Source organism: Amphiura filiformis, chromosome 20 (genome assembly GCF_039555335.1).
Source record: "Amphiura filiformis chromosome 20, Afil_fr2py, whole genome shotgun sequence".
In the NCBI taxonomy this organism is placed as follows: Eukaryota; Metazoa; Echinodermata; class Ophiuroidea; order Amphilepidida; family Amphiuridae; genus Amphiura; species Amphiura filiformis.
In genome coordinates this window covers 35,051,647-35,111,376 of record NC_092647.1, presented here as the reverse complement: position 1 = coordinate 35,111,376, position 59,730 = coordinate 35,051,647, and the positions used below count along the sequence as shown (strand labels likewise).

At 37.3% G+C, this 59,730-nt stretch overlaps 2 protein-coding genes and 1 long non-coding RNA gene across 3 annotated transcripts in view; 1 reads left to right on the top strand and 2 right to left on the bottom strand.

Moving 5' to 3' along the window:
• Nucleotides 1-1,078, bottom strand: part of LOC140142705 (uncharacterized) — an 11,709-nt gene extending 10,631 nt beyond the window's left edge. Inside the window, exon 1 of the long non-coding RNA XR_011857563.1 lies at nt 1,052-1,078. This is a non-coding gene — a long non-coding RNA (uncharacterized lncRNA). The remainder of the gene's footprint in view (nt 1-1,051) is intronic.
• A 30,118-nt stretch (nt 1,079-31,196) lies between these two features.
• Nucleotides 31,197-40,930, top strand: LOC140142703 (uncharacterized). The gene is made up of 6 exons (XM_072164699.1): nt 31,197-31,325; nt 32,824-33,780; nt 34,411-34,728; nt 37,983-38,084; nt 39,018-39,218; nt 39,969-40,930. Exons 2-6 carry the CDS (start codon nt 32,868-32,870, stop codon nt 40,253-40,255), a joined length of 1,821 nt encoding a protein of 606 aa, XP_072020800.1. The 5' UTR covers nt 31,197-31,325; nt 32,824-32,867; the 3' UTR covers nt 40,256-40,930.
• Nucleotides 40,931-43,962: 3,032 nt separating this feature from the next.
• Nucleotides 43,963-58,619, bottom strand: LOC140142704 (uncharacterized). The gene is made up of 4 exons (XM_072164700.1): nt 58,466-58,619; nt 46,815-47,000; nt 46,137-46,296; nt 43,963-44,424 (listed from the first exon to the last, which is right to left on the bottom strand). The coding sequence occupies exons 1-4, from the start codon at nt 58,548-58,550 to the stop codon at nt 44,349-44,351; spliced, it is 507 nt and encodes a 168-aa protein (XP_072020801.1). The 5' UTR covers nt 58,551-58,619; the 3' UTR covers nt 43,963-44,348.
• Nucleotides 58,620-59,730: the final 1,111 nt, after the last annotated feature.

Here is a 59,730-nt window from a genome sequence, read left to right as displayed (position 1 = left end):
TACATCCACGGCCTTGCTAACGTACATGTTTACATACACATAGCCATCATTGCCCATTTACATGGCATAGCACTCAGAAATACATGCATGCCATATACATGCATGATATTGAAATCGTTTATTATTTTTTTAAAAAAAGGACATTTTTTAACCATGGGCCATTCATTAATTCAGCCTATTGAGAGCGTTTTTATTCACTTGCATACAAGATCAGATATAAAAGAAGGTGTACCAAGTGCCCAAAATCATGGGTAAAGTACAAAAGATTTGAAAATCCTACCGCTGCTACTGCCATGTTGCAGCAAGGCACGGTGAATCAATTATGCAGAGCTCCGGAAACAAGTACAGAATTTGGGTGCAAAGTAATGTACAATTTCAGGAAATATTTATCACTGATGATGAAACCGGATTCATTTTAAGAATATCTTAGATCAAATAATTACCTTCGATTCGAAAATGTAGTTACTCTTGCAATATTAACACCTTTTTGCAGCATTTTTATTCCACCACGGCTATTGTTTACGTTTACGTGCAGACCGCCAGCATCCATCTTTAATTGTGTCAAGGGCATAGTCTCGTTACCAGTCGTTTTAAGCTCTTCGGTACAACTAAGTTGCGGATTTTACGCAAAATAAACAGCGGTGGGGCCTACTCTATTAAATAAATACGAGAATGAGAGTAGGCCTATGACTGAATTAAGTTAGATGCCAAGTCAACTAGTCAAGGCACTGAAACTGATATCGTAAAAGTCACACCGGCGCTTGCACAAAGTTATGAATGAATGCCGTACAATGGTTATACTCATCACATGTATATCGCCATGGTCGGGGCACGTATGTAAGGGCTATTTCCATGCTTGTCACGGGGCTTGTCATGGGTCGACCTGGCTAAAAATCCTGGCGTTGCGGGCCGAATGTGGCAACCCAAAATTTACGGTCGACCTGGGAGAAACCGATTTACAATAACTTAGGTGGTCTATCGTGTGCGATACGCTATTTTTGGTCGACCTGGGATTTTTTTCTCCCAGCTTGACCCAAAACGCTATACTTACATTGTTTACCACCAGTGCCACTGCACCCAGGAGGGTGAAAGTGCATAGGAACAATGCCGGAAACTACGTCACGCTATTGTTCGACCTAGGCTACATATTTTTAACGCATGCGTGTTCGTCAATACAGCTTTAGACTCCTCCACCTTCGCAACACGGTACGTGGAGTGACTGGAATCACACTGACGGCGGAGGAGAATACTAGCTGGTCAAACAGTTTAATTCTATCAAGCATATAATACCTAAACAATCATCGTCATTTGATCTATTTACTCACAGAATATATTGTATACTCAAAATATAATTTTAAAATAGTAAACCTGTTAACTTATATATTTGTGTACTAAAATATAAGGACACGTGATGTCGAAGACAAAATGGCCGCTAATCCGCCTATTGTGAGACCTAGGATACATATTTCGAAAGAGGGCAGCAAACTAGGATGCCTATCCCTTTGTCTATTATTCCTGCTGCACCGCACCGTGAACGCCGAGGCTGTGCATAGTCAGTGCATCCATGTCACTGTGGTCTGAGCGGGGTCTGTAGCGACGATCTTTCCTTCTCAAAATCAAGTTAAATATTGCGATCTGACGGTGTGCAATGGACTCAATATGTTACAAAACCACAAAAGTTTCACCATGATGACTAAAAATCGTGCAAAGTTGATTATTTTGGTTTAAAAATGGGAAAATTGTAAAAACTACTAATGGCGGACGCAACAGAAAATTTTTTTTAAACATCAGCTACCAAATTTGCTGGCAAAGAGGTTTATTTCCTGCATCGGTACTCAGCTGTTTGTTTTCAAGCTCGCTTTATGTGTAGCGAACAAAAGCTACCCAAATCAGCCAAATGTCGGGCTTTAATCAGGGCTCCGTTTGTCTTTATATTCCCATGGTAGCATCATGAACGAAGAATGGGGCACAATAGTAGCTGAAAGCAATGACGTAATCAAAATCTACTAAATATTCATATTTTAGCATTTTCACTGCACCAATATTGGATTGCTGAACGATTCAGTCCTCACCATCAGCACAACCCGATGACCGTGCGTAGATGTTGATAGGACTGGAGGATTCAGTCTAGCAAAGACCATCGGATGCACACGATCTATGAGGTTAATGAGCTACGTCATACCCCCCTGGAATAGTGCATTGTGGGATAGAGGGAAAAAGGTCTATAGGCCTACGGTATGCCGCGCTATTAAAAAAGGGAGGGAGAGGTAAAATAGAGAAACAAGCAGATGCGGAAAGTGATGAGTCTGTAATATCGCTTTAAACTTTCTGATCGGGACTGATGTATTAGAACGAAAAAACTCACCGCTACATGATGAAGTACAAATTTAGAGAAAATAATGTAAAACATTACTTCTAGAGTAGAAAGATGCAATGAATCGGGATGAGATTCTAAATGCTATCTTCAGTAGATATAGCGAAAAAAATCCTAAAACGCGCACGGTTGCTCTGTCCTAATTTAAAAAAAAATCTGCATTCGGCCTATAGGCCTATGCCGCGCTATTAAAAAAAAAAAAAAGGTGGGGGAGTAAGAGGTAAAAATAGAGAAACAGGCAGATGATAATCTCTGCTTTATAAGTGCCGATTTAAATTTTGGTCAGCTTCGTCATTTTACATTTCTTTATAGCACAGTCGGCCTAATGCCGATTTTTCTCTGAGCGCAATGCAGTTTTGCCGTTTCCCGCCGTACTGAATCATCATCTACAACGCGTGCTAAGCAATGTTGTTGTTGTTTTTTTGTTGTTTTTATATAGGCCCTATATTTTTTTTTTTTTGCTTGCTATTTTCTTAATTTGGGACTATATGAGATTCTAAATGCTAGGCCTATCTTCAGTAGATATGGCGAAAAAAATCCTAAAACGCGCACGGTTACTCTGCGCGAATAAAAAAAAATCGGCATTCGGCCTATATGCCGCGCTATTTAAAAAAAGGGGGAAGAGGTAAAAATAGAGAAACAGGCAGATGCGGAAAGTGATGAGTCTGTAATATCGCTTTAAACTTTCTGATCGGGACTGATGTATTAGAACGAAAAAACTCACCGCTACATGATGAAGTACAAATTTAGAAAATAATGTAAAACATTACTTCTAGAGTAGAAAGATGCAATGAATCGGGATGAGATTCTAAATGCTATCTTCAGTAGATATAGCGAAAAAATCCTAAAACGCGCACGGTTACTCTGTCCTATTTTTAAAAAAACCTGCATTCGGGCTATAGGCCTATGCCGCGCTATTTAAAAAAAAAGGGTGGGGGAGTAAGAGGTAAAAAATAGAGAAACAGGCAGATGATAATCTCTGCTTTATAAGTGCCGATTTAAATTTTGGTCAGCTTCGTCATTTTTACATTTCTTTATAGCACAGTCGGCCTAATGCCGATTTTTCTCTGAGCGCAATGCAGTTTTGCCGTTTCGCGCCGTACTGAATCATCATCTACAACGCGTGCTAGGCAATTTTTTTTTATTATTATTTTTTTTATTATTATTTTTTTTTTTTTTTTTTTGCTTGCTATCTTCTCCGTCCCTTTAACATTTCTTTATAGCTTTGCATTCGGCCTAGTGCCAATTTTGATACTAAAAGAAAATGTGGCGAGACATGCCGTAATTTGCTCGATTCTGGTGCCGGTGTCTATAGAGCTCCTGCATTGATTTACATGGGTAATATTAAAATTGAGATATATCTCAAGAACCTAATATCGTATGACGCTGAAACAAACTTTGCAATAAAGCTTCTATCTGTTTTATGTCATTTTGGTGTTTGTCGGATTCGTGTGATTTTGCTATCAACTGCAGATAGCTCAAATTTAAATGCCCGTTGGTTGTCGTTTTTGTCTGCTGAACGAGATAAAATAATAAAAATAAATTTCCGGTAAAAGTCTATCACGCCCGTAGTCCCAAACTTTGCATAAAAATTCTAGAAAATCGGTACAATATTAACAATTTTAGTGTTGAAAATCGTGTTTTACTAGAACTTATGAATGTGATATCTACAAAATTGAAAAGAAAATTTGAGTGATTATATGCGCATGAACAACGAGGTCATAACGCTGAATTTTTGCAGTTGGATGTAAACACGGGAAAATATGGCCTTTTTTGTAGGCCCTTAATGCTATCTACAGAAGATAGCAAGCAAAGCAAAAAAACATGTAAAATAAAAATTTAAAACGGCACTTATATAGCAGAGATTATTGGGAACATGAAGAAAAGAAAATAAGAAACAAAACCAAAAAGCAAAACAAAAACAAAACAAAAACAAAAACAAAAACAAAAACAAAACAAAAAACAATGATGATTCGCAAAAATTACTTTTTGTCTCATATAAACCCGCCGTGATTGCTATACCTTCGGTAGACAGTCAAAATGATAATCATTAAAAAAAATATTAAAACATAAAGAAAAAATAGAGGTATGAATTATTTTCTTTGTAGGCCCTAAATGCTATCTACAGAAGATAGCAAGCAAAGCAAAAAACATGCAAAATCATAATGTTCCAAAAAAAACATTGCCTAACACGCGTTCTATGTGATAATGATTCAGTACGCAAAATGTGACGATTCAGTACGCAAAATCCCGGGGCCGGTAAAACAGCCATAATTTGCCGCGCGCTTAGAAAACAAATCGGCATTAGGCCGAATGCAAAGCTATAAAGAAATGTTAAAATGAAGAAGCTGACCAAAATTTAAAACGGCACTTATATAGCAGCGATTATTGGGAACAAGAAGAAAACAAAAACAATAACAAAACAAAAAAGCAAAACAATAACAAAAAACAATGATGATTCAGTTCGCAAAAATTACTTTTTGCCTCATATAAACCCACCGTGATTGCTATCTTCGGTAGACAGTCAAAATGATAATCATTAAAAAAATCATTAAACATAAAGAAAAAAATAGAGGTATGAATTATTTTCTTTGTAGGCCCTAAATGCTATCTACAGAAGATAGCAAACAAAGCAAAAAACATGCAAAATAATAATGTTCCAAAAAACATTGCCTAACACGCGTTCTATGTGATAATGATTCAGTACGCCGAAAATGTGAGGATTCAGTACGCAAAATCCCGGGGCCAGTCAAAATGATAATCATTAAAAATATTAAAACATAAAGAAAAAAATAGAGGTATGAATTATTTTCTTTGTAGGCCCTAAAATTAATGCTATCTACAGAAGATAGCAAGCAAAGCAAAAAACCTGCAAAATAATAATGTTCCAAAAAACATTGCTTAACACGCTTTCTAGATGATGTTCAGTACGCGAAATGTGAGGATTCAGTACGCAAAATCCCGGGGCCGGTAAAACGGCCATAATTTGCCGCGCGCTTAGAAAACAAATCGGCATTAGGCCGAATGCAAAGCTATAAAGAAATGTTAAAATGAAGAAGCTGGCCAAAATTTAAAACGGCACTTATATAGCAGAGATTATGAGGAACATGAAGAAAAGAAAATAAGAAACAAAACAAAAAAGCAAAACAATAACAATACAAATACAAAACAAAACAAAAAACAATGATGATTCAGTACGCAAAAAATTACTTTTTGTCTCATATAAACCCACCGTGATTGCTATCTTCGGTAGACAGTCAAAATGATAATCATTAAAAAAATCATTAAACATAAAGAAAAAAATAGAGGTATGAATTATTTTTTTCTTTGTAGGCCCTAAATGCTATCTACAGAAGATAGCATAGGGCCTACCAGACAAAAAACATGCAAAATAATAATGTTCCAAAAAACATTGCCTAACACGCGTTCTAGATTATGATGATTCAGTACGCAAAATGTGACGATTCAGTACGTAAAATCCCGGGGCCGGTAAAACGGCCATAATTTGCCGCGCGCTTAGAAAAAAAAAATCGGCATTATAGGCCGAATGCAAAGCTATAAAGAAATGTTAAAATGAAGAAGCTGACCAAAATTTAAAACGGCACTTATATAGCAGAGATTATAGGGGACAAGAAGAAAAGAAAATAAGAAACAATACAAAAAAGCAAAACAAAAACAAAAACAAAAACAAAAACAAAAACAAAACAAAAAACAATGATGACTCAGTACCCTATATTTGTGCACTTAGTCTTATAAAGAGCTGTGTAAGGTACCCCAGGGGTGGTGAATTCTCAAAGTGGTCTGCCAAAAAGCGCTTTTCCCCCCCCCCCCCCTTTCGACCTGCTAAACATCGCTTGCCCCCCCCCCCCCCCTTTGACCTGCCAAACTACTTCTCCCCTCCCCTTTTAGCCTGCCAACCCCCTATAATTCAACCCCGCTGGGTGCACATAATTATTGCACCACCCCTAAGGAGGACTTTCAAGAAAAAAATGCTATTTTCAAGCTGATATTTAACGGGACATGAAATGCGCGCAAAACACTCGAAAATTTGCTATATTTCGGCTAAAAATGATCAAGAGTTACGAGCTTAAATTTGCCAGAAAAGTAAGCATTTGTAGGTACCACCCCTTCCGTTAAATATTGTATAATAGTACATCCGCAAAATCACTTGTGCAATTTGAGATTTAAAAAAAAATATGAAAAATACATGGGTCAAAGTTTATTTTAAGATGTGAAGGCATTTCACATTTGACCCCTTGTGACCTCTAAGTCATAAAAAGTTATAGGTAAAAATTAGAAAATGCTCCAATCTTGTCGACAGATACACCAAATTATTCGACTGCCATGGATAAAATGTATAATTTGCACATTTACAACCTATCGTTATGTTATTATAGAGTTATTCTACAAAAATTGTTTTGTGAAAACGGCATATTTTGGTTGATTTGCTCCGATTTTGACCAAAATGGTGGCAAATTGTTAGTTTGCTGAAAGGAATCATAAAAAATAGTTTTGCATTGTTCCTCTCTACTCTGTTAACCTATTAGTCAAGCAGCAAACTAAATTCCGTGGCCTTTTTTTGAAGACAATGTGCCACCTATCCTAACATGTTGTTTGGGTCCCAAGTAACATATTTATACATGTTTACAAAAATCCAGATGCAGCAGATGGCGGCCATCTTGTTTTTCAAAATGGCGGCCATTTTTTCAATCATTTTCCAATATATTTCAAACTGACCCTTCCCATTGTAAATTTATTGATACAATAGCAATTGTTTTAGGCCTAGGATATTATTTATGACATGTATGCACTAATATTGACGATTTTTATATTCAAAATGGCCGCCAAAATTCAAAATGGCCGCCAAATTCAACTTATTTCCTGTATGCATACAATGAGCATTATGAAATATTAAGTTTAAGCAAGTAACATGTTAATTAATATACCACCAGATACACAAACTCCATACTACACTGCAAATACACACCACACCACCCCACACACCCACCCCCGCATTCCAATGCTTACCTATAATCTAATATGAAGTCACTCTCTATCAGATAACATTTTATTTTAAAATAGTTCCTGAATTTAAAATCTGTAACTTCCACCTTAAATGTCTTCATGCCTCCTCATCTGGATATGATAATAATAATTATGTTCCCGCTAAGTTTGATGTACCGGGGCCAGCCCATACTCATACCCGAACCCGTAATCCTAATCTTTACCCCGATCACCCCTAACTTGGTACCTAACTCATAACCCTGTAGGCCTACCCTACTAAACGTACATCGTACTCTGATATCTATACCCAATAACATGTATCCCGTACTAGTACCCGAATATCCTACCCTTATATACCCTGTATTCTTGGTACCCCTAACCCCATCCCTGGCCAGTAGCACTATCCATCCCTGGGCCCCTAAACCCATCCAAGGGACCCCTTAACACAACACCGGAACCCATAATCCACTGCCCAGTGGCCCATAACCTGATATGTTCTGGCTAAATTTGATGTACTCGGACCAACCCATAACCACATCCTTGGCACCCTAACCATATCCTTAATACCCTAAGTCTCTTACTCCAGTACCCTTACACGGTCCTCGGTACCCCTAACGCCATCCCTGGGACTCCTAACGCCAAATCTGGCAACCCGGAACTCCATCCGCAGTACCCCTAACCCTATTCCCGGGACACCTAACACCAATGAGACCTTTAACTCCATTCCTAGAATCTCAGTCTAATCCCATCTTTGGTACCGGTAACCCCACATCCGGTACCCCTTACCTAATGCCCGGTACCCTTAACCCCTTTCCTGGTACCCATTACCGCAACGCGGGGACCCCTAACTCCATCTCCATTACCCCTTACCTTATTCTCTGAGACCTCTAACACCAACTTTGGGACTTTTAAACTCCGTTCCTGGAACCTGGAACTCTCGCAAGACCCATACAGACCTGCCAACTGTCCCTCATTTTGAGGGACTGTCCCTCATTTGAGGTTTTCCAAAGTGAAAAAGAGGGACAGTCCTGCTTTCTGAACATTTCAGTGATGGCAAATTTAAATGTAAGAACAGCAGAAAATGATGCCAATTTCACTTTAAAATTTTGCTATAGCATTCTCTTTAGTCTATTGTGATAAATTTAGACCTGCAAAACCTTCCCTGAATTCTGAAAGTATTGCACACCTCAAGTCTTCGAATTTGTCGGTACCTGGTTTGTGTACATGTACAAAGTTTTGGCCTCAATGTCTCTCTTTCTCTAGGTTGGCAGGTCTGCCCATAACCTGTCCCTGGGATCCTAATCCCACCTTTGGTACATGCAACCCCACAACCTGTTTACCCTTAACCAATGCCCGGCACCCCTTACTCTATTCTTGGTACCCATTTAATGGGCTACCCCAACCCTGGGACCCCTAATTCTATCACCATTACCCCTTACCCTATTCCCTGGAACCTCTAACACCCAACTATGGGACTTTTAACTCTATTCCTGGAACCCGTAACTCCGTCCCCGAGACCCATGACCCACCCCTGGGACCCTAATCCCATCTTTGGCTCCCACATCTGGTTCCCCATATTCAATGCCTTACACCCCTTACCCTGTTCCTGGTACTCATATCCCTAACCCTTGGCCTCCATCCCTATTACCCTATTCCCGGGGACCTCAAACACAAACTATGTGACCTTTAACTCATCACCAAACTCCGTCCCTGAGACCCGGCCATGAAACATCCCTGGGACCCTAATACCATCTTTGGAACCTGTTAGCCCACATCTGGTTCACCATACCCAATGCCCAGTACCCCTTACCCAGTTCCTGGTACCCATTTCTCCAACCCTGGTACCCCTAACTCAATCCCCAGTCACCCATATCCTATCCCTTGGACCTCAAACACGCGTCACGATCATGCGACCTCTAACCCCATTCCTGGACCCATGACCGGTCATCTCTGAAACCCCTAGCCCCTTCACCGGGACCCATAATCCGTTACCCTGTCCTCAGTACCCCTAGCGCTTCCTCAGTGCACCTAACGCTGTCCCCGGTACCCATTATCCAAACCCTGTGACCCTTTTACTCCATCCCAGTACCCCTCACCCTATCCAATATTTTTCAAATTGACCCTTCCCATTGTGAATTTATTGGTACAGTAGGCATTGTTTTAGGTGCCCTAACACCGACCATGGGACTCTCCCCATTCCTGGAACCCCTAACCTCATCCCCCGAACCCCTAACCCTGTCCTTGGTACCCCAAACCCCATTGCTGACACCCCTAATGTCACCCCTGGAACCTAGCACCTTCACCTGGATCCATAAACTGTTGTCCCTGGGACCTTCGGTACCCTTTACTAGTACTCTTTTATACCCCATCCCTGGTGTCCCTAACTCCATCCCTATAGATGAGGTGACCTATGATGTCACATGTTTACATTCAGACCGCCCTCTGTTGTTTCTAGCCAGGCAAAATAACACAGGAGTGTCTATGGCAGACCACATAAATCTCTTCAAAACTCAACTTTTGAAAACCTTTCAAGTTTTGTGTGATATTATAAATATAGCTTGGTGCATTTGTAAACGAGTCTAATAACATTTTTAGTATTGTTTGCTTTGAAACCAAAGTTAATGAAACAAAATCAACTTCTTCCATGTAAACTATAGTGTTTTTTGCCTGTCAGTTTTGATCTCAGGCCAATAGAGGGCGTATCAAATGTAAACACATGTCACCTCATCTATAGAAACCATTAAAAATTCCATCCCCCGGGACCCATGAACCATTTCTGGGACCACTCGGTACCTTTTACCCTGTTCTCAATACCCCTCAATACCTCTCAATGTCTGGCCAATGCCATGTCCTGGGGGGTCTTCCTGTTTGAAGGTGTACAGGAAGGTGCCACGGTTTTGGGGTACCGATTTTGGTATTACGATGGGTGGGTTTTCAGTGGAGACCAGTGCAACCAACTGGGCACATTTGGGCAAAATTGTCCTTAAATGGTTCAAATTTTTTTGAAGAACCACGTACCCCCTGCTGCCATGTGCTTATGGATGTATATAGTAATACAGCCTGTAGCCCAAACTAGCACCACCAACTGTTCTTGTATGAAGGATACCCGTATGAGCCAAGAAAACGTTTTTGATACATTTTCTGTGGCACTTTAAAATAATATACGAAATATACGGGGGGGTAATGGTGTGGGGTGGTTTGTGCATTAAGTATGGGATTTGTGTGTGTTATTATTTTAATATTCATGTCACGTGTCCAATCTCATATGTTACCAGATTGATGTAGGCTTATTGTATGTTTGAAGGAAATAAATTGATTTCGGTGGCCATTTTGAATTTTTGGCGGCCATTTTGAATTTGTAAATCATTAATATTGGTGCTACTGCATGCCAACATGACAAAACTACTATAACAAGCCTAAAACAATCACTACTGTGCCAATAAAATGACATTGGGAAGGGGCAGTTTGACAAATGTTGGAAATATTTTGCCAAAATGGGCGCCATTTTGAAAAACAAGATGGCCTCCTTCTGCTGCATCTGGATTTTTGTAAACATGTATAAATATGTTACTTGGGACCCAAACAACATCCTAGGATAGGTGGCACATTGTCTTCATCAAAAGGCCACGGGCCTTAAAAACTGGGTAGTTTGCTGCCCGACTATATTGAGAAACAAAATTATGTACAAATGTCAATGAAATATGGCGGGCACAAAAGGAGAGTACGTACTTTGAAGTGAGTAATCTTTTGTCTGGCTGCAAAGTACGCCCTCTCCTTTTGTGCCCGCCATATTTCAAAAAGGATTGGCTGACGGGCCACTTGTGATGATCGTTACCCCATTGCAAATAACAAGTGAAGAGTATTTTACATGTAGGCCTAAAGCCGTACTTATCCTTTATGCTTATCCTTTATGCTTATGTCAAGACAAACAATGTGCCATCATTTTCGCCAAAACCGGAGCTAGTTGAAATTTTTACCCCAGTATAACCAAAAATTAGGTTTTTGTAGAATATCTGGTCGTTGCACAAACTATACATTTTTGAGATCCTTTTGATCAGACGAATAATTTAGGTCGACCATTTTCATATATTTACCCCTGTGGGTGTGTGTGTGTGTGTGGGGGGGGGGGGGGAATGACCCTGTAACAATATCTCAGCTGCTTTCATTCATGGAAAAAGTCGAAAATGTTATCTTTCCCTTGTTATCCGAGGGGAGAAATGTTTTAATAATAGAGACTTCTTGTCAGCGCAGTCAATAAACTTATATGTGACCCGTTCCGACAAAACCAGGAACAAGTCGCATTTTTGACATTTCATGATTTGAATAAAAATGTAAGCACAGGACAATAAGCTTATATACCAAAATTATATACATAGCATCAATACTTTTCAAGATATGGATAATTCTGTAAATGATACCTTGATATATTTGCAAAATTGCTGGTCTGATTAATGTGCTAATTAGTTTCCTGCCTTACACAGGATTGAATAGGGCCAGGGATCATAGTTCAACTGTCAATTAGTGATTAAATAAACCTCAAGTACTTTCAAGGATTTGAATGTCCACTCAGTCCCAAGATCAAATACCATGAAATTAAGAATTCCAAAATTTGCATCACAGTGTCATCGCCCCGATATCTTCATGGCAGAAATCGCCATGGTAGGTTGAATCCACAGCCACGCATGGCCATTTTGTTCCGACCTGTTTAATAGTTTTGAGACACATAATGAGCCGAGGGACATCCGACTAAGGCTACTGACAATAGCCTGGTAACTGACCTCTCTGTGTGTGAGTGAGCATGTATACGCCATGAGGTCATCTGCTTTTAGGTTACCTCCACGAGTGAGTGCAGCTAACCTACGCTGCGCTATAGTTCGGCACATATAAAATCAGAATTTTTGTCAGTTTTTGAGCTCAATACGCACGCTTTTTTTTCAATACGCAAGCTAACGACTATCATATCCTTTCAACAGATATGTTCAAGTGCAAGGAAAAAATATGGCTTCTATAGAATAAAAAAATTACGGGAGATATTCATCATTTTCTACCCCGGTATCCAAAGATTTATCTTCTGAATATCAAATCGTGCAAAGCACATTCACGTGTATCGATCCCGTGTATTCATTTTAGTGTCTCTGCTGTACAATGTAATTATTAACCAGGCGATGTCGGTGTGTACCTAGCGAATTTGTTCCGGGTTTTGTTGGAGCTGGTCACATATGTAAAGGGTCTTCATCTATCTTTTTATGTATATATACATATAGAAAAGTGTTACAATATGCAGGAAATATAAATTGTATTAAGGCCCTAAATAAAAACACATTATTCTGTTACAGTCTATACCATAACCTGATAATGCTCGAAACCACTGTTGTAGAATTTCTCATATTTGGACATAAACTAATCAAGATTGATAATGAACTTAATAGACATATTTATTATAAATAATACAATATTCAGTTTAGAAAGTTAATTAAATAATGACACTCGTATTGACCGGTCGTCAATATCAATATATATATATATATATATATATATATATATATGTGCTATATGCACGAATGGAAATACCCATCCGATCGTCTACCCAGGGTAAGGTTACCCAGGGTAACCTTACCCTGGGTAGACTCTATATAGCTTTGTAAAAATCTGGATATATATCCGTGTGCTGTTACTAACCATGCTAACACAGACAGGGTATATGACGTATGACTTCTTGCCAACGTGTAATGTCTATTAAAATTATACTCCTATGAACATTATACATTTTTTGTAGTGTCAACCCAGGGTAACCGTTGAAGACATATTGTCAACTTCAGGTAGTTAGTTTAGTGTGCTGGTCAACCTGGGGTAGTCACGATGTACACTTTCATTTAATACACATATATGTATGTGAACTTGAAAGATGAACATAGTTGAAATGTTACATGCTGGGAAATTTCGATATGTGCAATTTAGGCGCTCAATATTGTCAAAAATGTTACAGGTATATTATTACTCAACTTTCTATTTTACTGGTATATAGGCCTAATACTTTATTCTTCCTTTATCTTTTTAGTTTCTTTATCTTTCTAACATTCCAAACACCGGCCAAACCCAATCTCTTCTCACTTTTCATTCTGAACTTACACGTGTTATCATGGTTATGGGTTAATAAAACTGTACATAATAAATTGTAAATACCAACTTGGACTACCGGTACGTACATGTACCACGGCCATGTCCACGCTACGGACGTTCCGTGCTATGTAAACACTGGGAACGCTGCATACTCATGGTTTCCCACACAAACACCACCAAACATTAATGCTTTGACCCCGGTGCTGCATTGGAACCAACGGGAGTGTCACGCTGCATGCATCAACGATGATATTGTACGTTCTTTTAATACTCAGACCCCATCACTCTGTTATAGCACATGAATGCCTTATACCGGTATAACTTGGAGGCCAATTGATCAGTGTTCTAGTTGACATGTACGTTCGTTATTTATTAATGTGCAAACTTGAATGTTGTCCTTATTAAACGGGAATTAAATGTATAAGAACATCTCTAGGGTGTACATATATCTATATCAAAGTCCCTATCACACTGTCTACCCAGGGTAAGGTTACCCTGGGTAACCTTACCCTGGGTAGACGATCGGATGGGTATTTCCATTCGTGCATATATATATTATTATTATTATTTCAATTTCGAGAAAGTTTCATGACATCCAATTATATACAATTTTGACGTTTGCATTAGGGGAGGGGCTGTGTAGTAGTTATGTGTCCCCGGGGTGGTGGTAAATTTGTCAAAATGCAGTGATATAAGATCTCACTCCGCCAAATCAAAGTCCCATAGAGATTATGCTAAATAGCTCTAAATTTGCCTTCAGAAAACGTCATTTTTTCACAGGGTCGAATCAGTTAGCATGGTTAGCGACAGCTATGATGGTTGAAATCTCTTGTTGAAATCAGACCTTGCATGATATCCCTCTGGCTGGAGAAAAATGGGTTGACCGTCATTATTTTTTACGGCAGGCTCTCGAAGTCTACGATGTCCGTGAATTACACGCAAAACCGTGGTAGTGTTTCTGTAGAGAATAAAAATTCCCTTTAAAAGGGAAAGCCAGCCTCAATGTAGAAGAGGTCTTGTAATTAGTTTTGGTCAATGTGAAAGGCATTTTAGGATCACGCTTACATCTACATGACAGTCCACCAAACCATCAACGATGAGAACATGCACACTGAAACAGCAGAAAACATTAATTCCTAATCTCATGTCAACTCTTTTAATTCATTACATGTACTCCAAATTGTTCTGGTCTGTTTGTTTTGTTGTTGTTGTTGTTGTTGTTGTCGTTGGGTTTTTTTGTCTTTTCAGCTTTTTACCCACGATATCTCAATTTCCAATTTTGTAATACCAGAACTTACGAACTCAATATCTTCGCTTAGGAATGTCCGATTTCACTGCTTTCGATATATACACTGCCGGTTTGAGTTAACTTACATGTACATTTTATTTTAAAATAACTTAATTAATTCGCAATGTATAGTTTAAGCCTACTATATTATAATAGATAGTGGCCAGCACATTTATAAAGGACTGGTTACTCACTACAATCTTCACTCTTAAACTGTGTTTTTCTGAATGTGCTGATCATGTTGATTGCTAGTCGGAAACTCCTGCGAAGCTATGGACATGGCATCTTACATACTCCATTCTATAACAGTCTGCCTAGTGCCTTGTGTGTTTTCTCTTCAATCATTTTGTTGAATGTAATTTTATGAATCAAATAGTTATGTGTCATTTTATTTATAATAAAGAAGTTATTAAATTAATAAAGTAAGACAATTTATTTATCTATAAGTGCATGTCAAATGGGGTACATTGTTCAATACTATATGCATAAATTATGCCCATATTATAGCTAGGCCCTAAAAACTTTATTTTGCATCGGATTTTTCCCGTTGAAAAGACAAAACTGATGTTTATGATAGCAACCATTTCATCAATAACATTTTGAGTCATTTTTATCCATAAAACGACACAGGATATGATAGATAACTACTTTCACATCAATATGGTCCATATGATCACAGATTGTTGAGAATCTGTGATATGATACGGGGAAATGATGAAGATTTTGATTCTATAGATCTGTTATCAACATGATATCACGCTGTTCAGTGGTCAAGGAGTAAGGACCCCCGGTCAAGGACACTGATATGACATCATAGGTGATGTCATATTTTCTTCTGCTGACCATATGATGCTATATATATTAACTATTATTGTTACATTTAGGCCTTTAAACTTTTAAAGTCATAATTAATTAGTTCAAACATAACTTTGGTAATACTCACTCGTTTTCGTTCGTTGAAACGGCAAAACATACTTACTTTTCCTAACAAATCGAATTAAAATATTTAAAAAAAATTTAACCACAAAAAGTAAAAAAAAAAAAATCATTCCAATACCACTAAAATATAATCTCTTGAGTAAACTGACCCCAAACCTGAAACAGGTACCAGCCCCGAATGGGCTGGCGAAAAAGGCTGCTTAACCCTATTTTTAGTAGTTAATATGATACCTCCACACCACTCAAAATAATATACCACTTTTGTGGGGGTAATAGAATAGGGTTAAAATCATTGAAAATTACTCGATCTCTCCCATCTGTGCTACACTTATTGGCCAAAATTATGCAAATTTCTGCTCACTTTAATGCTTACTTTAGGTGTAAAGAGAATTGAAATTAAAGGGCGCACAAGGGTGGTGTGAAATCATAACCAGCGAGGAGGCAGGGGAGACTCTGCCCCTGACAAAAAATGAAAGCAAAACTCGGGAAGGCAGGGGAAAAGAAAAGGAGTAAGGAGAAAAAAGGAAAAGAAAAGAAGGGGAGAAAAAAGAACAGAAGCTCATCAAAATTGGCCGGTGCATCTTCTGTGCATGCTGCCCGTTTCCACCAAATATTACCCCGATCATGGGCCAAGTAGTGTCAAGTACGGTATTATGTTATATAAGAGGAGAAATTTGAGATGTATCAAAATCTGAACAATTTTTCAAATTTGACCCCTTGACTTTTTAGTTATAACTCGAAAACGGTACATCGCAGATAGGTCAAAGTAATCCTTATGACATGAGGAAAACATTGGTATTTGACGAGCCCTTGTGTAATATGACTCCTTATTAGGGGACACGATCTTTCCCTAACCGGCAGGTCAGATTATTTGTTTTTTATATTAGGTTTTTTATAATCGGCATAGGCCTGCCTTGTAGATCATGTACAACTTCTTATAATATCTGCCAGTTCGAAATATCTATATCACCTATAAATAGGTATGTCTGGTTGACCAGATTTAAATTAAATCTTAGTTGTGCTATTATATTTGGTTTTACTTTCAAACAAATATATGATTGTATTTTTTGTTACAGTTTGTACTTTCCATTAACAAGATTTAGAGAACGAAGCATCCTAAAAATTTTGTATTCTCGTTATTGGCTAAAGAAAGAAGCACAGGAAATGATAAGTATGAATTCAATCATATTTCGCATACATGTACGCTGTAGGCTGGTATGATATAAAAAGTTGGAGAATATAACCGTCTCTTTTGCATGCACATAGGAATAGGCATATCGTATTCGTGCATTTAGAGAGGAAAAATGCTTTTAATTTTGAAAAAAGAGACCATGATTATTTTATTTGCATTTAGTCTCCAGTCTTTACTCTCTGCCGCAGGTTTTCTTCGGGTTCCCTCCTGCTTCCAAAACTAGACTCACTTCCATGATTGTAAAGTTTCGGTCCAATTTGCGTATTGAATATGATTGAGGGTACAATGTACCTGTATTGATAATGGCGCAAATATCTAAGTAGTTGAAAGTGCCAACAAATCCATTTTAAGATACAATACATTCGATACATTCCTGACAGTGACATTTATGACAAATCTCATGATCATTTCAATCTTGCAGGGGGGAAATGAAAGATATGTTACACATTTGATTCCGCCGTTTTTCGATGATCTGGTACATTCGGTAAAGAAATGTTCCCATGATCCGACTGAACAACACTTGAGACAGTTCTTGATTGCATTTCGTGTCTCCTTGCTACAGATTGTCCCGTAGATTGTTGGCTCGAATTTTCTGTCCGAGTTCGTTCCATGTTTTCCTTCCGACGACTACTTATTATATCTGCTATTGTATAAAGGTATGGGTTAATCGCTGAATTTATAGGTAAAACGAAGGTAACAGCCCATGCGAATACCGACGGAGGTAATGTCAGTACTTTGGTTTGAACCAAAATCCCGAGCACGATAATCGGAAACCAGCAAGTGAAATCCGTGATCACTATCGCAGCAACCTTCAGAGTCAATCGAATTTGAGTTTTCATTTCGGAGTTAAGACCCGCTCGTTTTGATGACAGATACACGGTTCTTATAATATTACCATAACATATGACTATTAGTAAGTAACAAACGCAGTTCAGACCAAGAAAAATTGCTGTCGAAAAGTACATTCCTACTTCTTGACCATTAGGAAACGATCGTGAAATTTCAATGTAAAATGGCCTGTAACGGTAAGACAGCAGTTTTGTAACACTAGTCGTTGTATAAGATTCGTACAAAGCCAACGGAAGGCCAATACAAACGTGTGAATTGTCATAAAAGTTTGGGTTTCTTCCAGCTAAAAACGAAGGAACAGTGCCCAAAGTTACTGACAATGCCCAAATTAAAGCGACTACAATTTTGGTTGATATACGTCCTAATTTGAAACAGGAGTGCGGGTATTTGATGCTGATAAATCGATCTATGCTGATGAGGGTTACGAAAAAAACAGATGCTTCACTCGATATAATCGATAGCGCTCCAGCAATTTTGCAGGTAATGCCCTTTCGCCAACTCTCCGCTTGCATAGGAAATGTTCCACCGAAATAAATATCAGCAATTGCAATAACGATCATGTACAGACCCATAAGGAAATCAGACAATGCCAAATTGTTACAAAGAAAGGTCTGGACCTTGTTTTTGTTATATTTGCTTTTATAGCACAAAATAAAAGCATTTCCACCAAGTGCATTCAGTCCAATAAGCCACATCATACCTACTAACACTCTATCTGATAATAATCTATCGCATGTAAGAAATGGTGATTTATTTGACGATGCACTACAATTGACACCGAAAGATACATAGCATTCACAGATCTCGTGTTGACTTGTAAACATAAAAATATCAGTCCGCATGCCGCTAAATACTTCATTTGATAAACCACGCAAACTGTTACCTTTCAAGTTAACCAGAAAAAGATCGTCCAGACCGCCTAGGATTGGAATTGTCTCCAGCATATTTTCTGATAAATCCAAAATAGCAAGTTTAGGCGTATTGATAAATATATCAGAATCGATGCGTTTTAGCATATTACCCTTTACTGTAAGTGTGTCTAATTTTCTCAGATCAGCCAAGATTTCTTTTCGTAAGGAGTTTAAGTTGTTGAAATCTAAAAAAAGTACTTTCAACTCTGTCATTCCTTTCATGATACCAGAAGGCAAATAATCAATTTTATTTACATCCAAACTAAGGACCTCTAAGAGTGTCAAATCTTTGAATAAATCAGATGGTAGTATCGTCAGGTTATTTTGACTTAAGCTTATAGACCTCATATGCTTCAAACCAGCAAATATACCCTCGTCAATACTTTTTATGCGATTATTATATAGCCTAAGTTCCTGCAAATGGACAAAATCACGAAATGTTGTATTAAGTAATTTTGACAAATTATTTTTTTCTAAATATAAATCAGTCAAGTTGAATAAAGTGTTCAGCAAATTATCCACTGTTTCTAATCGATTTCGCGCAAGATCAAGTACTTCTAAACTGGCCAAATCTTGAAATATTTCAGATGGTAATTTGACAATCTGATTTTTGTACAAGTTTAAAACTTTCAATTTTTTAAGACCTTTTAAAAGATCAGCGTCCATTGTTGTAATTTTGTTCTTGCGAAGGATTAATTCATTTATGTTAGTCAAATTGCTAAATACATCAGGCGATAGTACATTGATTTCATTAGCAGTAAGGTCAAGAACAGATAACATGCTCAAGTCATCAAACAATCCAGTTATCAATGTTGTTAAACTATTGTCTTCCAGATACAGATATGATAAACTTTGAAGACCATTAAATACTCCTGGTAATAATTGACGGATTCGATTAAATCCTAAATCGAGAGTTTTCAGTTGATTTAACTGTTTGAACGCACCGACTTCGATCTCAACTATGCTGTTTTCAGTAATATCTAAGATAGTACTAGACCTTGGATAGATAATCAAAATGTTTTTATGGTACAAATTATTTCTAACCGAACAATTAAGAAGTATGTGTCTTTTACGGAAAGTAGAATTGCAATTTGGTGGAAATGAAATCCTACAAAATGATTGATCTTGGTCACTACAAGTTTTAACCGCGTCATATTGTCTTACACTACAACTAGGCATTGTCTGATTTACGCCAGGAACAATAACATGCTCGTCTACGTCAGGACATTCTTTAGTTTCAAAATTGCTAGCTGATAGTTCAGTAATTACAATACTGACATCACCTTGCAGATTAAACCGAACATTCTTATGAGGTATACGAACACTGCATACCGCATCATGTCCATGAATAGTTGCAATCTTGTTTGGGCAATCTTCTACCGATTCATTCTGCTCAATGTACACCAAATAATCCTTTGTCAGATTCCCCAGAATTTGAACAGAAGTTGCCAATCTTGACGATATATGTAGACTGCAAAGGTATGTTGGATGTCCAAACAATGCAATGGTTTTATTTTCCTCGTCCCATTGGAATGAGCAATATTTTGAATAATTGGCACTTGTATTCCATGACTGTGATACGAGCATACTAGCTATTGCTACATCCAACGACGGGTTGAACCGATTTATAGCGATTGACGCAAGAACTACGACAAGAAGTTTCAACTTCATGTTCATTATCGATAACTTTGAAAGCGTTACAATCCTCAGTGTCGGTCTGATATTACGTACTCTTAAATTAAGAATATATTTAATTCCAATGCTATCTGACCAAACTTCTTTTAAAGCAAGCAAAAAACAGACTTTTCGTATCTGATTATGCCGGTAATACACTGTCCTTCATTTCTACAGTGTTAGACTTTACGCATCTGAAACGCCGATGAAATGTATATATACAAGCCCTGCGCGCCAAGGTTTATGTTCAGAAAATTAGCAATAATATAGTTCAAATATAGGTCCTTTTTACCTAAGTATGGTGCCTTTAACCAATCACAGTTCTGGCATATTTTACTTATCAAAATTACAATTAAATAACTAAATTGAATTTTAAATTGAATTAAGTTTTATTATTGTGAATTACTTAAAAGTGAACAGGTTGAAATGAATGGTATCTGGGGCTTTCTTGTCCAGGAACTTGGACAATTTTTATAGATGAAAGAATTTTATTGTGTATATTGATTGTATATGCTTCATTTCCGTATACCATGTTAACACAGCGTAAACTAATTTTTGCTTTTCGATATTTTATACTGCCTGCAGTTATTTGTTGTATAAAAGATATGTACCGTAATTTATATTTTGAAATCTTTTATGTTGTAAATTATTATGTAATATGGTCCCGGCACCAAGAGACTTTAATGGAAATAATATTCAACTCACAGACGTGTAATTGTTCATTTTATCTCTTGTGCTCATTTCATTTCAAGTTTTACTATTGGGGAATACAATTTCAAACTTCTTTCAAAATTAAATTAGAGACATTATGATGCAATCTAATTGTGTGTTACGGCAATTGACTTGAAATCACACTGAAAGAAATGCTCAATTTTCATTGTATTTAAAGAAAGTAATATGTTTTGTGCATGGCAAGGGACATTGGGTAATGACAATTTTGAGGCGGACTGTGCAATTTATTTGCTGCCGAGGGCGTGTAATTTTCAACAATATAATTGTGTATCACATGAGGACGAGAATCAATAAGTAGTTATCCGATTCCTGGGGATAATTAATTCCTTGCCCTTGAAGCTAGTGAAAATAAAGTGAATGTCACTCTTTCTAGTGAGTCCTTTGAAACATAGACCATGTTTGAAAAGTGTGAATAGGTGAATAGGAAATACGGTATGCGATCAAGGCATAATTAGGCATTAATTATTCACTTTGAGAGTAAAATGTCACCCCTCTGGAATGCTACTCTATTTGACTGATCACTATTCGCAATAAATAAATCTTTCTTATTTAGCCTACTTATTTTATATTCTGTCCAACGATCACTTCAAAATAAAGCATATACAATACTAGACTGCTCTGCATTCCCTTTTTGATAAACAATTCATACCATTCCATGCATAAAACAAAACACATCCTCAGTGACTGCCCTGTCCAGAGAAAAAAGACATGTTTCTCATGGTTGGATCTAGACTTCTCCGTAGTCCACTTGCCCATTTTGCATACTCTGGTTATTACATTTAAGCATAAAACGCTGATTTGTATTAATTTGTGTGCAATTGATAGATTTTCACATCTGATATTTTCAGTCACCGTACTCCCTCTGTTTGTTAGCTTCCCAAGTGTTCTCCGTAGTCCACTTGCCCATTTTGCATACTGGCTATTACATTTAAGCATAAAACACTGATTTGTATTAATTTGTGTGCAATTGATAGATTTTCACATCTGATATTTTCAGTCACCGTACTCCCTCTGTTTGTTAGCTTCCCAAGGATTTTTTACTCGGGCTTTCGCGATCAATAAACTGGTAGATTCCAAAATCAGAATTATTCAATATTGAAGTAAGCAATTATAATTATGCAAGATATGTTGCATTCAATATAACTTTTATTGTCACTAATTATCTAATTATATAAACTCTTTATGACCATTTTACTATATTGAACACTTTAATTCTATATAATAAACATCAGTATAATTTTGCGTTCAACGTAATGCGATTATCATGATTAATAATAACGTATTTTTTTATCAAAATTCGACTATGGCATAGTCTAGGTTGGATCAGAAGAGGATTGGTGGATTTTCCATGGTCAGAGGGAATAGAGGGATGATACTATTTTAACAAATTAAAATGGTCTAGTTCAGTAAACTAATACATTACTATTCGCCGTAGAAGTGGCGTTACAGGGTTAATCACCATACCAATGAGTTTACACTATTGTTTGATGTATTGCCCTGCACTAGACGTTACGCTGTAGAGTGATAAAGACCAGGCTCGCAATTTGTCCCCTTCATTTTGCCACAGTCCCTGATTTTGCATACCACTTTGTCAAATTTAGTTTCTCATTTCTTAACAAAATGCAAAAAAAAACGCAAAAAAAAAATGCAATGGGTGTAGTATTCCCATAATGCATCCTGATTATAGTGCAGGACAACACATTCAAAAATATTTCCACGGCGAATATCTATTCGATCATATTTCAGACACCGAGCGCTATCTGAACATTTATATGAATTTACATTAAACATATATATTATATGTGACTGGTCACTACGAATCAGCCGTAAACTCGGCCCCGGTCAATTTTGTTTTATTTAGTGTTTAGAAAATATATATCATAAGCTTTTAAAATAGTATATCATTTGACTTCAAACGATATCCAGAAGCGGGGTTATGGTTTGTTGAACTCTGCTCCTTCAACAAATTGTACCTTTTTTCTATTCTACGTGTGTCTCTTTTTCCACATTGCAAGTAATAAAGTCATAATTGGCGGTCATTTCAAATGGTCAACGAGCTTCAGTAATGTCAATTGTTGGTTATACATACCCAGACAAAATACAATGCAATTGTAACCCACCCTTGAACAGGATTTAGCCAAAGCAAATAAAGACTAGAGTTATTTAATGATTCTTTATGTAGACGATTATTATCCTCTTCAGCAATAGGATTATTGATTGGTTTAATCGCTATCAAATGAGAAACATGTCGCGCCTAATTGAGACACCTATGAATACGACCCTCACGCAAATTTTGCACTATATCTCAGAATACAATTTGCCGAGTTTACGGCTCATTCGTAGTGTCCACTCACATATTATATTCAATTTGTTACCATTATTTTTAGTGATTGTTTTTTCTATTTCACATTTTGGAAACAAAACAATGTGTAGCATTGTAATAATGAGCAATAGTTGGCATTCCAATGGAAATTATGGCTAAACATACTTATTCTTATAATGTTTTAGTGTTTTGTTTATTCGTATATCCAATGTTTACCATTTCCTTCTATAAATCACACTCGACAGCAGTCTTTGCCATTCTAAATATGTTTACTTTTATACTTTATACTGTGCTGCCATCTTATCTTACAAATTTATCAATCTTGAGAAACAAAATCCATCAAAAACAAAACCTTAGATGCAAAAGAAGTTAAAATGTCAAACGTCCGGACGAGCCTATTGTCATTCCGTCATCGTGGACATCCTTATGATTAATAGTATTTAATATCGCTATGTTAGTCTTAGGATTGAGTGCACAATCCTGCCAATGAAGACATCATCGTCACAGAGCATTTCGATAGGTTTCCTGCGTCTTGCATTTACAACTTCGACAACTGTACTTTCATCGATCATGATGGGTAGCCGAAGATGATGATGTATTGCCATTACGTGATCTTTACATTGTTGTGATTGATTTCATGATATCGCGATGTCAGTCTTATACATATATAGGAGAAAAACATTGAAAGATGTCACACATTTGACTCCGCCGTCTTCCGACGATCAGGTACATTCGGTAAAGACATTCTCCCATGATCCGATTGAACAAAAGTTGAGACAGTTCTTGATTGCCTTTCATGTCTCCTTGTTGCGGCTTGTCCCGTAGATTGTTGGCTCGAGTTTTCTGTCCGAGTTCGTTCGATGTTTTCCTTCCGACGACTACTTATTATATCGGCTATTGTATAGAGGTATGGATTAATTGCCGAATTTATAGGTAAAACGAAGGTAACAGCCCAAGCAAATACCGACGGAGGTAGTGTCAGTACTTTGGTTTGAACCAAAATCCCGAGCACGATGATCGGAAACCAGCACATGAAATCCGTGATCACTATCGCAGCAACCTTCAGAGTCAATCGAATTTGAGTTTTCATTTCGGAGTTAAGACCCGCGCGCTTAGATGACAGATACACAGTTCTTATGATACTACCATAGCATATTACTATCAGTAAGTAACAAGCACAGTTCAGACCAAGAAAAATTGCTGTGGAAAAATACATTCCTACTTCTTGACCATTAGGAAACGATCGTGAAATTTCAATGTAAAATGGCCTGTAATGGTAAAACAGGCGTTTTGTGACACTAATTGTTGTGTACGATTCGTACAAAGCCAACGGAAGGCCGATGCAAACGTGTGAATTGTCATAAAAGTTTGGGTTTCTTCCAGCTAAAAACGAAGGAACAATGCCCAAAGTTACTGACAATGCCCAAATTAAAGCGACCGCAATTTTGGTTGATAAACGTCCTAATTTGAAACAGGAGTGCGGGTATTTGACGCTGATAAATCGATCTATGCTGATAAGGGTAACGAAAAATACAGATGATTCACTCGATATAATCGATAGCGCCCCAGCAATTTTGCAGGTAATGCCCTTTCGCCAACTCTCCGCTTGCATAGGAAATGTTCCACCAAAATAAATATCAGCAATTGCAATAACGATCATGTACAACCCCATAAGGAAATCAGACAATGCCAAATTGTTATAGAGAAAGGTCTGGACTTTGTTTTTGCTATATTTGCTTTTGTAACCTAAAACAAATGCATTTCCACCAAGTGCATTCAATCCAATAAGCCACATCATAGCTACTAACACTCTATCTGATAATAATCTATCGCATGTAAGAAATGGTGACCTATTTGACGATGCACTGCAATTGATACCGAAAGGTACATAGCATTCACAGATCTCGTGTTGACTTGTAAACATGAAAATATCAGCCTTCATGTTATTAAATACTTCATTTGATAAACCACGCAAACGGTTACCTTGCAGATTAACCACAAAAAGGTTTTCCAGGCCGCCTAAGATTGGAATTGTTTCTAGCATATTCTCTGATAAATCCAAAATAGCAAGGTTAGGTGTATTGATAAATATATCAGAATCGATGCGTTTGAGCTTATTACCTTTTACTGTAATCGTGTCCAGATTTCTTAAATCAGTCAACAGTTCTTTTTCTAAGAAGGTTAAGTTGTTGAAATCCAAAAATAGTACTTTCAACTCTGACATTCCTATCATCATACCAGAAGGCAAATAATCTATTTTATTCACATCCAAACTAAGAACCTCTAGAAGTGCCAAATCTTTGAAAAGACCTGATGGTAGTATGGTTATGTCATTATCACTCACACTCAAGGACTTCATATGCTTCAAACCAGCAAACAGTCCCTCGTCAACTCTTTGTAAGCGATTATTGTACAGCGTCAGGACCTCCAGATGGACAAAACCGTGAAATGTAGCATTATCTATTGTTGACAATTTATTTTTTTCTAAATATAAATCAGTCAGGTTGAACAGATTGTTTACCACATTATCTACTGTTTCCAATTGATTTCGCGCAAGATCGAGAACTTCTAAACTGATTAAATCTTGGAATACGCCGGATGGTAATGTGATAATTTGATTTTTATACAGGTTTAGAATCTTTAATTTTTCTTGACCTTTTAAAATATCAACATCCAATGTTGTTATTTTATTCTTACGAAGGATCAATACCTTCATGTTAGTCAAATTACTAAATACATCAGGCGGTAGTACATTAATTTGATTCGAACTAAGGTCAAGAACAGATAACATGCTCAAGTCATCAAACAAACCAGTCACAAGTGTTGTTAAACTGTTGTATCCTAAATACAGATATGATAAACTTCGAAGACCATTGAACACACCCGGCCATAATTGATGGATTCGATTAAATTCTAAATCAAGAGTTTTCAGTTGATTTAACTGTTTGAACGCATCGACTTCGATCTCAACAATGTTGTTTTTAGCCAAATCTAAGATATTACTAGACCTTGGATAGATAATCAATATGTTTTCTTGGTACAGAATATTTCTAACCGAACAATTAAGAAGTACGTGTCTTTTACGAAGAGTAGAATTGCAATTTGGTGGAAATGAAATCCTACAAAATGATTGACCTTGATCACCACAAGTTTTAACCTCGTCAAATTGTCTTACACTACAACTAGGCATTGTCTGATTTACTCCAGGAACAATAACATGCTCGTCTACTTCAGCACATTTTTTAGTTTCAAAACTGCTAGCTGATATTTCAGTTATTACAATACCGATATTACCTTGCAGATTAAACCGAACATTCTTATGAGGTACACGAACACTGCATACCGCATCATGTCCATGTATGGTTGCAATCTTGTTTGGGCAATCTTCTACCGATTCATTCTGCTCAATATACACCAAATAATCCTTTGTCAGATTCCCAAAAATTTGAACAGAAGTTACCATTCTTGTCGATATCTGTAGACTGCAAAAATATGTTGGATTTCCGAACAATGTGATGGTTTCGTTTACTTCATCCCAATGAAATGAGCAATGTTTTGAATAATCGGCACTTGCATTCCATAATGGTGATGCTATCATACCAGCTATTGCTACATCCGACGACGGGTTGAACTGATTTATAGCGATTGGAACAAACACTGCGACAAACAGTTTCAAATTCATGTTCATGGCAGATAGTACAAGCGTAATTCACCAGCGAAGAAACTGCTCCGAAAGTGAAAAGCGATAAAGCTTCGAAAAGCGAAAAGCTACGAATGTGAATTGATTGGTGATACAAACTCTTTAAATGAAAGAAATATCTTTCTTCATTTGATCAAACTTCTTTCACGACAAGATAAAAACAGCCTTAGACTTTTCGACTCTGATTACGCCGCCCGGTTACGCCAGTAAACGCCGGTAATGAATTTCCGAACTCTCCTTCCTTCCTTCCGCCCTTTTATCAGGAGAAAAGTCGAAGACTTATCGCGTCTGATTACGCCGGTATTGTTATTGCTAAACTTGCCTTCTTTCCTCCCCTCTTTCACAAGCTAGAAGTAGTCCTTGACTTCTCGAAAACGATTTACACCGATATAGTAAATTGCTATAAACAAGAAATTCTGACGACAAGTATGTAGATATACAGTAGATGCAGGAACTCCTGTTTCGTACGTATGGCGGCTTCGACCAATAACAATTCACAACACATTTTTGTTGATAAATAAAACAAATAGATAATACCCGGGACTATAAATAGTGCCCACGCGGTTTTCTCGCCACTGATGTGCAATATTTGAAATTTCTTTAGATTTATAACAATTTTATTGTGTACTTTTATTGATTTTATTTTTCCATTTGATTACATCTCATTGTAACATGTTTAAACTGTTCTAAATTAAATTTGCTTTTCGATATTTAATATTACCTATATTTAAATTTAGTTGTAATAAAATATAAGTTATAAATACCTTTTTTAATGATTTATCTTGTCAAATAATGTGCATTTTATAATAAAATAGTAATGAATACTAACTCAAACCAGTGTAATTACACTCTGTTATATCTTACGCTATGTTTATTTCTATTTTTATATTAAAGTGAAAGTAAATTATTGAAAATGCAATTTCGAGAAGGTGTTTTTTTTTTCAAGTAAAGGTTACATTAAATAAATTCGGAGGAAACCTAGCCGTGTGTTTCTGCAGATACCACAACAAGATTTTCATTATTTAAATCAATATATTATTGAAAAATAATACTTTGATGTTTTGCAAAAGTTCATTCTACAAATCATATAATTTGAAAACTTGCTTGATTTATTGTTATTAATAAGTTGTGTACGTTTTACAAAAGTGCTGTTGTTTCAGCCCTCTTTACAACATAACTCAAGAACCACGGGACCTGCAAAAGTATATCTGTGATATTTGAATTCTTCTACGCACTCGCTATGAAATTATCCATGCAATTTTTGCCAACACTAACTATCACTCGCAAGATGCTGTGAACTACCAAATCGCAACAGTTTAAAATAGTTGCTAACCTTAAAAGGCAATATTTTCTGCAACGCTGTTAATTCACTTAATTGATTATGACTGGCAAGGTACATTAACATGCCAAGGTAGATTAACCAATGGGCTATTCCAGTTGAAATGCATACACTCCCTATGGAAGACATGACCTTAATCTTCCACACAGGGAGTGCAGATCTTAATTGGAGTTACCCATTTAGGAAACCCCATTTGATATTCACACTCTCTGTGTAGAAGATTAAAGTCATGTCTTCCATAGGGGTGTATGGATTTCAACTGGAATAGCACAATATTTGTTTTTACCAGAGGGCGGGTAGTTTTCATATGCGGTGCGTGACATTCACACGGTGAAATAAATCAATACGTTATCCCATCCAACCATTCCCATTAGATGGTTAAACGTATTGCCTTGACCCGTGTTAAAGTAATAATGTAAGATTTCTGGCATTGTTTTTCTGACTATGAGTTCCCAACGTTGAAACAAATTTGCATTGTTGTTTGTTTTGTTTGTTTTTTTCATGTAGATGAACACTATACATAGTACTAATCAAACGAAACCAGTGTTGTTTTTCCTGAATCTGGGTGCTCATTCAGTTTATCAAAAACTACATGTAGGGTTGTTTTTCCTGTGTCTGGGTGCCCAATACAATACTCTTTGACATCAGGAACGTAGCTTGCAGCCTTTTATGCCCGATAATATGAAATAAGAGAGGGTCATCTGCTTTTAGACTACCTCCACGATTGGCCTATACACTGCGCTATATAGTTCGGCACATATAAAATCAGAATTATTGTCAATCTTGTTAATATGTTAATTAGCCACGCCCATCTCATTAACATGTTAATTAGCCACGCCCACCTCATTAATATGCGAACCGGAAGTGACCTTTGACCCGAACCGGAAGTGACCTTTGACCCGAACCGGAAGTGACCTTTGACCCGAACCGGAAGTAGATGTCCCAAAAGACCATCCTTACTACTGGTGGGTTAGGACTTTATTATACCCACCCCTTCAATTATATTCTTGTTTTAACTAATATAATATTAATACCCCTCAATTACCCTCATTTTTCAACTCCTGTCCTCTATCTTGAGTAGCCTAGGTTAAGCTTGATCGCTATTCAAAACCAAGTCAACTCACTAGCCCTGCGGGGCAACCCTGATCTACAGTAAGCCAAAAAATTAAGGTACCAGTTATGTTCACCTCCTGTATATAAAGACACGGCGATCCCAAAACCCAAGGAAGATACCAATTTAAAAGTTGCAGTTTGCTGCATTAAATGCCCTATTGATTTGTACACAAAGCGTTCGTGAACAAGAGAACTAGTATAGTGCTGGGCTGAGTGATTAGCACGTTAAAATAATCCACGAAAAAAAGAGTTGGCACACTTGCACTAGACAATGGAAATGCGTGCCCTATTAAAATTGGGGAGGTGAGTGAAACATGCATGCAATATATGTGAAGTATACAGACTCCCCTCTATATCTCACCCTTCCCCACTGCCCATCTTTAAATGTTGGAGGGTCTCACGGACCTGTTGACAACATGGCTTGGTCCAACATTGAATTGGGGGAGCGGGGGCAGAGATATACCAAAAGACAGGCAAAGTGTGCCAACCTTTTTTTCGTGGATTGTAGCACCGTGCTTTCATTGATTAGAACACATAAGTGCAACTTTTGTTTTCGTTTCTTCATTAGGTTTTAGATCACCGTTTCCTTATTTCTCAACCAATTTCAACAAATAAGGCCTTAAATCAGAGCTAAAGAGTCAGGTATTGACTGCTTGTTTTAATTTTGACATATTTGTCTTTATTTAGGATATACAGGGGTGAACATACCTGGTACCTTAATTCTTTGCCTTACTGTATATTGCTTCTGACTAGCCCTCCGGGGCAACCCATATTGCTATTGCCTTTTTGTGGTTTTATTTCCACCCTCCTTCTCCACCACAGCCCCGGGATGCTTTAACTTACCTATTTACTCATTCATAATATGCTATCATTTTTATAAAGGCCAAGGCTACTTTTAGAGCTTCGTGGTAAGTAGCCTATTATAAAGGAAAAGGCACCACGGAGAGAAAATTATATATTAGGACAAAAGATGGCGCTTAAAGAAGATAATTTTCACGGCTTTTTGTAGCGGTCAGAGAGCTTCGTACCTTAAGAAGACCTAAATCTAGGAAAACCACGTTAACTAACCCTGTAAACCCAACCCATGTTTTTTTTCTATCGGAAGGGAAAGAAGAAACGAAATAGGAGAGAAGATGAACAAAGAAGTCAATTGCTACCAGTGGGATTCGAACCCGGACCCTTCGCAAGCCACGCAGAAGATCACCGACCTGTGCACGTGGGCTTCATTAAAAAAAAATTATATGTAGGTCTATTCAAAAAGTAATATTTTGATCTTTATGTGTCAGATCTTTTTGTTTCAGACTGTTTTGAATATTATATTTCCCTCTTTTTTGTCACAATATGTATAAATGTAATGAAGCTTTTTTACGTCTTAAACGTGCGTTGAACCTGTAAAGTTTAGCTCATGTTGTTTACACTTTGAGATTTCATATTGCGATTCCTATTTATTTGGTGTAAGTATGCAAATATGCAATTGAGAATAAATATGACATGACCTTAATCTAAACCAGGATGTACATGCTTGGTATTAAAAAACAACTTCCATGCATGGCCGAATAGTGCAAAGCAATGAATTTCAACATGTGGAAAGCGGAAGTAAACTGTGTCCATGGTGCGTGTAACAAGTAGCCACATGTATTTATACTTAGAATTGAATCTTGGTTGTTTTTTGAAAGGATTCATTTTCCATTTACGCGTGAGGTTAGTTGCCGGTTGGACAGCGTACAGTAAATTATGCTAGGCCTATATTAACATTACTGAACTACGGTAAGTTTTTTTGGGGAAACGCTGATAGGCCACACACCGACATCGCCTGGCTAATAATTACTTTGTCAGCAGAGATACTAAAATTAATACCCGGGATCGATACACGTGAATTTGCTATGCACGAGTTTGATATGAGAAGAAAATCTTTGGATACCGGTGTAGAAAATGATGAATATCTCCCGTAAAAGATTTCGTATAAAGAAACCAGATGTGGTCCCTTGCACTTGAATATATATTTTGAACAGATATGATAGTCGTTAGCTTGCGTCTTGAGAAAGAACCGTGCGTCTTGAGGCAAAAACTGACAATAATTTTGATTTATATGTGCCGAATTATATAGCGCAGTGTATAGGCCAATCGTTGAGGTAGTCTAAAAGAATATGACCTATGGTGTACCATGCTCGACCGCACATCAGCGAGGTCAGTAACCGGCTAATCGGGGCTATTGTCAGTAGCCTTAGTCAGATGTCCTTCGGCCTATTATGCGACTCAAAACTATTAAACAGGTCGATACAAAATGGCCATGCGTGGCGGTGGATTCAACCTACCATGGCGATTTCTGCCATGAAGATATCGGGGCGATGACACTGTGGGCCATAAACACATAGAGTCAAATAGAACTTCCTTGTGAGTATAAAGTTGAGTAGGCCTATGACTAACATGTTTTGCTTTAAGGGTAGACGCGGTATTGTTGGTCGAAGCAGCCAAAATATCGATTCTCAATATCTAAATCAATAAATTATTGACAAATTACACTTTGATGCTTTGCAAAAGTTCATTCTACAAATCAAATACTTTGACAACTTGCTTGATTTATTGCTGTTAATGAGTTATGTACGTTATACAAAAGTGTTGTTGTTTCAGCCCTCTTTACAACATAACTCAAGAACCACAGGACCTACAAAAGTATATCTGTGATATTTGAATCCTTCTACACACTTGCTATGAAATGATCAATGCAATATTTGCCAAACCTCACTACCATTCGCAAGATGCTGTGAACTACCAAATCACAACAGTTTAAATAGTTGCTAACCTTAATATTGACATCTGAGGTGTATTTAATAAGAATATAGGTATAATGAGCATTCCGAAAAATTTGGGGTCAAAACTCAAAATTGTTCCGATTTGTTTAAAACCTATTCCAAAATATTCAGAACCATAAAGGCCTTTTGAATCCTTGTGATCGACCCGAGAAATATTTTGGTAATGCTTGTAACCAAGCCATTTTGATATTTGACCCCTGTATAACCTTTGACCTCATATTTCTTTTATTGCTCTAGGGTGTCCACTGGGCACCTATCATTTTTGCCCTCTCAACATGTTAGGCATCAGCTTAGTCACAATGCAATTTTACACTAAAGGAGACTACTCGACGACAGGATACAATGCATCTGTGCAAATGGTACGGGAGATAGGCATAGGCTGCCCCTTTAATGTGTTTTCCGTACCTCGGTGCCATGTGACTTACATTTTGTCTTCTTTTTTTCTCAAACAGAATAGTTTCTAGTCCAACGAACAGGATTCGTGATTATTTGTACTATGGCGGAAGCTGATATTCACAAGCTTGACGGAGCACTTGACTACTTGAAAAAATGCACGGATTTTATTACACTAGAGGTTTATGAAAAGTTATACCTGATCAGCTATCAATGTGGCAACTCAGATGCACTAGCCAAGCATATTGACGATGCAGGATTTGGGCTCCTATTCCCGAAACTATGGGGAGAGTTGTCTGGTTACCTATATGAAGAGAACTGCAACCCTCCAGCATGTCAAGGCTTGGCGAACTTTGACATAATGTTATCATCATTCGTCAATTGGTCCTACGACTCGCATTATCTTTCGGCAACATTGGGAAAGTGTGGTGCCATTTCGCTCTTACTTAAAGGCCTTGAAAAGATTATACCATACCATGAGCAGGGAAATAAAGACATTGCAACGGCGGAACAGTGGATCTTTGGTATTCTTCAGAACGCTATTCAAAAATGCAGCTCGAATCGAGAAATCTACAGAGATAGTAATGCGGTCTCCATTATGGAAGGATATCTTAAACTTGATGCCAGATGGCAGATGGAATCAATTTTGGTCCTAGCATTTATTATCAACGATTCAGAAAGCGCATTATTGGCATCTTCAGGAATCAGTGTGGAAATCTTAACAACCGTCTTGAAGCAAGCCGTGAACATAGATGATCACAATGGAGTCATCGACAATGTCATGACCGGCAAGGTTCTTTATCCAGCAGTTTATTTGTTAGATGCTATCAACCACCTAGCCATTAATGACGCTAACAAAGATATCATTCAGGCGAATGGTGCAATTCCCGCCATCATTCGAATGCTGGATGATGACTTCCCTCAAGAAGATCAGAAGCTCGCAGCAGAGGTTTTGTGGAACTTGGCATTCATTGAATCAATAAGAAAGTCGGAGGTAATGCAGGGAGCAGTTCCAAGTAAGATTCTTCATATTACTTTATTTGATACTTATAGTCTGGTAGATAACCACTAAAATACAGTGTAAAGTTAGTCATGCCTGTCATATTTTTGCTTTCAATGATAGTTTCAGGTGTATTGGAATTTAAGCATTTCAAGATATCCAGTGTCATTTACACAGGGATCAACAATTTGGTTAAAACTAAATCCAAAATATTCCTCTGGTCATAATACTTATCAGTGTGTATAGCTATTACTAAATAGGTCGAGGGTCAACATTTGAGCTCTAAAACTAAAACAGACAATTTCCACCGATTTTGGTGAAATTGGTCTAAAATTTTTGGTCTTGTTATTGCAATCCATAAAAGAATAGTTTGAACTTGGTAGGTCATTTTGTTGCACACGATATATTCACAATCAACAGAACTGCACGTGTATTGACCAGTTTTGCTGTGTTACCTAGGTAACGAAGCATCTTAGGTCTAATACTAGGCTGTAGTTAGTGGTAATTACACGTGTAGCATATTGACTTTATATTTCTAATTTATCCTATTTTGTTAAAGATCAAATTTAATATAGGCTTATAAAAAAGTCCAAGTGATTGGTAATAAGCTTATTATTGGTTGGGATGTTCATTATTATATTTACAGGGCTGAAAGTCTTGAAGAAAACACAAAACCGAGATCTTGGAGTTGTATGTGGATCAGCGCTTTGGGAAATCGTTGGTGATACCTATACGGACACGGGTTCAAGTTCCCAATCTGCTGCGTACACATCGCACTACCCACCACCGTCTTATGAAGAAGCCATTTCAGAACCAGATACTGCTTCCACAGATCCTGCTGCTTCACAATCCGTTCCTCAGATAATGATCAGCTACCAGTGGAATTCCCAATCTCGGGCGGTGCAGATAAGAGACAGGCTGGTCGCCGCCGGATTTAAAGTCTGGATGGATGTGACAAATATGCGTGAGTTTTTATGTACATTCCAGAACTTTTGTGATAAGTTGAGCAGAATCTATCCCGGAGTGGAAATATAAATGACCAATAGGCCTATACGCGACAAAATGAAACTGGTTAATAGAAATTTTGAAGCACACAGGGCACACCGTCATCATCCCTATATCTTCGTGTTAAAAATTGCCGTGATAGTACGATGAATCCTCACGTTTTTCAACAACTACGCATGGTGATTTTGTTCGAGATAGGCCGTGCGACTCAGGCTAAGCATACAATTTGAGATTTTGAGAGCCTGCCACACTGTTTCTATTCTATGTTTTACGATTTTCGCATGATCAATATATGGCTGGCCGTAACCGCCACAACGTGGAGCTGCTACGCGTAGCTTACTTTTCGCTTCGCGGAGCTAAATTGACCAATCATGTTAGATCTTTTCATTACGCGGAGCCAGTGGATGCATCCTCGTTCCAGAGAGAGAAACTCTTGCCAAAATTAATGTTTACTATTGGGATTTTAAATGAATCGATTGTAAATAAACCACGACCAGTTGTACAGGATCAATACCATTGTTTGATTAGTGTATAGTCAATGTTACCTTGCATGCATGTGGCATGTGTGTGGCGTGTTTGTTTGTTTGTTTGTCTACTGTGTCAGGCCAGGATCACTGACACCCACGGTACTGATACTCTCATACTATCACGGTGATCATATTGTTGAATGTTGTTGACTTTAAAATAATCATGATGCAGTCATGTCTACAGTAGAACTCACCACGACATTTGAAGGACTTAAACCCTATTAAAAGCTATTAAACCAAGATAACACTCAATGAAAACAGCTCAACTATGTTACATCATATCTTCTCTGGTTAAATACACACTGCACTTGTGTCTGTTTTACCTGTGCAATGAGCAATGAGCTGGTATTATAGTTTCAGTTGGGTGAACGATTATAAAGCGAACGCAAGGTAACAATACTGTGGGCTTTTGTTTACGAAATGAGACAATAGTCTGCTTATTGTTAACCAGCGTTCTTGAAAATGAGAAGCTTAATGACTTAACACGGTTTAGAAATAATTTCTTCATATTTTTTGGTACAAAAGTACCAATATTTCCAAACACCTAAATTAGCTAAAAATTTAGGACATGTTACAAAACTATATTTTCTAGAATTTCAGAGAATACTTTAAATATTGGCCGGTTATTTTTTACACAGTGACGTCACCTAGGCAATGGCCTATACTTCTAACATACACTATTTGTAGAGGTCACGCGTCAATGGTGAGCGCACTGAGTATTGTGTATAGGAAAACGGACAGTAACTACAGTATGTATGGCCTACTACTAGTATATAAAGTAAATCCGAACTGGTTTGCAGTTTGCTGAAGGTCGAATTCCGCAGGCCACACCGCACAAGTTATACAAATTAGCTCCCGGCGATACACTGCAGATCGCAGAACTGTGTGCATGGTTTACCACCACTCTGCCTAGCTATATAGTTATGTACAATACTGTATGAGTCCCGGTATGAGTTTCTTATGAGTGCATGTCCATCTTAATAATAAGTCGGTTCGTACTTTTCATAAACTACTTTTTGAATCATAACTTTCGTGACCGAGGATATCTTGCAACTACGTGACGCTCGTCTGACAAATTCTTAATGAATAAATTCGCTTCACGTAATGAGTAAGTCGTACTTGATTGGTCAGTTTTACCTCCGAGTAATGAAAAACTCTAACATGATCATGATTGGTCAATTTGGCTCCACGTTGTGGCGGTTGCGGCCTACCATATCAGTACCCCATATGATATTTCTATTGCAAGAAAATTTTATTTGTTGTCACGTAAATCACAGGTTTCGTTTAAATTAACTACCTGGAAATTAAATTAACTAATTAGTGAGGACCGGTATTTTGCTGTGGATATGTTTAACTGCAATTTTGATGTAAAACATTTGAAATCCGCTGTAAAATTTTGATAATATTTAACTCTTTGAGAAAATATTTATATAAAGGAATGCATGTAAAACCAGGTGCAATACAATGTACATTATTGACACACTATCACTCTCTTTATCCACGTCAATAATAGAATATCGATTTCGTCGGTCGCAACACATAGTGGCGTACGGTGATTTTGGTCAATTTTATGAAATTTGGCTGAACGGTTTTATATATCAAGTTCTTCAAGTATACCAAGTTAGAAAGCTCAACTATACTTAATTAATAAATAACGTTAATTAATTAATTGACTTATGTTAACAATCCCGTAAGAATCCAATATCTTCCGTTTCACAAACTTACGTACGATCAACATACGCCATTATGTGAAACGGCGAAAATCGGATTTGATGACATTTAGGCACATCATCCGTCAATAATGTGGCGTACGCTTCAGAAACCAGCCGAAAACCCCAAATCTTCCGTTTCACATAGTGGCGTACGCGCGACTTACGCTTCAAAAACCTGCTGAAACCCCCAAATCTTCCGTTTCACATAGTGGCGTATAAGTTTAGAGCTAGATATATCATATAAAGGTTATTCCTTTTTAACTATTTACGTTACAGTTTAATAGTTTAATCCTTTAACTTCAATTTCAAATGTAATCGGTCCACTGAGAGATAATATTGGAGAAGTACTGACTATGTTATTAGCAGCCTATCCTTCAAAAGCGTTTTTCTCGAAAATGTATTTTGCGTTTGTCCTTCACGTACGCCATTATGTGTTGCGACCGACGATTTCAATCGAATTGAATACCTTGCTCAGTTTCGAGTTTGTAGTTGACTACTAAGCGACATAAGCGATCGATTGCTAGCCAATCAGATAGAACTCCTTTTCTTGCGTTCGGTGAAATACCACTCGCCCGTCGCTCACCAACGGAGTATTAAATTTATATTTATCGTATAGGAAGTCGACACTGTGCAGGGCATGTATAAATGTAAGCAGTAGATAGAGTAGCCAATACATTTTAGAATAGGGAGCAATTTTCTCAAAGGGGACCATCTCGGCTGCCGGCTTCCCAAGAGGCTGAGGCAAGATGGAGGACAATATCCACATGAGGAAGCTGGTAGCTGTTTTCCTTCTCCTCCCCTCATTGGCTATGCCACTGAATGTGAGCTCGTTCGTGATTCCGGTTTGATTTCGTCTTCAAATCACAATGTATACAATATTGAATTTCATTACACTTTGTAGAGAGTACCGTATTGCATGCATCTCATCTCATATCGTATTATTACTCTTTCACTTTCGCTATGGTTAATTCCAGGAGGAGATATTCTCACTGCGATGGCAGACGCTGTACAGAACTCTGACGTCATTCTTATCTGCATGACGGAGAGCTACAAGGATAGTCAGAATTGTAGATCAGGTATAACGCTCTGTGTTTACTGCGGTAAATTGTATAGACTAAATTTCTGATAATTGAAGTTTGCCCCTTAATCAGACACAGGTTCTCCATCAATCAGACCCAGCTTCGCCCTCAATCAGATACAGGTGCCCCCTCAGTCAGACCCAGGTTCGCCCTCAATCAGAACCAGGTGCCCCTTATTCAGGGATAGAATGTCCCTCAATCAGTCCCATTGACCCTAAGTGACAATCGGATGACTCACGCTCACCATTGGCTAGCTACAACATGTATTATTAATAGGACGTATATTGGCAGTGATATGTAGGCTGCTGCTGCTGCGTTGCCATAGTCCTCATAGAACCGTCGGCATTCTCTTGCGTGCTTTTTCTCTTGCCACGGCCATTCCACCATTAGTCCACATTCTGATGTTATCAATCCATCCTGTTTTCCTTCGACCTGGCCTGGCTTTTCCTTCTACTTCTCCTTCTATCGTTATCTGAACAATGCTATCTGGACGACCATACAGGGATATCTTTCTTTTCCCCAGTTGACTGAGCCCGACCTTATTTCTCTGTGATGCCCACTTTCTGACGGATCCATGCATTGGTTTTCCTATCTTTCCAGCTGACCTGAAGCATTCTGCGCCATACCCACAGCTCAAACGACTCTATCTTCTTGATATCGCTTTGTTTTAGGGTCCAACTTTCTGCACCATACAGGGCTATACTCCAGACAAGGGATCTCACCAGTTGTTTCTTCAGCTTCAGGCTGATCGCTTTAGCCTTCCATAATCCTAATAATTGGCTGGTGGCATCTCTGGCAATTGCTAGTCGAGCATTGATCTCCGGTATAGGCATATTTATCAATTTAAGACCCCGTATTAATTTTATTTCTTTAAAAGTAGATAAAACAAACAATGCGTCGTAAATTTAAGTGACTTTTCTTTTCCTTCAGAGGCCTCATATGCCTACAAGTTGAAGAAAAAGATCATACCACTACTCGTGGAAAAAGATACTCCAGATGGGTGGCTAGGACTCCTTCAAGGTATGGATCTCTACTATTCTTTTCATTCTGACGATCAGCTTAAGAAGAATATGGGGCAACTTCTGAAGGCCATCGGTGAAAGTGTCGGTACTGGAGGAGATACAGCTGATGGTGAGTGGATTGCAGTAGCGTCAGTTGTTAAGGGAGGGGCAAAGATGTTCCATGATGTAAATCATTTTGGTAATGGCGTAGTTGGGACTTTTGCCAGGAGGTCAAGCCTATATAGGGCGGCGCCCCAAATCCACCAAAAAGTGGAGGGCATAGGCGGTGGAAGCCGGGGACGGGGGACACGCCCTCCTAATTGCTTCCCAGGGGGACCGTTCCCCCTGCAAAATCATAATAGAAGTAGAAATAAAGCAATAATTGCCCAATGCATCTTCCTTTCTAGTCCGAGTTTTGGGCGAGCCAAAAATTGCAAGACAAATGTGATGCTTCTGCCACCAGGGGGTTAGTAGATGCGATGGTGCAACGCAACCTTCCCCTATCGGTCCAAAATTAAAAGATAAATTAACAAAGTGAGCACCTTTCATGCTAAACTGTTCCAAATAGCCCACAAACGCTCATTTTTAGATAGATGTCGTTCACGTTTTGCATCAGGGTGAATTTTTGTAGGGAAAAGGTCCACATTTGGAAGAATTCCCTACCCCCTCCCTCGCAAAACAATTCATGTCTACGGGCCTCTTTGTCTAGATTTTAACTCTGATACTCCGTGATGAAAAAGTCAATACAGTGACCCAAGAGGGGAAACCGAGTCATCCAACTGACCTCTCCCTATAATGCTTTTACTCTCCCTATACTTCTTACTAATAAATATTGCAACATCTGCAGCCGACATAACAAACTTTGCTAACGCTATTGCAGGACAACATCAAACGTCTCAACAAGACGTCTCAACTGCTTCACCACGAAAAGGGAAACAACTATCACCTGGCAGCAGCGAAGACGATGTACAATCGTGGCTACGAGACAGTAACCTCACAGAGCTTTGTGAAGCATTCAAAGAACTTGATGGAAGACACTTAAAGAGAATGCATAGAAACTGCTGCATAGATGATGATAAGTTTGAAGAGCTTCTCAAATCTGAATACAATATGAATCACAAGTCTTCCACAAAATTTATAGTGGCTCTGCAGGATGCATTTGTTTAAATGATCACTCCGTGCGGAGACACACGTGGGTTCTGATAGGACCAGGCTCAAGCTGAAGCTTGATCAAGGTAGGGTCTGAATTTGCCAATGTTATATAGGGCAAATGACGCATTTCTACAAATGCAATTAACATGTTGGTTCATCGTAACATGGTGGTCGATGACAGCCCCAAGATTGCGCGCAGATGTTTACGGTGTAACGGCAGCATCTCCAACTTGAAAAGATGGAGTTGCAGGCGAGGAGCTGAAACGAGATGTCAAATGTGAAAGTTCCGACTTGAAGTCATTGAGCATAAGATGGTTTCTTATCATCCAGCTACGGATATCCGCGACGCACTTTTCAACGGCAGAATGTCCATGTGATGATCGAAGCAACAGTATATCTGGCTGTCGTCAGCGTATACACCATGCACTCCAAGCGGTGTGCTTTAATGATTTCTTCAACCGGCGCAGAGTAGTAAGAGAATGCCATTTGTCCGAACACGGACCCCTGTGGAACCACCTATATTTGCGACATTTGACAATATGCTTAAGGGCTGGGGTATGAACGTTTGGACAGTATTTATTGTGGGGCATTAGAGCACATCAGACATATCGAATTGCATTCTGAATACGAAGAATGTCATTCTGATATCAAATAATTTTGATTTTTTGAAATTCGCAATGTAATACACATTTTATGGCAAATCATTAAAATTGATATTTTTGATATTTAACAGTACTCGAAGTAAACTTTATAAATCTGATGATTTATACTTAACGTGTATGTAGGTGGGATGAAAAGCCGACGATCAATTGACAATTTTGACCTTTCGTATTGAAGATTTTTTTTTTTTTTTTTCAAAAAAAATTAGGTCTTTTTGGTAAAAAAATCCATATCTTCAATATGAATGGTCAAAATTTTCAATTGATCGTCGGCTTTTCCTCCCAGCTACACTTTAAGAATATATCAATAGATTTATCAAATTTACTTCGAGGACTGTTATATATCAAAAATTTGAAAAATATCAAATTTTTATAATTTGTCATAAAATTTGTATTATATCGTGATTTCCAAAAAATGAAAATTATTTGATATCAGAAAGACATGCTTCGTATTCAGAATGCAATTCGATACGTCTGAGGTGCTCTCATGTTCCATAAAAAATACTGTCGAAACGCTCAATCCAGATCCCTTAAGGGTACTTGCCCATCAATTTCATTCAGGGGCGTGTTTGAAAAACGGCACAGCGCATTAGTAAAAAGAATAAAAAATACAAAAATTTTCACCAGGGTTCGAAACACTGCCAATTGCACTATGAATGCTAAAGATACCTACTGTGCCACAGGTGACTGTGGTTAAGATTCGGCGATTTTCAAACATATACATATCAACACGTTTCTAGTGTATTGAAAATCAGATTTTGGTAGGAAAACAGTCATAGAAAGACATATGACTTTACTTGTCTGTTTGTTTTTCATTTAATACAAATTAATTTTGATGAATTTAACTGATACGACTCTTAGGACTCGTGATAAACGACGATTAATTTTGTAATAATAAAATGAAAACGCTGGGTCACTCACGACGTCATTTGTAATTCATGTCAAAACATGGGGAGGACCACACACATCCGTGTTACTGTATACGTGCGCAATCGATACTCAATGATCCAGACAATACCGTTTGAATATACCGCCCTTATGTATGCACTTGCTTGACACATCTTGTCACTTGCGGGAAGATATACTATAGGCCTACCCTAATAGCTGACAATAGATACCCCACCGTAAATAGCTCTCTTCATTACCTCGCTGTGCTATTATATACGCGTAGTGTACGCACTTTTGAACCATATTTTGTTCAAAAAATGATATGAAGGGACTGTTTTCAGCTAAAATGTTGGTTATCAGCAGATGCTTAATGATACCGGGAAGTGTTGCAGAAAGGTAAGCGTACTTTTTAAAATATCACATATCAATGAATTTAAATTGGAAATCCAAAAAGGAAATAGGTCAAAATTCTCACCTTAGAATTATTTTGAAATAAAATCAAACCAAATTTAGGCTCCGCAAACAACGTCCAATTATTCCCATTGGTGTTTGCTACACGTGCATATAATAAATTATGATTTGGGGCTAATTTGAGAAGAGTTAATGCCTCGAGTTTCAAAATACACCGAGTGATGTGTTTTGATCAAAAACATCAACAATTCAAGACTCTGTAAAAATGGATTATTTCCCGCCAAACATTTCAACCAAAAAGAGCATGTAGCCAGAGCCCTGACACTGAATAATTTGCATGGCAAAATGACCCGTCTCCTCCGCAGCCAATTTGGTTTCGCTCCATCGAAATCAAGCTGGCCATGGAGGAGACTACCCTCCTTTGTGTTTGTGCATTTGTGTATGGAGAGCCTTTCCATAATGACTTAGGCTACGCTCTTAGCTAGAGTCCGACGCTGCATTGTACTAGAAATACCTTTTCTGTGAAATCGCTATAGAGCCAATCGGGAACACGTATTCAATTTATAAATATAGCATTAAATTAGTATCACCCTTGTGGCCCCCGTGCAGTGGAAAACCTCAATTCTTTCATTAAAAAGAAATGAAAATTAAGAAAAAACACGGAGCCACCTGCACCTATAAAATGGGCACAGCAAGTTGTCTCAAATATGAATGAATTTTAAGAAACATACGGGATATGATGAACCATTGACCTGACGCCATGATAGTAGGATCTATTAGTCGTTTTATATACAATGTATATACCGTATTGTCATAATACCAATATTTGTCATAATATATAATGAGTAATATACTGCGCCAATAAAGTATCCTTACACTTGGAAAAATAATCACAATTTCCAAACTGAACAATATTAGGGTAAATTTGTTTTTTTAATAGATGCACTATCTAATTCTGCACATTATGACACCACATTGAATGCAATGTGACTTCAAGAAGCAAAGTTACAAGCATTTGATTAGACAAGTTAATCTGTTCTTTTCATTCTCGTTCATTAACCTTATTATAAGTATTATTTTTCAGGTGACTAACTTTGGAATTAAAAGTGCTCAAACCCATTACAGGTGAGCGTAGAAACAAATTTGTATATATATATATATGTGTGTGTGTGTGGGGTGGGTGGGGTGTGGTGGGTGTTGGGGTGTGTGTATTAATGGCCTTTACAATATTTTATTTAAATCGTGAAATGTAGAACGATCTGTTAGTCAGCATAGATCATAGATATTGAATAAAATTGAATCCCATCACATCAATTCAAAGCTACACCCTTTTTGAAATAAACTTAAAATGTATATGTAGTATTATACCATAGCTGACTTGTTTAGCCTTGTAGTGGGGGGTTTCTTCCTACTGGTACCTGCGCAAGAAATCCAATTCTTTTACGTATAACTCTACTAACCCAACAAACATAAAACGTTTTCAAAAAGGTTTAAAAAAAGTTGTTAGAATACGTTTAAATGTCGCGTTATAATTGGCAATTCACTGCAAATATTCTAACATATTTAGGCCTAAGTGTTGACAAAATGTTTTCAAAATACATTCTACAATAACATTTTGACAACTTTTAAAAACTCTTGTTTTTGTGTTTTTTATACAAAACGTTTTCATGACCAATAACCCAACATTTAATGTTATTAAAATTAAATTTTTACCAAAACCAAAACCCAATATGTAACCTGTAAAACGTCTTGTATTTGCTGGAAAGCTATATGCCTAACTACGAGCTTATGATGCCAAAAGAAGGCAAAAGTTGTGAGTTTAATTTCTGGATTTACCGGGTAATTACCAAATGTTTTTATATCTTTTAATAATATTATTTCCAGTGCTATTATGTATTTATATTGTATTTGCATGCCCACCCTGCTTGATCTTTTATACGATCTGTCCTGGACTTACTGTATTCCTTTATTGTTCAATTGTTTTATAATTATTATATGTATTTTGATAATAAAGTGACGTGATCTCCGTAGAAGGAAACATCTAAATAGCAAATCAATTTGACTACTTTTTATAAACTAGTTTTAAAAGATGTTTAATCTGATATATTGTATTACTGAAAAGCCTGAACAATTAAATGTTGTGGCAGTATTTATTCAGTCACAGTGAATTCAGCCGTCCGATGTGTTTCATATCCACCTTCCACGGGCTTCAGAATAAAGAACATTCTGAAAAATACAATCGAATAAAAACTTTAAATAAAAATAAATAAAAACTCCAATACCACTTCCAAATCTTGTTTTATGATTTGAATTTTGGCCCTGTCTAAGAAGACTTAAGGGATCTGAAATGAGCGTTTTGAGCGTTTCGACAGTATTTTTTATGGGACATGAGAGCACAACAGACGTATCGAATTGCATTCTGAATACGAATAATGTCTTTCTGATATCAAACAATTTTCATTTTCTGAAAATCACGATATAATACAATTTTTATGACAAATTATAAAAATTTGCTATTTTTCAAATTTTTGATATAGCCTATAACAGTCCTCGAAGTAAATTTTAAATCTAATGATATATTCCTAAAGTGTATGTAGCTGGAAGGAAAAGCTGACGATCAATTGACAATTTTGACCTTTCATATTGAAGATATGGATTTTTCCCCAAAAGACCTAATTTTTTGTGTTTTGGGGAAAAAAATCCATATCTTCAATACGAAAGGTCAAAATTTTCAATTGATCGTCGGCATTTCATCCCACCTACATACACGTTAAGTATAAATCATCAGATTTATTAAGTTTACTTCGAGTACTGTTAAATATCAAAAATATCAATTTTTAATGATTTGCCATAAATGTGTTAGGCCTATACATTGCGAATTTCAAAAAATCAAAATTATTTGATATCAGAAGGACATTCTTGTCTGATGTGCTCTAATGTCCCACAATAAATACTGTCCAAACGTTCATACCCCTTCCCTTAATAATTTAATCCAGACAGAAATCACCAAAGCATCCTGCACCGATAAATAGGGCTACGCTCTTACAATAATTGCGTGCAGGAAGGCAGTATAACATGTAGGGTATCTTGAGCACCAAAGGTCCCCCGTGCTATATGCTACTCAGGGCCTGTTGGACTCTCAAACGCTTATAGTTGGTTTCATCAATTACATTTAAACATGTCTTATGGAAGTCGTGTCCGTCTGGAGGCTTAAAGCTTATTATTTAGTACTTAGATGACAACAACAAAAATCTTTAAAATTACCGTTTCAATTTTCCTAAAATGTTCACAGTAGACACTATGCACATCTCAAAATGCAACAATGTGTCGTGTTCGTTACTCTTGCAAAAGAAGTTCGAAGTCGTATCCCTTCATGATAATGAAACCTAGTGTCTAAAATAGAACGTTGGGACTGGGCCCTTTGGAGAGGGTCGGGGTACGGATATGGGACTTGTAAAGACCTTCAAATGAGGACGCACACTTGAAAATAGCAGAGTAACCGAGGACACCCAGCAGCCGAGCGTATGGCAAAACAACGTAATAATTATAGAACATCGATGGTAAAATGTCTAGTGGGTCCTTTATCCGGTTTGGCGCCTGATGTGCAAGGTTATAAGCAGTGGCGGCGCCAGAATTTTTTTCGGGGGGCATTAGGGGGGAAAAGTTAATTTCAGGGGGCAAAATCAACAAATTTTGCGCAAAATTACTGCAAAAAGTGGAATTTTTCGTAATTTTGGGTTTTTTCTGGGGCAACAGTTCTGACGGGGAAATTCCCCCATGCCCCCTGGCGCCGCCACTGGTTATAAGAAGATTTATAGGGGTTGGGTGAGGATTTGTTTAAAACCACAAATATATAATGTGCCATCACATCTGGATTGTAAAGCAAGAGATGTTCTAATTTGATTTATATATATCCGTCCCAGACCAAAGTGACTTACCTAGACACACCCATGCTGTTGTTGTCTTTGTCAAAATAATGCAAGGCAGAAATGACTTGCATATAACGATTTTCCAGCATTGCACCTGAATCACCGTCAGCTTCTACAACCACGCTATACTTCCCGGAATCAAACATACTTTGATATGCTTCTCGAACAGCTAATACACAAATAAAAAAAGGCGGTAATGATGTAATAATAATGATGATGATGAAAAGGAGGAGGAAAAGAAGAAGATGAAGGAGGAGGAGAAGGAGGAGGAGGAGAAGAAGAAGAAGGAGGAGGAGGAGGAGAAGGAGGAGGAGGAGGAGAAGAAGAAGAAGGAGGAGGAGAAGGGGGATAAGGAGAAGGAGAAAAAGAAGAAGAAGAAAAAGAAGAAGAAGATGATGATGATGATGATGATAACGATGATTAGCTAGCTTCTGTCTATTTCGTTGACTTGATTACATCAGTTCGATCGCGTGGTGTAATCATATCTCAAACATTAATTTTTAATTTTCAATTCACTGACTTTAAACCTTCAGCCCGTTATAATTTTAGAGTGCAAAAGGAAACTGATGAACTTTTCAGATTCGTTTCTAAATTGGCTTATTTGGTGCTTTATTTTTACTTTTTTTCTTTACTTTGATTTTGCCGAGTACGTACTGTGCAACATAAACAACGCCATGTGAAACTTACCCTCTCTACCTTGTAGGATCCCCAAGTCTTGATGCATAAACACACAATCTTCTGTGTATTTCTCTGCTATCGCTGCAGCATCGTGATCCATAAAGAGCTCTTCGAATTCCGCTGTCCCTTGATCAGCAAGCCGCTCGTTATCTTCCTTGCTATTAGGCACCGTTCCGTCTTCAAACCAGTGATTACCTATAATATTTATACCAATGAGTTAGAATCAAAGAGTATATCGAGTAGGCCGACTTACTCCAACATTGCGCGTCGATCAAGGACGCCAATTAATGTACGGGCGGCTTTAAAACTCGACCGCCGCGATGGCGGTTGAACCACATAAAATGTTAATTTTTAATAATATACCGTATTGATTTAGACAATGAGAATCTATTTTTTTTGGTTGCTTTGACCAACAAAAGATCGCGTCGCCTTCATACAAGGCTTTCGACATAACCATTAGCAGGCTCTATTCCGGGGGGGGCACTCACATTTCCCAGCTATACGGGTATGTGCCGCGGCGACGACCCCTTTTTCAGAGCCGCTAGCCGTTCCTTAGACCCTCTGAATTCATTGATTGCCCGCTCTGAAGCCCCGGTCTGAAGCCCCGAAAATTTTCTAGCCGTTCCATAGACCCTCAGATCATCGATTTCCGCTCTCATTGGCATCTTGACAGGCGTGTTTTCTGTCCTACTATTTCAAGCCCAAAAGCTACTTTTGCGGGCTCAAAAACTTCAAAGGGAATTTTCCATAAATTTCTTCCCCATTGAAACACATTGTATTAGGAGTAAGGTGAACTTTGGGCGGGATTTTGGGCTCCTTTAGTAGTGGCAACACTAATTTGTTGTTTATAAACAGCACTGCACTGTCGAGTGCCTGCCGCGATGCCGATACCTTCAGCTGATGAACATTTTGCTAGAAATAAATGATTTTGAGATCTCTTTTGGGAATAAAATTGCCAAATATGAGGAAAAGTACCTCAAATAATTGTGTGCACATCCTTGCAGCTGGCCATAACAGTGAATTAAAAGGTAATTTACGATCTACTGGTCTAGTGGAATGGTCAAATTCTGCACACTTCACTCAATCATCTCATGCAGTTCAATGTAGTCAATGTTTTTCTTTTCGGCACTGAAAAAAATATTTTTGTGGGTTTGTTTTTATGGTGGGCTTTTATGTAATGCTGCTAGTAGTAGGCTAATAGCATAGATTGTAGGTCTGCAGGGTCTAGTAATTTGATTCAAATGCTGTTTTGCTTTGCTGAGATTTTCATCGTAATAGGCCAAAACAGACCTATTTTGCATTAATGGTTTTCCTGATTTAATAATTTAATGCACAATTCAAAGTGAAATCGATTCCTTCAAAAATGCAACAAAATTGAACCCTGGTTTGGCCTGCATGGTTTAGTTGCCGAGATTTTTCAGATTTTGGCGGCTGATCAGTTCCCAAGACCCCCCTTTTGGCCGGTCAAACAGTTCCCAAGACCCCCCTTTTTGACCGGCCGATCAGTTCCCTAGACCCCCCTTTTTGACCTGCCAATCAGTTCCTTAGACCTCAAGTTCGAAACTGGCGGTGGCCCACCCCTACCCAAAAAAAATGGAGTGCCCCCCGGGGCTATATTGGCACATTTATAAACAGAGATTTTTACGATTTTTAAATGAGCACTGAATAGGCCTTTAAAGACACAAATTTTCGCTAGATTTTGGGCTTGTGCCGATGAATGCAAGATTAATTAATTGGACTCCATGAGCGACAAACCAGGATGGCGGATTTGCCATAACGTTACGTATGTAATCTTTGAGTATGCTCTTTGATTTAAACAGAGGGCAAGAAATCCACTATATCATCTTCTATGATGACCACTGATCATTTGTTCATCTATTTAATTACATAACTAGGGAGAAGTCTAGTTTTGAACCATCATTAAATGACGAAAATCAACAATTGGTGAGCTCAAAACCATCGCATCCAATAAAACTACTTTTTTCATATTCTGGAATCGATAAACCGTTTTTTTTCAATCAAATCTGCCTTGAAAATTAAATTTGACATTCAACAGGCCAATCTCTTCATACGACAGAATGAATGTTGTGAGATCCCATAATTGCATAATAGTATTTCGATTACGGCTTTGTTTTCGATACTTAGAATACCGCGAACAAATACTATGCCAGCTCTGCGGGCCTTGCTGGACAACCACCCCTAATGTTCTGTCTAAAATTAAATGGAAATTTGAGAAAAAAAACTTTTATGGGCCTCTACTAAATACTTACACGTATACGTAGCGATTACCATAGAGTACTATAGACATGTGGACCTGGCATTCTGATGCGATCAGCACGAGCATTCAATTTATTTAAATGAAGCACCTAAAGTCAGGTGGGTGATAAAGAAGTGTACATCGATGTTTTTGTTTCTGCAGATTTAAATTGGCGCTTTCAACTCACGAGATTATTTGCACCAGTACTCACTCCGTTGTCAAATTTCATCTGGATATCTTTGTTCAAATAAAAAACGATATTATGCTTCACTGCATCTTTGTTAATTCAATCAGCTTGATGCCACGTTGTATACTCGTTCAGTAATTTCAGTTTCTTTTCTTTGCAGACGTGTTTAAAAACCAAACGGCGTCTTTTCAGAGCCACACCAGGTTAAGTCAGCCGAGGAAGTAGCTAGAACGTAGCCAAAACGCTGACATGATCCTCCGCTACTGACCTCTTCGCATCCAAGCCAGTTCCTCATTGCCCAAGTTAGCCCCCGAACAATTACTAAGGTAGTTCTGCGGACTTTGCCGGACAGTGTACATCAAATTCAGACCCACACAAGCACACATTTGGGATACGTAAGAACAATTGTACCAGTTTTGTGGTGTGATTACACATGACTGTATTGTAGTCACTTATTTACACTCGCCTGTTGTGCAAAGCGTTAATATACTGCCCGATCAGTGACCAATTTAATGGCGGAATCCTTTGTTCGAAACAAATGGTACCACTTTTATTATGAATAGCCTGGCGGCAAATCAAATCGCCATCAAAGGAACAAATCATTACGTAATCTTTTGCCGCTACTTTCTATCTAACCTCCTTGGGGAAAACTTATAAAACAAAACCACCAATGTAAATCCGCATTTTCGATCACACGTATGCTTTTATAGTTTCAGTTTCAGTTTATTTCACCTTTAAATAATTATTACAAAGTAAAGCAACATCATATGATAGGAGACCAAACAGAGCAGAGCTCGACCATTTTTGGCCACCCTTTACAATATTAAGTTAAACATTCAGGACGAAACACAATCAAAGGACATAATTATGTGCAGACAAAGACCGGACAGGACACGTGAGACAGACAATGTTGGCTATGGTTTAAGATTACCTATTATACATAATAGTAATAATAATTTTGAAATTACATGAAATATTACACAAACTAACGAAATTATTTATAACGAGAAAATAACTCAGATTTGTACTTATTTTTGAAGCTTGTCAGAGTAAGTGAATTTTTGGTATTTAAACTAATATTGTTCCACAGTATAGGCCCTTGTCGTCTAACAGTGTTACGGGCTAAATCATTTTTAAAATGATGAGCTCTATACATTTCCGAAGACCTATTATTATATGCATGGATCGTACTAGCTTTAATAAAATAATTTGCAAAAATATCTGATAGAAGATCATTATACAATTTATACATGAAAATTGCTTTCTGCAGTTTGTGGATATCATAAACTGTGAGACTATTGAATGAAGCAAAAAGGGGCGGAGTGTGGGCAAGAAAGTGAGAATTTGAACACAATCGAATTATTCGCTTTTGCTCAATGTGAATTTTGTTTAAGTTACAGTTATTTTGATCAGCCCAAATAATATTACAATAATTAATGTGTGGCAGAACCAGACTTATATATAATATAATGTAAACAATGTTTTTAAAGGTAGGACATGTTTGAGCCGAAATAAAATACCAGAATATTTGGACACAATATTAGTTATATATGTTGTGTGATGGTTCCAAGATTTAATAGAAGAAACCTTTGAAATTGATACATTGTCAACATATATGGCTGAATTGTGATACCTTCGCTTGCTTAAAAATAAGGTATTTTGTTTTATTTATGTTGAGTGATAATTTATTTGCCTTAAGCCAGTTGGAAATGTTACATAATTCTTGATTTATTGTGTTGATAAGAAAGGTGAAGTCTTTATGGGAAGCCAAGAGATTAGTGTCATCTGCGAAAATTATAAATTTGAAAAACTTTGAGGCGTAAACAATATCGTTCAAATACAGGATGAAAAGTAAAGGACCTAAAATTGAGCCTTGAGGAAAGGAAAAATCATTACGTAATCTTTTGCCGCTACTTTCTATCTATAAATTGCAGTGTATATAAGCTCCTTGGGGAAAACTTATAAAACAAAACCACCAATGTAAATCCGCATTTTCGATCACACGAATGCTTTTATAGGTAAGTTGCCCCAGGTTTGTTTCCATGATTTAGGAAATTCGTAAACTAACCACCTACAAAAGGATTTGAAAATAACACATTGAGTACTACTAGGTAATTCAAAATATCGAAAATATTTCAAGGATTTCAACATGTAAGCTGTGATTTATATGTGTGATATTATCAAGCAAATTTACCAATTATTATATCGTATTTATGACTATGCTGAAATTTGGGCATATGGTCACCGAAAATAATAGCTTTAATTTTTACTGAAAACAATAAAATACAAGAGCAATATTGTACCATTCTTTTCATCAAATCCCATTAGTATTTTTATGGAAATATTATGCTAATGATGAGAGCAATACATTTACTTGATTGATTTACAACAAAAAATATTCTCATTTTGTTCACGAAAAAACTAGAATTGATAAACGAGGTGTGGGTAAAAAGCAGAGTAGAATTACAAAGCAGTGACATACTCACCGCTATTACTTTTTTCTTACAGATTTTTACTTTAGACAGTCCTTAATGAAGTTACGACTGCCTCCTGTTTCTTACCTATTTCTTAGTCCAGCCGAAACTCGACTGAACTTTTTTGCAGTTTCTCGAAATGTGCCTTTTTAATATTTTAATTCAAGAGGATCTGTTAAATTTCACCATTGCGCATCGAATTTGATGAAATCGGCAATGGTGTTTATCTTATTTTCATTTTCATGCATTGACAATGTAATTATCGACGATGCATTCGATTTAAAACTATGGTTATATCTACGTATACTACATATACTACATATAAATCCCTAGCTGATACACTTTTTAAACACGTTAGTATTTAGCCAAATTTTTATTATTATCTACATGTACCTTTTCAGAAAAAGGTTTCATATTTTGAGTCCTTCTCCTACACATCATAAATCTAAAATAAACTCAACATCGTCTCTTTGGTTTATAAGTTATCATACTTTGAATTTGTATTTAAACGCATACTGAGGGAGTGGTCATAAATACTTTGGTTTGGGGGTTGGAAAATATGGGGGTGAAAACAATTTTGGGTCCTTAAAAGGGCGATAAAAAAATCAGTCCTTAATAAGGGGGTCAAAAAATTGAGGATAAAAGTCCGGGGTAACATGTACGACATGGCATGCACATTCCATTTTTTTAATTATTTCAATTTTGTACTTTCAAGCTTCAAATCAACAAAATTTGCGCACTTTACTTTCGAGTGTAACACTATGACTCAATGATTTAATAACATATCTTTTGGTTTCTTTTTAGACCATAAAGGGATCAAAAATGCACCTTTTTAGGGAGGATCAAAAAAATGTCCGAGGTTCTAACTTTTCCAGCCTCCTCCCCCGCCCCCACTAAAGTATTTATAAACACTCCCTACACACTTATACAGGTCCATACACTCTACTACCGTTTAGCTACGCGACATGTTTAGATACAAGCTAAACAGTGGTGTTTAACTATATACAGGTTGATGTTTGATATCTAAACATATGATCTAAACACAAAGCGACTAGAAAATATATTTAATAGTCAGTATGACAAACATATAATTTGGCTTAAGGGCTCTGTAACAGGCGCGGATTCAGGGGGGGGGCCCGGCGGGCCCGGGCCCCCCCCCCCCCTCCTCCCAAAAAAAAAGAGGAAAGGAGAGAAGAGAAGAGAAAGAGGAGAAAAGGAGAAAAAATAAGAAAAAAAAGGAGAAAAGGAGAAGGGAAAAGGTTAAATTGCACGTATAGTAGGCCCATGCCTAAATCGCAGTCAGGTCAGTCTATATAGGTATGTGATTATTTTGCTTGAAGGCGGGTCCTCTGCCTAAAAGCATGTGAAAATACAGCAGGCCCACCGATATGTAGGGCCCGTCACATTTGTCACCAAATTCAGTAGGCCTATTAAGACGGACTCCGAGCCGACTTCAATTCAACACCATGCATGCTTTAATTGCGAATCTCAAGTCTTAGGCCTATAAAGTGTCAGTGTTACATTTAAAATTTTACAAACCTTTTTTGTTTTAAAACGCAATGATAGTGTAAAAATGGTCCACCAAATGGCTTCAATTAGGTCTTCATTTTGCAAAAGTTTCTCACTTCTGAGGGGGGCATATCCCCCCTCAGACACCCCCCTGTGTGCGCAACTTTATGTTTACATCTAAAGCAATATAGGGTAATTTATTTATAAAGGTTAAAACTTGTCCACGAATGGCTTCAATTGGGCCTTCATTTCGCAAATTTTGGCCTTTTGAAACATAAAATTTTACACAATAAATAGTGCAAAATAGTCCACCAAATGGCTTCAATAGGCCTTCATTTTACAAAATTTTCTCACTTCTGAGGGGAACATCCCCTCAGACACCCCCTACGTGCGCAACTTTATTGGTACATAATTATAAAGCAATAATTCACACAATAAAAGTCAAAACTTGTCCACACTAATGGCTTCAATTGGGCTGTTTTTCTCAAATTTTAGGCTTTTTCAAACCAAAATTTTACACAATAATAGTGACAAAATGGTCCACCAAATGGCTTCAAATGGGTCTACATTTTCCAAAAGTTTCTAACTTCTGAGGGGGCACATCCCCCTCAGACACCCCTACGTCGCGCAAGCCTCCGGATAAGCCGCTTCGCGGCCATTACTTACATTTCTTTTTCAAAAAATTGGGCCCCCCCTCTGACTGCTCTGGATCCGCCACTGCTCTGTAACACACCTTTGCACAATTTTTGTGGGTTCTGACAGAACATCAGACATTCCAAATTGCATTCAGAATACGAGGAATTTCTTTCTGACATCACATAATTTTGATTGTTTTTTAAATATCTATTAGACCTTTATAGAGTTTTAAGTAACGCCCACTTCAAATCATCCAATTTTATTTAGTTGTTATTGTCTTCTTGTTTCAATCATAGTAATTTGATGAAGTGAATTTTTATTGTTATATTGTTTTAAATACTTTCATTTAATTGTTTTTATCTTGAGTTGAATTAATAAATCATTTAGAAATTTGATGAAGCGAATATTGTTAAAATACTGGTACGTATAAGCGCAAAATATAAACAGAAAGTAAAGAGAACATAAAATTCAAGGCCATTTAAAAATCTTTATCATATTGAGCCATATTGTTAATTCTAGGAGAATGGATTTAATATGATTTTTATTCTATGGTGGAGACTCGTGATACCTCTAACAAATGGAGGTGCGGTATTGTAGCATTTAAAATATATTTGATAATTCAGACAATATCTAAAATATCAGTTCGATAGGCCTATAGCAGATATTTGTGATATTTGGATATTAGGGATTAGATCTTTGTACCTGTTAAGAGATGTAATAAGATACTTAGCTATTATCTAAATTATCCAAAATATGAGATAATTTAGATATTATCCAAAGTATCAGATAACTTAGGTAATCTAAAATATCCGACATATCCGATATTTCAGATATTTTCTAAAGTATGTGATAATTAAGCTTTATTTAAATTATCAGATATTATCTAAAATATACAATATCTCCAATATGTGTGATATTTAGATTTGAACTATTGTCTGAATTATAAAAAAAAGAAAAATTATTATAACTTTTCAAAAGTTACAGTCGAAATTTATGTAATTAAGAAATTGAACTGAGTCAGGTAGGTATGTGTTTGGGAATAATATAAGCTCTTTTCCACGAAGGCGCTGGAACTGACAATAGCAGTAATATCAAAGAATAGCAACACTGACTGCTAATCTGCAATTATCAATTAAATTAGCGCAATTATGAAATAAACGTTGCAATTATGAAACTTTCAAAATGCTCAATGAAAATAGCGCAATTATGATAAACCTGTTGAAATTAGCGCAATTATCAATCACATTTTGAAATTAGCGCAATTCTGAACTATTAATTGTTGCAAGTATGAGACTTTCAAAATGCTCAATGAAAATAGCGCAATTATGATAAGAACTTGTTGAAATTAGCGCAATTATCAACTACATTTTGAAATTAGCGCAATTATGAACTAAACGTTGCAATTATGAACCTTTCAAAATGCTCAATGAAAATAGCGCAATTATGATAAGAACTTGTTGAAATTAGCGCAATTATCAACCACATTTTGAAATTAGCGCAATTATAAACTAAACGTTGCAATTATGAATCTTTCAACATATATTGAAATTAGCGCAATTTTGAACTAAAACATTGCAATTATGAAGTTATGATAATAGCACAATTATTGCGCTAAATTGCGCAATTTTGATATTTTCACTTTAACTCTGCACTCTAGCTATTCCGCTATTTTCAAAAATGGCTTCCAAGTAATTGCGCAATTTTGCGCTTAATTGCGCAATTTTGAAATTTTCACTTTACCTCACCAATTGCGCTATTTCGCTATTTTCAAACAAACACGCAGCAGCCCAAACGTTTCGAGAATATGATTGTCCTAATTGCTGTTAATTTTTGTCCAAAGGCGTTTCTAATTTTTTTAATAACATACATGCAGCAGTCCAAACGTTTCGAGAACATGCTCCAAGTGGGAACACAACAGAACAGCTCCGCAGGGCAAGTAAGAATGTGTGAACTGCTAGGTCTGGCATTTACGCATTTGTCCTGATAGCTGTGGGTTTTGTCTAAAGGCGTTCTTATTTATTTTAATAACATACACGTAGCCGCCCAAACGTTTCGAGAATATACTCCAAGAGGGACCACAACGGAACAGCCCGCAGGGCAAGTAAGAAAGTGTGAACTGCTTGGTCCAGCTGAAAGGCCATTTATGAAAACAGCGGAATAGCGCTATTATCACTTGAGTGGTGACGTATTGTAAAAAATTCAAAATTACGCAATTTCGTGTTAAGGCCATTTTTGAAAATATGGAATAGCGCTATTAATAGAGAGATTGCGATTTCCAAACGTAGGTATCGGACGTTCGTTGATCTATTCAAAATCACTCTCATGTATCGAAGCGAGGTCACGTATTTAGCCAGTTTTGAAGATTTTCCACGTGCGAAATAAACGTAGATACATCGTTGAATATGCACAAACTTTGTCCATTTTACAATATGTTAAAGACAGTCAATGATAATGAACATACGAAGGAAAGTCTATTACTATTGTGATTCTTTTTGTTTGTAACAATCATTATAATAACGGTACAGCGATGTGATGAAAATCGAGTAAATTTATACGCGATGTCCATACGCAGAGATTGCCCATTGAAATGTGTGTGATACTTTGCGTACAAAAAATGACATTGCGATTTCCCCTTTTGGATTCCAACGTAGTATTAAAACGCAGATGCTACCTTGAAATATGCTGATTTTATCGCATGTCGAAGTTCATGCAACGCGCCCAATTGTCAGGACGAAAAAGTCATGATATATGGATGTAGTGATCTTTAATCTACCAAAATATATGTTTTTGGGCAACTATAATATTTGGGGAGTACAAAAATACAATTAAGTTTAAGCAGCATGTTAAAATTTTAGTCAAAATCAAAAGCGGGCTGTTTGAATCATTAGTAGCCTGCACTATGCCCTCTATCGACCTAGATTAGATTAGATAAGATTTATAGTCTTTATTCCAGCCGACTTGTTCTCCTTCATGACGAATGAGCACAATCCAGTTTGGAATCGAGACTAGCAATATTTAACACCGTATTAACGTACGTAAAAACGTTCGTGAAAACGTACGGTCCACGTGCAAGTGAAAATTTCAAAATTGCGCAATTTCATATAAAGGCCATTTTTTAAAATAGCGGAATAGCGCTATTATCACTTGAAGGGTGCGGTAATGTGAAAATCTCACAAACTGCGCAATTTTGTGTAAATGCCATTTTTGAAAATAGCGGAATAGCGCTATTATCACTTGAGTCGTGAGGACAAGAGATAATTTCAAAATTGCGCAATTTCGTGTTAAGGCAATTTTTGAAAATAGCGGAATAGCGCTATTATCACTTGACTGGTGAGATTGAGTGAAGATGTCAAAATTACGCAATCTTGTGTAAGGCCATTTTTGAGAATAGCGGAATAGCGCTATTATCACTTGACTGGTGAGATTCAGTGAAAATGTCGAAATTACGCAATCTTGTGTAAGGCCATTTTTAAAAATAGCGGAATAGCGCTATTATCACTTGACTGGTGAGATTGAGTGAAGATGTCAAAATTACGCAATCTTGTGTAAGGCCATTTTTGAGAATAGCGGAATAGCGCTATTATCACTTGACTGGTGAGATTCAGTGAAAATGTCGAAATTGCGCAATCTTGTGTAAGGCTATTTTTGAAAATAGCGGAATAGCGCTATTATCACTTGACTGGTGAGATTGAGTGAAGATGTCAAAATTACGCAATTTTGTGCAAGACCATTTTTGAAAATAGCGGAATAGCACTATTATCACTTGACTGGTGAGATTGAGTGAAAATTTCAAAATTCCGCAATCTCGTGCAAGGCCATTTTTGAAAATAGCGCTATTATCACTTCACAGGTGAGATTCAGTGAAAATTTCAAAATTGCGCAATCTTGTGTAAGGTCATTTTTGAAAATAGCGGAATAGCGCTATTATCACTTGACTGGTGAGATTCAGTGAAAATTTCAAAATTGCGCAATCTTGTGTAAGGGCCATTGTGTAACGCAATTTTGTGTATAGGCCATTTTTCGCCTCACTGAAGTCTCAAACGAACACTGACAATAGCGAAAATAGCATTATTTGAAAATAGCAGTGCTAATATTGCAATTATGTGTACAAACCAATGACAAAATAGCGCAATTGCAAGTAGTATACGAAAGGGCGCTATTATCGCTATTATCACTTAAAGCACCTCTCTCCTCTTTTCGTGGATATCTACTGAAAAATGTCATAAAAAGAGGATGCTAGGATCACTAAAATATACTCCTTTAAGAATAGGCTATCGCTTGGCTATATGAGCATGTTAAAACTTACAGCCTCAACAGTCGGCTAAATTTTATAATTTAGTATAGGAAGAAGCGTGGTACACTGGTTAAAGGTCTTTGCCATTGGTGCGAGAGGTCCCAGGCTCATATTTTAGCGTCATTTCATTTTTTTAAATCTAATTCCACCCCCCCAACCCCTGCCTTCACCAGGTCACTTGCGCCTGGCCGAAGTTTCGTTAACGTCATCTCCTAGATTTCAGTTGTTAATGCCAAGAAATGCTTTAAAAAGATTTTTAAAAACATCGATTAAAAATTGAAAAGAAAGAAAATATATTCTTACCTTGTTTCCTGTACTTTGCATTGACATTGCAAGATGTCAAGATTCCAGCCGAAATTACTAGGGCAACCAGTGTGATCTTCATCATAAACAAGTATTGTTCTTGACTGATTGGGAAGAGTATACAAAATGATGATTATACGGGTGCTTGCTGTCATTGGAAGTTGACAGTTGCAATTGACAGATGGTGCACCGTCGTCAACATCAGGTCAATAATTATATTTGTACGGACAGAAACGAACCAATAGAAATACGTCCTATAGCGAATCACGTGGAAATATAAACACAGAATCAAGCGCTAGTTCCAGCGTTAGATTACAAATTAATTTACTGATTTAATAAAATATTCCATTCAACAGAGTCATAATCCTATTGATTACAAGGACAATTAAAACTTGCACTCTCATTGTGTCCATAGAATTGACAGCCACAGACCATACATAGTTACACTCATACATACTAGAGCTTATGATTTGAAAAGACCGCCACTTTTTATTCATAATAATTGGAAAAACAAAGGCACGTAGCAGCGTTAGTCCTAGCTATGGGCTTACTTGGTATTGCTAACCTCCAAAAATCTCCATGAAGAAGTTAAAACTGGAGGCTCGCGAGGGTGGACTAATTTTTGTTTAGAGCTGGGTCTTGCAAGAGAGATTACTTGAACTTGAAGGGGTCTAGTTGCGAAACAGTTGACTGCTGAAGCTTGTTCCATGTCTTAATGTTGCGCGAAAAAATGAGTTCGCATACACGTCGGTAGATCGAGTCGGGATTACAAACTGGTTTGAGTGGCCTCTTCTACAACTGTCTGATTTTGGCTCGGTGAATTTTTGTTAGTCTATGTCCAGAAGATCATTTTGCATTTTGTAAAATGATGTTAATCTGTGTGCTTCACATCTGGTCTTCAGGGGCTCCCATTGAAAAGTGTTGAGAAGCTGGGTAACACTGGTATATCTGCCATAAGTGTTGGTAACAAAACGGATGGCTTGTCGCTGCACTTTTTTCAAATAAGCGATGTTTTTAGATGTGTAGGGATCCCATGATGCTGCAGCGTACTCGAGGTGAGGACGCACCAATGTAAAATACAACTTCTCTTTGACGGAGGAAGAGCAATCTGAAGAAATTTAGGACGTCGACGTCAATACTTCTGCCAGCAGCATAATGGGTCTGCTTGTTCCATCGGAGATCTTTTTCAATGTGGATACCTAGGCATTTGGTGTGGTTTGTTTCCTCTAGTTTGACTCCAGTGATGCTATAAGGAGTGGTGCCTG

Excerpts from the sequence above, each read along its gene's own strand:
- LOC140142703 (XM_072164699.1), top strand. The coding sequence starts at position 32,868 with ATGGCGGAAGCTGATATTCACAAGCTTGACGGAGCACTTGACTACTTG. Across the intron at positions 33,781-34,410 it reads AATGCAGGGAGCAGTTCCAA|GGCTGAAAGTCTTGAAGAAA; the intron begins GTAAGATTCTTC and ends TTATATTTACAG. Across the intron at positions 38,085-39,017 it reads TAGTCAGAATTGTAGATCAG|AGGCCTCATATGCCTACAAG; the intron begins GTATAACGCTCT and ends CTTTTCCTTCAG.
- LOC140142704 (XM_072164700.1), bottom strand. The coding sequence starts at position 58,550 with ATGATGAAGATCACACTGGTTGCCCTAGTAATTTCGGCTGGAATCTTG. Across the intron at positions 47,001-58,465 it reads TGCAAAGTACAGGAAACAAG|GTAATCACTGGTTTGAAGAC; the intron begins GTAAGAATATAT and ends TAAATATTATAG. Across the intron at positions 46,297-46,814 it reads GATCCTACAAGGTAGAGAGG|CTGTTCGAGAAGCATATCAA; the intron begins GTAAGTTTCACA and ends TTTGTGTATTAG.